The 71,777-nt window shown below is 35.0% G+C and overlaps 5 protein-coding genes and 2 long non-coding RNA genes across 8 annotated transcripts; 2 read left to right on the forward strand and 5 right to left on the reverse strand.

Moving 5' to 3' along the window:
• The first annotated feature begins 12,150 nt into the window (after positions 1-12,150).
• LOC120580560 (uncharacterized) lies at positions 12,151-12,957 on the forward strand. Its single transcript, XR_005646286.1, has 4 exons — positions 12,151-12,237; positions 12,486-12,671; positions 12,792-12,842; positions 12,917-12,957. It is a non-coding gene; the product is annotated as an uncharacterized lncRNA (long non-coding RNA).
• Positions 12,958-13,530: 573 nt separating this feature from the next.
• LOC11435173 (serine/threonine-protein kinase TOUSLED) lies at positions 13,531-18,153 on the forward strand. The gene is made up of 12 exons (XM_039834761.1): positions 13,531-13,554; positions 13,632-13,676; positions 13,951-14,063; positions 14,146-14,212; positions 14,553-14,619; positions 14,981-15,075; positions 15,142-15,321; positions 15,495-15,705; positions 16,102-16,366; positions 16,495-16,549; positions 16,751-16,912; positions 17,509-18,153. The coding sequence occupies exons 1-12, from the start codon at positions 13,531-13,533 to the stop codon at positions 17,602-17,604; spliced, it is 1,380 nt and encodes a 459-aa protein (XP_039690695.1). The 3' UTR covers positions 17,605-18,153.
• A 2,263-nt stretch (positions 18,154-20,416) lies between these two features.
• LOC11435174 (receptor-like protein 9DC3) lies at positions 20,417-23,701 on the reverse strand. Its single transcript, XM_024785011.1, has 3 exons — positions 22,699-23,701; positions 21,747-22,272; positions 20,417-21,611 (listed from the first exon to the last, which is right to left on the reverse strand). The coding sequence occupies exons 1-3, from the start codon at positions 23,699-23,701 to the stop codon at positions 20,438-20,440; spliced, it is 2,703 nt and encodes a 900-aa protein (XP_024640779.1). The 3' UTR covers positions 20,417-20,437.
• A 2,881-nt stretch (positions 23,702-26,582) lies between these two features.
• Positions 26,583-29,713, reverse strand: LOC11424531 (receptor-like protein 9DC3). Its single transcript, XM_024785012.2, has 2 exons — positions 28,597-29,713; positions 26,583-28,236 (listed from the first exon to the last, which is right to left on the reverse strand). Exons 1-2 carry the CDS (start codon positions 29,574-29,576, stop codon positions 26,583-26,585), a joined length of 2,634 nt encoding a protein of 877 aa, XP_024640780.2. The 5' UTR covers positions 29,577-29,713.
• Positions 29,714-32,115: 2,402 nt separating this feature from the next.
• Positions 32,116-32,928, reverse strand: LOC112421993 (uncharacterized). Its single transcript, XR_003012431.2, has 2 exons — positions 32,838-32,928; positions 32,116-32,440 (listed from the first exon to the last, which is right to left on the reverse strand). It is a non-coding gene; the product is annotated as an uncharacterized lncRNA (long non-coding RNA).
• Positions 32,929-35,299: 2,371 nt separating this feature from the next.
• On the reverse strand, positions 35,300-38,347 carry LOC11432877 (receptor-like protein Cf-9 homolog). The gene is made up of 3 exons (XM_039834377.1): positions 37,559-38,347; positions 36,667-37,198; positions 35,300-36,531 (listed from the first exon to the last, which is right to left on the reverse strand). The coding sequence occupies exons 1-3, from the start codon at positions 38,269-38,271 to the stop codon at positions 35,350-35,352; spliced, it is 2,427 nt and encodes an 808-aa protein (XP_039690311.1). The 5' UTR covers positions 38,272-38,347; the 3' UTR covers positions 35,300-35,349.
• A 2,111-nt stretch (positions 38,348-40,458) lies between these two features.
• On the reverse strand, positions 40,459-44,988 carry LOC112422184 (uncharacterized). Of its 2 annotated transcripts, XM_024785013.2 has the most exons (6): positions 44,682-44,988; positions 43,797-43,844; positions 43,595-43,716; positions 42,836-42,944; positions 41,546-41,729; positions 40,459-40,876 (listed from the first exon to the last, which is right to left on the reverse strand). In XM_024785013.2, exons 2-5 carry the CDS (start codon positions 43,839-43,841, stop codon positions 41,628-41,630), a joined length of 378 nt encoding a protein of 125 aa, XP_024640781.1. In that variant the 5' UTR covers positions 43,842-43,844; positions 44,682-44,988; the 3' UTR covers positions 40,459-40,876; positions 41,546-41,627. The 2 variants fall into 2 exon arrangements, 1 of the variants encoding a protein (XP_024640781.1); XR_005646285.1 differs by lacking the exon at positions 43,797-43,844 and having other exon boundaries at positions 43,595-43,737.
• Between the last annotated feature and the right edge of the window lie 26,789 nt (positions 44,989-71,777).

Below are 71,777 nucleotides of genomic sequence, written 5' to 3' on the forward strand. Positions count from 1 at the left end.
AAAGTGGATTGAGCTTCAAAGTAACGGGGCCACGGATGGACACGGCGTCCGGTGAACTAAGGCTTTGGATAGTAGTAACCAAGGTTCTAACACAGTTCCCAAACTGCAACCTCTCTCACATATATCATGGTAGTACAGGACGACACCCGTTCCATGATTATTTGTGAGAAGGTCTAGTTTGAGTGTAGTATCGCGTGACGACTAAAGTTTGAGACAACACTCAATTTTAGCCACCGCACTACGTCCTAAAAAGGCTAGGATGGGTTTGGTAACTATGGTTCATAGCTTCGTCGAACAATTGGAAGTGAAGTGCCTAAGCATGACAACACACGCCGACAATATCACCTTCAAAATGCCTCAGCTATGTGAGATTGATCGCATAATCCAATACACGAGGCAACCCCCGGATCGAATTGTCGATTATATCTCTACCTAAACATAAGTTCACTCAGCCCGGGTATAGGACTTTTGATATTCTCACCCCACACGTCAAATGAAAGTAAACAAGTATTCACATATGTAAGCAATAAAATAAAGCATAAATATAAACTAAGGAAAACTAGGCGCGACCCGCTAAAAAGATTTCCCCAGTGAAGTCGCCATTTCTGTTATCATGGTTTTTGGGTGCCAAGCCATTAATTGGACTTGTACCTTTCGACCGTTGATATCTCTATTTTTTCTTGGGAAGGGCAAAATTGAGAAAAAAACCCTTAGATTCTAAGTTCGGGGGTCGTTTTCGCTACGGGAAGGTGTTAGGCACCCGGAGCGATTATGGTATTCCATAAGAACCGTTCTCCTAAGTTTATTTCTACGCTTTATTTTTATTGCCTACTTATTGAAAGAAAAGAAGTTTTATTTGAGTGAAGAATGGGGGTGAGAAGAAGTAGAATTTTGATTTTATTTCGGCTTGGAGGGGTTAAAGTCCCTTGCCTACGTACCGTTTTACGGGATCAAAACCGGCGTAGTTCTTGCTAAAAAGACTATTTTTGTTTTAATTGTTTGATTTTAAGTTTTGAAAAAAAGGTTTTGAAGAAGGAGATTGGGAGGCTTCATGAGCATTAGATTTAGCAAAAAAAGTGAGGTTTGATTAGTGATTAGAAAGAAAGTCTAAATGATTAAGATGAATTGAACTTTTCTTAAGAAAAAAGAAAGGAAAAAATGAAGTGTTGACTTCATACTTATTATGAAAATTTTTGAAGTGAAGTTCAATTGTTTTTTTTGAAAAAAGATGGATTTTCCCTAAGTGTTCAAACCTAAGCGCTTACCTAACCATACAATCCTATGCATACATCTAAGGTGAGTGTGTGCGTGTCGGTGCGTCATAGTGTCCATAGTCCATATTACAAAAATTGCCTAAATACATTCTATGGCCCCTTTGCCAAGCTACAAACCAATGATAACAAATTACATTACCAAATGAATTAAAACTTGCAAAAAAAAAATAAATGCTAAGCTAAAGAAAGTGGAGAGAGTGGTGGAATGCTATGAAATGTATGGCACATGAGATGAAATGGTTAGTAATCATAAAGCACACAATAGTAGGAAGTAATCAAAAGGAAATGCATAAGAATGGCAAAGAAAAGGTAATAAAGTGGCAATAAACCTAAAAAACTTTGATGTGATACCTAAAGGTGCTTGTAACCCATAATCATCACATCATGGCAATTTTGCAAGAAATTTTGTTTCAAGCCATGACATGAAATTAATGGAAACATATGCAAGCAAGGTATCACACCAAATTCATAGAGAAATTTGACACTTTATTCTCTAAAACAAACACTTGTTGCTTGTAAAACAAGAAATCCATAAAATCATATTCAAAACAGCAAAAAGAAGCACATGTCCAGAGGCATATTCATCATAAGATATGGTATCATTTATTCATAACACACATCAAAGTATCAAGAACAAAAACATAGCAAAAAGTATACCCAAAAGTGTAAAAACACATGGAAATTTGTTCATGCCATTTTAATATTTTTTTACATGCAAGAAAACACCATAAAAATGCCAAAAATATACCAAGAAACAACTAAGAATTTTTTTAGGAATTTTTATAAAAAATGTAGGCAAGTAACAGGTTCAGATAGCAAGAAAGGCAGTGCAAATAGCAAGAAAATAACAAAAAAACGTAAAAAAGGACTAAGCCCAAACCAAAGCCCAAACCTAAAAGATCCGGATGCACAGGGAGCGTTGGATTGATCCAGGAAAGGAAACCCTAGATCCAACGCTCAGGATTGAAGGGATTGGACCGGTCTTGAACCGGTCCGGTTCAGTTGTCTATAAAAGGGAACTAGCACCGGTTTAATTCATTTTTGCAAATCCTTCCTCTCTCTAACTCTTCTCTCTTCTCTCATCTCTCTCTAAACCCTCACCGCCGGTGAGGATGAAGCCACGGCGGAGACCTTGAAGGTCCGCCGGAAGCTTCATCTTCTCCGGCGCGCCTAAGCACCTCCGGTGACCTAAATTTCCAGAACTTCAAAACTTCTACATCAAACGATTCGTCTTCTTATTCTAAGTATGATTTTGGCACTGGTTTTTACAAACGAATCTTGAAACGACGTAGATCGGGAAAAAACTTCGTACGGTTTTGAAACTGATTTTGATCTTTTTTGAAAGAAAACGTTTAGATCTTTACGGATCTACATCGTTTCGTCGTTTATTGCCTCTCTAGTGCTTGTTTTCGCTTTCAACACTTAGATCCTTATGGATCTAGGTTTTGTGTTTACGGTTACGGCTTCGCTTTTGAATTCTGGAAATCTTAGATCTGTGTTGCTTGCATGTTTTTACAGGTTCAACTGTGATATTATATTTTTAAAAAGATTCTGAGTTTTACCTGAAATTTTTGATTGGAGATTTTGTGAGATTCTTCAGAAAACTTGATTCTGTTCTTGCTGATTTTTTGATGCTTCTGCTTGTTCTTTGGACCGAAAATAAATCGGTGATTCACCGGTTCTGTTTCTTCATCTTCTTCGCCGGTTTAGAACCTTGTTTCTTTCCCTCTTCTTCTCGCTGAACCTTCTTCGTGATCGGTACTGGAATTTGCTGCTTCTGCAGTGAATCCGTGCCTTGAATTGCGAAGGAGATGATTCAATGATGATGATTCCTAAGGAATCTCTGAGAATCAATGGAAAATCCAACGAATTTTGATGATTCTTGCTTTCTGGAAAACGGTTAGGGTTTTGTGTTCTTGGTGTTCTTGATGAATCTGAGAAATTTTTCTGTTTTGATTCAGTTGCTGAGAAAAAGAAAATTGTATTTGTGTTTATGAGTTGGCGTGTGATTCATGGCTTTGAGTGGCACTGTGCACCTTTTATAGCATGACATGTGTGCCTCTGAACAAATGAGAAAGTGACACCTGGACCTGAAAAAAAAAAAATGACACGGCCTTGGACTTAAAATGGAATTTGGACCTTCTTGCAAAAAACAAAACTTAAGGACTAAACTGCAATTGACCAAAAAAGGACTAAAATGAAAATTGGAAAAGAAACTGGACTAAAATGTAATTTTGGGACCTCAATTGAGGGACCAAAATGTAATAAAAAATAAAATTGAATAAAAACGTAATTTGACCAAACGTAAAGCGAAACAAAAATAAAATTGACAAAACGGACTAAAACGAACCAATGGCCTAAATGAGGTACTTCAAAGTAACCTCCCCATGCCAAAATTTCATGTGAAATGACCAAAATGCCCCTAGGGCTAAAAACGACCTAAACAGATTCAAATTGACCTGACACTGACTCAGACGCAAATTTAAAATGAATTTAGACAGGGTTTACTGATGAAATGTCAAAAATGAATTTGAAAAGACTCAGAGATAGTCACAAGGATGAAAATGGGTCCCACTGCAGGAAATGACCAAAATACCCTTCTGTATGACTTTTTGCAAATTTTGAAATAAACTGTAGAAAAAGCAATGTAATGATTCAGAGACACTTTTGAATGACTTACAAGACAAGTAAAGACATTTCGAAAGGTTTTATGCAAGAAAAACATAGGTAAAATTGTGATTGAAAATACTGCGAAGCAGAGACAATTTGAACTGTGCGGTTGAAATTTGATAATTGACAAAGTTTGAAATGAAATTGGGCCCAGTATTTTTAGGTCCAAAAACAGGGTATAACAATGATGGTTACAACAACTAGTAATGAGAGCTGCAATTCAGAAAGTTGGTTCTTAGATACTGGTTGTTCTAATCACATGACAGGAAACAAGACATGGTTAAGAGAAGTGGATCCTGGAAGAAATACAAAGGTGAAACTTGCAGATCATAGAGTCTTAATTGCAGAAGGAATGGGGAATATTGCTATTGAAGGAAAGAATGGGAAAGTGGAAATAATTGAAGAAGTTCTCTATGTTCCTGGAATGCAGTGCAATTTGCTGAGTGTAGGTCAGTTCATTCAGAAAGGATACTCAGTTACTATGAAGGACAACACCTTTAAGTTGTTTGATAATCATCAAAGGTTAGTTTTGAAAACTCCTCTTGCAAAGAATAGAACTTTTCAGACCAATATGAAAGCTGTAGAATTGAACTGTTTATCTGATATGGTAAAAGATGAAGATAGCTGGTTATGGCACTATAGATTTGGTCATCTCAATTTTAGAGGTCTTAATCAATTGGTTGATAAAGAAATGATTCTGGGAGTGCCTAAAATTGAGATACCTAACACAGTCTGTGATACTTGCTTGTTGGGAAAGCAACCTAGAAGTGCATTCAGTTCAAGTTCAGCAAGTAGATTAAAGGAGCTGCTTAATGTTGTATATTCAGATGTGTGTGGTCCTATAGAGGTTCCTTCATTAGGAGGAAACAAATATTTCATCAGTTTTGTTGATGAGTTTAGCAGAAAACTCTGGTTATATTTGATCAAGGCCAAAAGTGAAGCATTTGATATGTTCCAGAAGTTTAAAATCTTAGTTGAAAAACAAAGTGGTAAATCCATTAAGATTTTAAGAACTGATGGTGGTGGTGAGTATACCTCAAAGGTGTTTGAGAAGTTTTGTGAAGACAATGGCATTGTACATGAAGTCACTGCTCCTTATACTCCACAACACAATGGTTTGGCTGAAAGAAGGAATAGAAGCCTGCTTGACATGACCAGAAGCATGCTAAAGATGAAGAAGATGCCTAATACATTTTGGGGAGAAGCAGTAAGAACTGCAGCATACATCTTAAACAGATGTCCCACTAAGAAACTTAATCAAATTCCTGAAGAAATTTGGTTAGGATGCAAGCAGTCAGCAAAACACTTGAGAGTGTTTGGTTCATTGTGTTATATGCATATCCCTGATGCAAAGAGAAGGAAGTTGGGGGATAAGAGTGAACCTATGATACTGGTTGGCTATCATGAGACAGGTGCATACAGATTGTATCATCCTCTGAATCACTTTATAGTGATTAGTAGAGATGTAAAAATCTGTGAAAATGAAGCATGGGATTGGACCAAGAAAGAGAAGAGTTCCAGTCACAAAATTCCCACAATAATTGAAGATGATGATCAAGTTGAACAAGTTCAACTTGATATTGAAGTTCAACCTGAAGTGCATGTTGAAGAGAATCAAGTCACTAGAACTTCAGTTAGACAGAGATTTGCTTCAACTAGATTAGCTGGACATGAAGTCATTCCAGATAATGTAGTTAATGAAGAAGGGGAATTTGTTCATTTTGCACTATTAGCAGATGCAGAACCAATCAATTATGAAGCAGCATTGAATGAAGATGTATGGAAGAATGCTATGATTGAGGAGTTGAATTCAATCAACAGAAACAACACATGGAAGTTGATTGAACTGCCTGCTAGTAAGAAACCAATAGATGTGAAGTGGGTTTTCAAATTGAAACTGAAGCCAAATGGTGAAGTAGCCAAGCACAAAGCAAGATTAGTGGCTAGGGGATTCATGCAGAAGGCTGGTATGGATTACTTTGAAGTATATGCTCCAGTTGCTAGATTGGAAACTGTGAGGTTGATAGTTGCTATAGCTTGTGGAAGGAACTGGCCAATGCATCATTTGGATGTAAAATATGCTTTTCTAAATGGTCCTTTAGATGAAGAAGTGTATGTGACACAGCCACCAGGTTTCAAAATCAAAGGGAAAGAGGATATGGTGTATAGATTACACAAAGCTCTCTATGGATTGAAACAGGCACCAAGAACTTGGAACAAGAGAATTGACAGTTTTCTTGTACAGCAAGAATTTGTCAAATGCAAGTCTGAGTATGGTGTATATGTGAAGAAAGGAAGTGAAGGTAATCAACTACTCATCTGTCTTTATGTTGATGATTTGATAGTGACTGGTAGTGATATGAATGAGATAGAAGCATTCAAATCACAGATGATGAGTGAGTTTGAAATGTCAGATTTGGGAAAATTGACATACTTTCTAGGCATGGAATTTACTGAAGTTGCAGAGGGATTGATGATGCATCAAAAGAAGTATGCATCTGATATATTGAAGAGGTTCAATATGATGAGCTGCAATCCATCATCATCACCAGCTGAGACAAATGTAAAACTGGTAATGAATGAAGATGAAGAACCTGTGAATCCTACATTGTTCAAGCAAATTGTTGGTTCACTGAGGTATCTATGCAATAGTAGACCTGATATTGCATATGCAGTTGGCATAATCAGTAGATTCATGAGTGAACCAAGAGTATCTCACCTGCTAGCAGCCAAAAGAGTGATGAGATACATCAAAGGAACACTGCAGTATGGCATTTTATTTCCTAAGTGCTTAAATGAAAATTCTATTGAACTGATAGCATATTCTGATGCTGATTGGTGTGGAGACAGACAAGATAGAAAGAGCACTTCAGGGTACCTATTCAAATTTATGAATGCTCCAATTTCATGGTGTGCTAAGAAGCAACCAGTTGTAGCATTGTCAACCTGTGAATCTGAGTATATTGCAGGGTGTATGGCAGCATGTCAGGCAATATGGCTTGAAAATATACTCAAGGAGATGGAGATAGAGGTTAGTAGACCTATAGAATTACTCATAGACAACAAATTTGCTATAAGCTTAGCAAGAAATCCAGTTCTGCATGGAAGAAGCAAGCATATAGAAGCAAAGTTTCATTTTCTGAGGGAGCAAATGAACAAGGGAGCACTACAGATTGTTCATTGTTCTACTGAGCTGCAGCTTGCAGACATATTCACTAAGGCATTGAAGGTTGACAGATTCATCAAGCTCAGAAGCTTGATTGGAATGAAGGAAGTGGAAACTTGAATTAAGGGAGGATGTTAGTTTGTTTTAATTCAAGTTTAGTTTTAGTGATAATCACAATCAGTGGTTAATCACAAGTTTGTTTTAGTTTGTTATGAAGTTTGTTAGAGGTTAGCAAATAAGGTTGTTAGAGTTTGTTACATTGCTTGTGCTTCAAGCAACGTTTAGACTTGTATATAAGACCATTATCTTGTACATTCATTATGTAGAATCAATAAAGATCATTTACAATTTTCATCATAACTTTCTTCTCTCTCAATTCTCTCTTATTCACATAAAACCTTAGAATCAGAAACTGCTTCTGAACAGTGCTTCTGAACAAGTGCTTCTGAACAACTGCTTCTGAACAAAGCTTCCGCTTCTGATTTTCTGCGCTATCAGTGGCTTCTTCAGTTTCTCTTCATTGCTCAAAAAAATTGGAGGTTTGCATTCCTACTACCTGATAGTCCTAGACATGTTTGTACCTTGCAGGTCTCTTTTACTGGACAAGGGGAAACACAGTCCATGAAGCAGTTGTCGGGGGGTGAAAAAACTGTTGTTGCCCTTACACTTATCTTTGCCATACAGAGATGTGATCCAGCACCCTTTTATCTTTTTGACGAGATTGGAAGTATCCATTTTATCATTGTGGGTGCCATATTTGTTTTTTGAAGAAGCTAAACTTATCACGCCTAATGTCTGTTCTTGCATTATTCCATCTGTATATACTGCAAGCTTTATAAAATGTTGCATTGCATATTAGAGGGGAAAGTTTCAGTTGTACATAGAGGGTCTTCAACCATTGGAATATATAAACCTTAGGTATGTGGTTCATTATTATCTAATGCCTTTGTACATAGTGATCCATACACACCAGAGTTATTCGTTTTCCCCATTTTTAATTGTTAGAAATAAATTTTTAGCCTCAATCTCTTAATAACTTTTCATATGATTGGTTATTTGATAGCCACTATTTTGGAAATAGCTTTTCTTTTATTTGTGCGGACTTGCATGAGCTCATGTTTCGTTCAAGTTGCTTTTAAAATGCTCAGACCCATACTTACTCTAACATAGCTATTACAACAAAATTTCTCATTGCGCGAGAAATATAATTTCAAGCGAGTTTCAAGGAGGGAAGGTTCATCATTCTTCGAGAGTAATATATTTTATACTACTTTTTAAGAAGCACGCTCTTCACGGCTTAGCAAAGCTACACAAGGCTTGAGTGTAGAAATACTTACAAAGATATGATCCGGCGCCTGTCAGACACAGTAGACACTCAATTTATCGCGACAACATTCCGCACAGAGCTAGTGAAAGATGCCACTCTTATTTGGGGCCAGGCAAAGCGGAAGTAATTCGTATTCTTCATGTGCTATACAGACTGAACTCTTAATTTTTCTGGTAAAATGATAAACTGACTTGGGCTTTTTTTGGTAATGAACTGAATTGGTTTGAACTTTTTCTTTTCATTTTTAAAATTTAACATACCATTTTAGTAAAATACATATTTATGTTCAAGGTCTGTTTATAAATCGTTATTATTTAACTGTAAAGAAAAGTTATTAGTGAAATGACCTGATACAACATAAACCATTATATATATTTTTTGGACAATAGTAAATTTTGTTTTGATTTTGAAGTGGGTATTTATGTATTATTATAGGTGTTTCTACTTGCATGGTCCAACCTAAATCGGCTATCGGAACCCTTCAATGTCAACAACTTAGCTGTCAAACTCACCAACCTGCACTTTTGTGAACTGATGCTACCATAACATAGGTCTTAGTAACTCAAAAGCTTGATAATCCTTCATTAGTTTTTGTAAATCCTTTTTTATTCATGTTAATATCTTGTGCTTACTGTGGTAACCATTGATCCATAGAGAAGATCTTGGAAAATTGGTTGATGATATACAAAAGTTTTAGAGGCTGGAAGATCTTGGTGTGTGTGATTTCAATCTGCTTCATTTGCAAAAATGTTGGGCTGAAAAACAAAAATTGTTTCATGTTTGATCTGAAGACTGAAGATTGTTTAGGACACAAGACACAAATGAGACAGGACAAAAATAAGGGTCTTTGTGAGAAATAGCAAATCATTATTGAGAAGAATAAATTAAAATTCAACTTTAAGAGAAATAAATCGACACAATTTTTAATATAGAAATTCTAATTTTAGTACATTAACATGTGCCCTAAAAATAAACAATTATTTAGTGCCACACCAACACTTCTCAACACTTTCTGATCAATTGAAATTTAAATGGGTCTATGTTTATGCCGGGTTTATATTATTTAGTGAGATACATTTAATTTTTATTCGATTAGAGTGTGTTAAAGCGAGTGTTTGAAAGTGAGTTGATAACAATTTTAAAATCTAATACTCCGGTCTTAAATTTAAGCAAAAAAATTCTCTTATCAGAATTCATATTAATTGAATAACTGATTAGATAAGTTATTCAATGAACGTGAAAAAAAAATCTTTTTTTTTTTGTGTCCAGTAGTGTAGTGGCTATAGCTCACACAATTAAATGTGGATAAGTGGGGTGTCTGGAGTTCGAACCTCGACCTCTGCATAAATTATGCAATGTCCCTGCCAATGTGAGAGAAAAAAAAAATCCCTTAATAAATAAATAAATAACATAAATGCACCATTTAGCAAGCTAGAGGATTGGTATTCTTTTTATCATCTACGGACCCAGGAAAAGATGTCTTGTTTCTCTATTTCATATGTTAAAATTCATAATAGATACGAATAACTTCACATGGGATTCGAATCCACTTGAGTTGGTTTGATCATGTTGGTTTGAGACATTGTAGTGTGATGATCCTCTCAAAGGTCTTAGATTCGATTCACTCTGATGTCAATTTCGATGGATTAGATTGACTTAAAAAAACTTCATATTGGATCTAGTGTAGTTTATAGACCGTTGAACTTCACTAATTAACGCATTCCACTGTCAACATACTCCATCCGTCTCTAAATATAAGCAAATTTTACTTTTTAAGTTCATTCAATTAATGATGTATGTGGTTCATAATATAGACTACATACATTATTAATTGAATGAATCTAAAAAATAAAATTTGCTTATATAAAAAACAGAGCACATTATAAATGACATACATTACAGGTCTTCTTCGATTAAAAGCAAAAGCCGTTGATAATAACTGCCCGTTTGATGTCTACATGTGATTGGTAACAAGTTGGTACTAGTTTTGTTGATTTTGTCCAAAAAAAAAATTCTATGATTGTACATATATACTTTTTTTTTTTTTTTTGTCACAAATAGAGTTTATAGTTCAAATTTATATCATTATATAATGAAAACTGTAAATTAACTACCGTTGGTAATCAATTTTGATCGAATTTTTTTTATAGACAAACATACTCTTAACATTTTAATTAACTTTTTTAAATTTAATTTTTCAATAGGCCGAACCGGTCTACTGAAATTTGTGTTGGAGATAATTGAATTTTAGACTTTGAAAGAAGTAAACTGCAATATTTTAAGTCAATCACAATCCGACCACATATAGTTTAAGGAGTCAAAAAATTAACTACTAATTTTAGTCAATCTTTTTCAAAAAGTTTTCTTTTTGCAATATAATTTTTTTTTAAATTCAAATTTGTATTAAAAAAAACATGAATATATGCTGTCATTTTTATTTACTCATTATATTATATTATATAAATAAAATATCAATAAAAAAAATAGTGTGTTTTTTTCCGTTATGGATTTCCTGGAACATATCCTCGTATTTTCAATGAGTTCGTATGGAAAGTATTCAGTCCCTCGTACTACAAGCTCACCCTAACCCAATATTTTTTTTTCCCTTTTTATCTGCAAGGTTTGGTGGTTTGAGGGTTATATTTGTTGTATTTGTTGCTCATTTATTTGTAGTGATAGGGATTTTCAATTCTGATTGTGGAAATTTTTGTCTATTGTTGTTTTGTTGGTTGACTGATTGTTTATCGAGTAGATAGTCATTTGGGTTCTGAATGTGGAAGACACTATTACTACCATCTTCGTTTGAATGTATCAAAATTAGAAAAACATCTCCAAATATATATTTCGTTAGTTGGTTTGATTCTTTGAAGTGTCGTTTGTTAATAAGTTAAGTCCTTGAATGTGCTGTCCACTATGAAGCTCGAATACGTAGTGCGGGTGGGAGGTGTGATATATGATACAAATGCGTTATTTTTTATTTTTTTTTGAATTTAGAATATGATACGAGCTAGATATGTTAACAAGTGATTCTGATTCTGATGTAAGTTTTATCCCTTTTTATCTGCGAGATAGGTTTGGTACTTTGAGTGTATGCATTTATGAGGTCTCTTTTTGTTATATTTGTTGCTCAGTTGCTTGTAGTGATAGAGATTTTCAACGCTGATCTAGTAGCTTTTTGTAGCAATTTTTGTTTGTTTCGTTTTGTTGGTTGACTGATTGTTTATTGAGTAAATAGCCATCTGGGTCCATGAATGTGTTGGGCGTTTTACACCGTCCTTGAATTTTCAAAATTACAATTGCAAAAAATCCTCAAATATATCTTTCGTTTGGCGTTTTGATCCTCAAACGTGTCTTTTGTTTGTGAATATGGTCGTTAAATGTATCGACCATTAATCGAGAGCTGAGACACATTTATGGATGTTTATATAAATTTGATACAGTTAAGGACTTTAGCGATACGGTCTCGCTCATTTGAGGACTAAAATGACTGTTTACTCTTTGTTTATCCTCATTATTTATCTGTTTATGGTTTTTGATATTATAAATGCATGCGGTATTTTTGTGTTTTCATTGTTGGTGTTATTTTGTTGACAAGATAATTTATTTTGAGTATTTTATTGTTGATTATCTGGAAAATGTAAATGGTCGAATGTGTTCTTTTGATGGACTAAATTGATAGATTGCCCTTATCTTCATATTTCTTTCTATTCCAGAATGGTGCGGATTTCTTGATTCAAGCCAACACATGTAAGCGCTTAAAACCTCACGATGATAACGATGATGTTTTTGAACGTGCTGAGGTTTGTTTTTATATGGTGGCTCTCTATATACTCTTTGCTATAGTAGTAATAGAATAGCCGTGTCTCATTGAAAATACGGCAATGCGTCAGATAAATTGTTTGTGCTTGGCTTACTTCTAAATACTATGTAGTTGCCATCTTCTGTTACTAGTATTTTGATGACTTCAACAATTGTAAGAAGTGGTACTCTGTCTCAATTTGGTGTCGTAGTTGTTTCCATTCCAACTGAATAACTATCACTATATCAGGTTGTTACTGAAGGAAGACAAACTAGTTTGGAGACAAAAAATAATGTTGATGCAAATAGAAAGAAATCTGGTCGTGGAAGAGGGAGTTCTGGTTCAAGCAGAGGCCGTGGTTCCAAATCTAATGATCAGACCAGAACACAAATTTCTTCTTCAACAGTTTCGGCTTCAAATGGTCAGAATGAGAATGTATGTCGTAAAGTTACTTCCCATCAAATATTTGGTTCTTTAAGCAATAAATTTTATGGATTGATCATTTATGTCACACTCCTTGATTGTTCGTTACAGAACTCATATTTTTGTTTGCAGGATGGTAGACTCAAAGATCCGTTTCGTAATGATAATGGTGCTTCATTAGAGGTATGTCTTCTTTTATATTTTTAACTTCATTAACTTTCATTTTCTTATTTTATTTCATCTTTGTATTAAATTAGGAGGAGATTGCATCTTTACGTGCAAAAGTTGTTGTGTTGGAGGAAGACTTACGTAAAGCAAAGCAAGAAGCCTCTCAGCATCAGAATATTTGTCCACAGTTAGAAAAGGTATATAAATAAGGGTCGTTTGTTTCAGCTTTAAAAAAAATAGATTTTATGTTAAAAGAATCTAGAGATTTTTTCTTAGAGATTTTAAAAAAAAAATCTAAAGTTAATTTTGTTTGTCTACTACCCATAAAAATCCATTTTTTCTAAAAAATGAGTTTTAACTTGTACATGTGTTACCTCCTCTTTTGTTGAAAAAAATAGATTTTGAGAAAAGCTAATCCTAATAGCTTTTCATTTTATGATCAAAATAGATTTTTTTTATAAAATGATTTTTCTAAAAATCCTAAACAAACACTTAAAAATGAAAAAAGTGATTTTTTTAAAGGAAAAAATAGATTTTTTTTGGAAAAAAATCCAAAACAAACGCACCCTAATTGTCCTATTGCAACAAGAGATGTGAATCAGAAGGATGTTTTCTGAATCTTGAATTGTATCAAGTCATAAAATATGCTTTCTTTTGATACCATTTGCTAATTGAATTTATAGTGAACTGTAAATATGCTTTTATGAATTGTAAATACGTATTAAAGGTAATAGAATTGACGGTGTTGAAATTAATGTAATGGTTTTCTGTTCTTCTTCTAATGTTTGATTTTGGCACATGTAGGAACTAAAGGAATTGAAAGATCTTGAGGAGCAAATGAAACCTAAGGTTTGATTATTTTCATCTTTTGATTGTGGTTAAACTTTTCCTTCCCGATTCTCTCAAGACACAAAACTCCTATTGGTATACATGTTATTTAAAATATAATGAAGTGGTGGATTCAATTGTGCATGCACACGAATCTTCTATAACAAAGATGAACTAGAAATTTTAAAGAGGTTATCGTTCTCTTACTCCAAAATAAGTTAAGGAGCATTGCACGTGTCACTTATAAAAATTAAGTTAAGCCGGTATATTAACATCCAGTCCTTGAATTTTGTAGAGAACAAAAATAATATCCGATTTGCTGATATCAGTTTCAAAGACTGAGAGACAAGAAGCAAGACTAAAAGTACGACAGGACTCATTGAGACTCGGAAATGTTGGTGTAATCAGGTATAGGTAGAGCATTGTGACAAATACCTTTTTATAATATTTTTATTTAGGTTTTCTTATTGGTTTATTATATGAATTTTAGAGCTGGAACTGTCTTATCTGAGACCTGGGAAGATGGTCAGGCGTTAAAGGATCTGAATGCCCAGCTTGTATGTCTAACCTCTTTCTTTCCCTTCATATTTATTTTTTGAGCACCAATGGTATTTGTAAGTATGATCGTAGATATCTTACCCTCTTTGGGACAATTTCTTCATAATATATTGGGATTCAAGATGAGATTCCTATTCAAAATACAATTTTAATGATGGTGTCTTCGAACTTCTACTTGTTTTCCTTTTCAGTACTATTAGGCATTAGCTTGTGGTATATTTTGTGAATGTTTCTATAACTTTTCTGTGGTGATTTTTTTATTTTCAATTGGAGCCATTGCATATATCAGTAGTTTGCATTAGTAATAACATGAATTACTTTATGTCTTGATTTTTACAGAAACAACTACTCGAAACAAAGGAGGCAATTGAGCGCCAGCGCAAGTTATTCAAGAAAAAACAATCTGGTACCACTCAGTTTCCTTTTTTCTGTTAACACTTGTCTTCCTGAACTTGGGGAAGAAGGGTTAAGTGGACTGAACGAGTGACTGTCCTTTTCCGCTTTTCCTTTCCCTTTCCCTTCATTCATAGTTTGTACCAATTGTCATTATAACTAACATATACCTTGGATCATAATAAACCTTCACTATTTACTTATTTATACGATATTATTATAAATCATGAATATGCTCCTTAAGATGGCTAATCGATACAATAAATATCTGTTTCAGGCTATGAGATACTGCTATGCTATCTTGTATCACATTATTCTGCTCACTTTCTAATGGTTTGAATTTTGTTTTTCTTGGCCCTTTTCCATGCATGAAGATAAGGGTGATGGAATAGATGCAGAGGCTGGATTGCTGGAAGATATTCTCATTCACGAGGAAATCTATAAGTCTCGACTAGCCAGCATTAAACGGGTAAGTTGCTACTTCTCCGCTTATTCTATTTCCTCTTTATACTTCTACTGACTGAACAATTTTCAGGAAGAAGAACTTGTTTTGCGAGAGAGGGACTGCTACGAACTAGAGAAGGGAAGACTAATTCGTGAAATGAAACGCATTCGGGATGATGATGGTTCACGGTTCAACAATTTTCAGATTCTAAACCATCGTTACGCCCTTCTAAACCTTCTTGGAAAGGGAGGATTCAGCGAGGTGTACAAGGTCTAAACTTTACTGTACAATATTAATCATTTTATCGTATTTATATTAATTTAGCGAATATTATACAAGGTTGAGTTACTAAAACCAGAATCCTAGAGAGTTTCGTTGCCTTTTATTGGCAAATGTAAATAAATACCTTTTTGCAGTGATTTGAAGTAAAAAATTTCCAGCAGGCTTTTGATTTGGTGGAGCATAGATATGTTGCATGCAAGCTTCATGGTTTAAATGCTCAATGGAGTGAAGAGAAGAAGCAAAGTTACATAAGGCATGCAATTCGGGAGTATAATATTCACAAGACCTTGGTCCATCGTCATATTGTTCGTTTATGGGACATCTTTGAGATTGATCCAAATACATTCTGCACTGTTCTAGAGTATTGCAGCGGTATATACACCTTATATGTTTTTTGAAGATAATTATTTTGTTTACTTTTGTTATAGACTATGGGTCTGTTTGGATTGAGTTATTTGAGCTTGCACTTTGTGAGACTGTTTGAGAGAGCTTATGAATACAACCTATGACATGTTAATAAGCTGTTTTCAGCTTATTTCCATAAGCTCTCCATAATAACTTTATGAAAACAACTTATAGCTTATATGAAAACTTTTTGATTTGATTTTATCTTTTATTATAGAAATAACTTTTACATAGCACTTAAATGATAAACACATCTACAAGTGCTTGATGAAGTTGTTTATCCAAACATGCTTATAAATATTGTATGTTTGATTTCTTGTTTTGTCTACTGCTCCTTCATTTGATCCTCCTCTGTTCTACCAGGGAAAGATCTTGATGCTGTTCTTAAAGCAACACCTATATTGCCTGAGAAGGAGGCTAGAGTCATTTTAGTTCAGATTTTCCAAGGCCTTATTTACATGAATAAAAGAGCACTGAAGATTATCCATTATGATTTAAAGCCTGGAAATGTTTTGTTTGATGAGCTTGGTATTGCCAAAGTGACTGATTTTGGTCTTAGCAAGATTGTGGAGAATGACGTGGGATCCCAGGGTATGGAACTTACATCCCAGGGGGCTGGAACGTATTGGTAAGTGATGAAGATCATTGTTGTAAGATTTCAAATTTTGACGTGTTCCAAACTTGTTGGTTTTAAACTTCTTTCAACATTTGCTTTAATAAACTTCTTTTTGCCTTTCTTTCGTTTTTGATTTGCAGGTATTTGCCTCCTGAATGCTTTGAGCTCAGCAAGACGCCTCTTATATCATCCAAGGTCATTAATTTTTTTTTAGCCGTGGATGCATGGATCATTTTTTTGTGTTATGATTTATGAATCTCAATTTGTCAGTCATTTTGGTCAATGGATATTTTGTTTTAACATAAGTTTCGTGATGTCGGTATTGTGCAAACAACTAAGTGTTGGATAATTATCTTACTTGATATTCACATAACATTTCGGACTTGTGGAAAACAGGTTGATGTCTGGTCTAGTGGTATTTTGTTTTATCAAATGCTATTCGGCAGACGTCCTTTCGGACATGACCAAACACAAGAGAGAATACTTCGTGAAGACACAATTATTAAGGCACGCAAGGTTGAATTTCCCTCAAGACCTACTGTTTCTAATGAGGCAAAGGTAGGTTGAGACCTTTTATGATAAGTACTGCTCGTAGCTTATTGTTCTTTGGCCATAGTTCATTTATTTATATTATTCTATTATTCTGTGGACACAATCGTCACCTGTTTTAGGTTATATTATTGCATGAAAATTCGACTTTATTCTATGTGCAGTCGCAATTAGCCTTGACAATTCATCTGAATGTGCAAATTCTCTCCTTGGTATCACAATGCCATTAAAATGTTAATGGTTTGATAGTTGAAAGTAATTTGCAGCAATGAGAAAATATTGGTAGTGCAAGATATTTTTTCATTTAAAAATTTATATTTCTAATTATGATCAGCACTCAGCAGAACCATAATAATATTTCTTAGGCATTGTATTATTCTCTAAGTAACAAACTATAAAGTAATTATAATCTCAACTGTTGAAGAAGGAAACAATAGTTAAAGTCTCACTGTTGATTTCCAATTAAGAAATATAATTTCGCACTGTTTCCTCTAAATAAAACTCCTCACAGTTTAGAGGAACCAAATCCAAAATACCTGTACTTTATGCCTACAAATATCACTGAAACCTGACAATTATCTCTACTGCATGTACAAATTTGTCAGGAATTTATACGGCGGTGTCTGACATATAACCAGGCTGAGAGACCAGATGTATTGACCATTGCTCAAGATCCATATCTCACATACGTGAAGAAGTAGTGATGTTCATTGACATGGCTTTGTTACCCTCTCCCCACCAAAAAAGCATATGGGGATCTCATCTTCTAACTTCAGTCACTAAATATCTGTCAGAATTTGTATAGGCTGTTAAGGTTTTCTTGTCTCAAATGAGTGAGGGAAAGGATTTTTCCCATTCTACAAGGAATTCTTGTTTTCTTCATGCATTTATCATTTTGGTTCAAAATACCGGAGTAGCAAAAAGCTAGTTGAGTTGAGTTGACTTGACCTTGAAAGGGTCATGATGTATAGGTAGGTAAGAAGTTTTTTTTTTTTTTTTTTAATTATTCTTCTTGCCACCAAATTATTGGATTATAATGCATATTGATCGGCTACATTTTCTTTTCATTTGTGGAGAGTTGTTTAAAGACATTTTATTGAAGAGTTTGCTTATCTTACAATTGTGTAATAGATGGTTCAGCCTAGTATGTGGTGCTTGGTGCAAAAGTAGTTTTCGACCATCATGTGTGATGATGTATTTCAATCAAACTGGCAATGATACAGCAATGAAAAACAACTTGTTATTTGTAACTTGGCCTCCGATTCTTCTTAGTTACATATGCTTGTTTAACTTTGGCGAGCCAACTTTTGAAACCTTGGGTTTTGTAATTCCCTGATGAGGGTTTGCAGTGCCTCAATAATAATGATGGCAATTGGGGCCCCCAACATCATTTCTGAAAGACGAACTCGCACATGCACAAGTAGAAGGAAGGCATTTGGCACACTACCATTGTGGCCGCGTGGGTGTGGCAACCGCAATCTGTGTTTTGCCACAAGGGCTTGGACGTTATGAGCTCTATTCTTTGCCTCCTTCTATAGGTCATCATCACCAAGAGCATGCTTCTTGAGTTCTCAAGAGTCTTAGAACTTTTATCGACAGTTACGCAACCAAATTATTGTAATTGCTTGAGCTTGCCTCACAATCTCTACATTTAGAACTTCAAATCTCTACATTTTATATATTTCCTCATTGCCATAGTCCATAAGCCTTTTACTCTTCTAGTGATACTTCTGTACACTTCAATTTGATCTCCTAAACTTAGCGTTGGGATTATCAAACTCCCCACGAATCAATATTTTCATTGTCAGATTCGTAAATATCTTGTCTTGATAGCAAAAAAAGAACTGATCTGAATTCTCAATGGTTCATGCATCTGCCGTCACACATTTATCATACTAACATCAAATTTCTTCCACCAGTTTAGATTTAAATAAATGACCATTTCGACGACAAAACTTGTGCTGTAATAGATCAATAGCTTAATAAAAAACAACAACGATCCTTTTCAGTCTAGTGCACTAATAGAATATTAGATATTGGTGATTAATATTACACATATTGCTTCAATTGTTCAAATATATTACAAATATTGCTTCAATTGTTAAAATTTGTAAGCCTTCTTACATGACATGTCAGCTAATCAATTAAGCTATTCAACTTACGGATCTCCAAGTTGACAACAATGCTCAAAAGTAATAAAAGAAAAAACATTCAATAACAAAAAAGGTGTCCGGTAGTGAGGGTCACATGACCACGTGTCACATTTATATGTGGTGGTAGAAAATGTATGTGACACCCCTCAGAAAAAAAAAAAAAAAAAGGTGTGTGACACTTGTGGTGGTCAACTTATCACCACTCAATGATTTGCATTAATGTTTTAGATAAAAATGTCTCTCTCAGGTGGTTGCACTTCACTGGTTGCACTTCACTAAATAGAGTGCCCCAGACTCCCATTGTGACCCCACAAGAAAATAGCTAAATAGCTTTGGTTAACCCTTATTTATTTTTTTTTTTTTAAACAAGTCTATCATCTACAATATTTTTTTGTTAAGCAAAACATTTTATTTACTAGCTATCGAAGTATGAAAATGAACTTGTACTTGCAACAATGCCTAAAGCCTTGAATTTACCTTCGTTGTTTGTTGGACAATGGACATATCATAGTGATTTGAGTTGATGTGCGTTTTGTTTGTCATTTATGCCGACTATTTGATGAAAGGATTAGGAAGTACAATATTCAGCATCATCATTTTCGAAGGCATGCTGGGGTGGCACCGCTTAGTGCCGAATCGCTAGTTTGGTTTATAATTCAAGAGAGGTTGAACACAAGGAATAGATTCAAGAGATTAAATATTATAATTGAACCATATTTGCACATCACAGCTTAAAGCAACAATACGTTTTACTCATATTTTCATATGAATGTGTATGTATTTACGCATGTTTTAATGAATATTGTTCAATTATTTATTCATTGCCGCAGTACCCTAATCGAGTCGATGACACACTTGAACAGGCATAAAGGAGCGATAATTACATAAAAATAATATTTGGATGCTGTGACACCATTCAATTCCATTTTATAAGAGAAGTTAAACACTGAAATAGATTAAATATTACACAATGAGGATATTGTTTCAAATATACATTATTCAAAAGGTAAAAAACATCACCATCCTTCAATTGAAGCACCAACATCTATATCCATCATAGAAATTAAAAACAACATATTTTGATATGTGTGAACTACCTAACAACCAAAAGACATTGAGATAAAAAAAAGTTTAGAAGTTGAAGCAATTAAGTCTTATCATTTATTCAACAATAAAATCTTGAAAGTAACAAAAAAGCAATTAATCACTTTAATTTCTTATTTGTTCAACAACTTACAATAACACATTGGTGTATATATATATATATATATATATATATATATATATATATATATATATATAATACAACATCCCTTAAACTGGGAAGTTCTGATTAATTAATAACAGCTGTAACTACATATTTGAAAATACAAACATCAAATTAATTCATTCTTCTGCGATTTGCACAGTATCTGTTGTTTGTTCTTTTCAGTCTTATGTTAAACATGTTTTCAACAATTCTAACAAGCCATTGAGGTTTACCAGTGAAGAAGAATACATTATATCCCAAGAGGAACCCGGATATTGCCCCACATCCATATCCAATTGCCACAGCTTTCCAGCCAAATCCTGATTCTTCTTCATCTTCAGATGTCGAATGTGGTGGTAGATCTTCATCATTTTTGCATAATCTAGACAATGGGAATCCACATAACATAGTATTCCCTTCATAGGAATCATTTCCAAACGTATTAAACTGTTGACCTTTAGGTATGATTCCCTCAAGGTGGTTTTGTGAAAGTTTTAAGACTGAGAGGAAGTTCAAATTTGTCAAAGCCACAGGAATCTCTCCCGTCAATTGGTTACATGAGAGGTCCAACCACTCCAATTTTCTCAAATGACCCAAAGATTGTGGAATACTACCTGTGATTCCATTGTTTGAAAGGTTAAGTCCTTTGAGAGAATTTAATTCTCCAATGACTTGTGGAATTTCACCTTCAAACATGTTATTTGATAAATCAATAGTTGTGAAAGCAGTCAATATCCTTGTTAGCTCAATGAAAAAACCTTTCACTGTGACCACAACAGAATCATTATAGTAATAACCGTCACCCTTGTATTGCAAACCAATTTGGCTGTCATTCACATTCATCATTCCTTGAAAGTTCTTGATGCATGATGTTGGCAAGGGCCCACTAAAATTGTTGATAGAAACATCAAAAATTCTCAACTTAGGAAATGAATGCTTGGTGCTAGAACAAGTGATTGCACCATGAAGATTATTTGATCGTAAGCTTAGAACTTGTAACTCTTGTAGAGTTTCTAGCCAATTTGGAAATGTGTCCTCTATGTTGTTGTCACCAAGGTCCAAAACTTCAAGAAATGAACAGTGAGACAAAGACTGTGGTAATGGTCCTTCCAATTGGTTTCCATTCAACTTTATAGTCTGAAATGCATTTTCTTTGGAAAAGGTTCTAGGAATGTTTCCATAGAGGTTGTTCATTTGCATATCCAATACATTAAGAGAAGTTAATGTTCCCAGGCATTGTGGAATCATACCTGTTAAATTGTTGTGAGCCAAATTGAGAACATTCAGGTAACTTGCATTGCAGAATGTTGAAGATATATCTCCTGTGAAATTGTTGTTTGAGAGTAAATAGTTTTTAATGCCATCAGGTGGAATTGGAAGATCTCCTTGAAAATTGTTGTGAGCCAAATTGAGGGTATAAAGGGAACTTGCATTGCAGAATGTTGAAGAAATATTTCCTGTGAAGTTGTTGTTTGAGAGTGAAAAGTATCCAATGCTAGAAGGTGGAATTGGAAGATCTCCTTGTAACTTGTTGAAACTGAGGTCTAAGTCCTGAATGTCCTTCCATGAGTTTAAGAGCTTCTTATGAAACCATTTGGGAATTTTCCCATGAATGTTGTTGTTGGAGAGATCTAACGATTGCAGATTTGGTAGTTGCGCTAGGAATTTAGGAAAACTATTAATATTAGCATTAGATAATTCTAAGTCAACAAGGTTGGGTAAGATGGAGTCAGCACTGCTATCAGTGTTGATAGCAAGAAAAGTATTGTGTGAAAGAACGAGATGCCATAGTTTTTTTAATTTTGAAAATTGGTGAAAATCCACAACACCACTCAAGTTGGTTGATGACAAATATAACTCGGTAAGGTTTTGGAGTTGAAATATTGAATTTGGAAAATGACCTTGTAGGTTGTTATTAGAGAGATGCAAAGATTGCAAAGAATATGTTGAGAACTCACCAATGAACCCTGTGAGGTGGTTATTAGAGAGATCCAAATATTGCAAAGAATATGTTGAGAACTCACCAATGAACCCTGTGAGGTGGTTGCTGCTGAGGTCCAGGTATAACAACGAAGGCAAAGAATAACACCAATGTGGAATTGTTCCATTTAACATGTTATCATCCAAAAACACATAACTCAATTTGGAACGTTTTGTGATTTCAATTGGAATTGGCCCAACTAGTTTGTTAAATGATAAACCTAAATGAGAAAGGTGGGGTAGATGAAAAAGTGATGATGGAACTTGGCCTGTTAGGTTGTTAGAGGAAAGTGCTAAATATTCCAATTTGATTAAATTTCCATAAACAATTGGGATGCTACCGCTAAAGTTATTATTTGCAAGATTACAATCAATGAGGTGTTTGAGGTTTGAAAGTAATGGTGAGATCTCACCGTTAAGTTTATTATTTGAAAGATCCAAATATGTTAGTTGAGTGAGGTTCCACAAAGATAGAGGAACCATCCCATCAAAATTGCACCATGAAAAATCTAATCGAGTAAGATACTTCAATTGACCTATGGAATAAGGAATTTCACCTGAGAAAGCAGTGTAAGAGAGGTCTAAGTACCTTAGAGGAGTGCTCCAGTTGGACTTTGGAAGTTGACCACTAAGGTTTTGATTAAATGACAAATCCAATCTTTGAAGATTAGGTAAAGAGAGGATGTCACTTGATATATTTCCTTGCAACACAGTGTTTCGTAGACTAAGAGAAACCAAAGAGGATGACAAATTCTTTAGCATTGACAATGAGCTCTCTCCGATTGAAGACATGTTCACTCCATTAAGATGAAGATCCCTTAAATTAGTAGCATTATGAATGAGTTTCTTCCAAATGAATGAATTGAGTTTCAATCCCACTTGTTCGTACCAGTAACTGCTAAGATCAAGTGATACTAATTTTGACAAATGAGAGATTGTGGAAGGAATATTACCATTGAGGTAACAATTTGATAGATTTAGATGTGTGAGTTTCACTAAATCTCCGACACCAATAGGTATTGAAGACCAAGAAAAATTATTAAAAGCCAAATTAAGTTGTTGAAGGCGTCTAAGCTGGAAGATAGTGCTATTGGGATGTAATTCACCTTTCAAATTGTTGCAACTGAGGTCCAAACCAATCACGTAATCCGACTCAGTGTCACACGTGACACCATCCCACTTGCAACAATCTGTATTGTTTTTCCAAGATTCTGTCCTGGAAGAAAAAGAGGAACATCTAGACCAAATATCAGGTTGAGACGAAGTGTTAACTGAAAATGAGTTTTTGAATTGTAACAAGGCAGAACTGTCATGATGGTTGCATAATGAGAGTGTGTAGGAAGTAAAATGAGTAAGCAACAACAACAAGAAAAAGTGAAAGGCAAAATAAGGCAATAGAATAAAAAAGGACCCCATTTAGAGCAACTTACACCGATTCTCTCCCTCTTCTCAATAGTTTCTTTTTTTACTTTGATGATTTACGTAGGATATACCAATTGATTAGCCTCTATTTATATAGGAAACATAACCTGAAACTACGGGGAAAGGACCAAAAAGTTTGACTTATTAGATTGTTTACAAATTGAGTCTAAGTATTCCCTTATTTTGTTGACCGTATAGTGATATGACAATTGGCAACAATATTAACAATCATACAAAAGTTTGGTGTTCGTTAAACTAAATAACATCTTGGAAGACCAAGACTTTTTTAACGTAATTAATTAGCACTAAAGTTGGAATCTTATTGCAAGTTGTGATAAGATAACAAATTCATTTAGGCTTAATACCATTTTCGCCCTCTAACTTTCATAAAATTGCGATTTTGATCCCCAAAAAAAAAATTATAAAACTGCCCCTTAAGTTTTGCAACCGTAGAATTTTTGGCCCCAAAAAGTTTGAGTTATTAGATTGTTTACAAACATTGAGTCTAGGTATTCCCTTATTTTGTGTTGGGGGTGCTTTTCATAACCGTATACTGATATGACATTTGGCAACAATATTAATTCAGTAACAATCATAGAAAAGTTTGGTGTTCATTAAACTAAATAACATCTTGGAAAACCAAGACTTTTCGAACGTAATTAGCACTAAAGTTGGAATCTTATTGCAAGTTGTGATAATAAGATAACAAATTCATTTAAGTAGCAATCAGAATGAGTAATTTGCTTAAAAATACACCTAAAATGAAGAAAATAATAACAACATTAATTGTATTTAGCAACGGAGACTTAGACTTCTTCAACTGAACAGACTTTAAAGAGCGTTCAAGGTGGATTACTCTTAGCAAGGATATTTTAATTTATATGCTACATCCGTCCTTAAATATAAGACTATTTTATAGGGATAGCAATTGAACCCAAACCTAATTAACACCCACAAAAAATACATATGATGGGCGGGTAAATACCCGCATTGTTGGGTATGGGCATGGGCACGGGTATGGGTGCGGGTACGGGCACTCTATTGCCCACCCCGCCCATCCCCGCACACTATATAGACTATACCAATAATTTTATTGATATTAAATTTAGTTAATTAAACCTAAGTCTTAGATATTTATTGTAATATGCACTTGTTTTTTATATTTTAGATGTTTTTTATTTGACTAAATAATATTATGCCTAATATTTTATTTGTTGATTTAGTAGATTTCATATCATTAATTACGTTGTGATACTTTTTGTTATTTATTACTCCCTCCGGTCCTATTTACAAGAGACAGTTGACTTTTTAGATACATTGAATAATGTATGTATCTAGTCAAGAACCTAAACCAAATACATAAATTATTCAATGTATCTAAAAAGTAAATTGTCTCTTGTAAATAGGACCGGATGTAGTATCTTTTTATTGTGAAAAGTGCAGGTAATGAGTACAGGTACGGGCACTTAGATACCCATAGGGTATGGGGACGGGCACCAAACTTATTTTCCACTAGGGTATGGGCTCGGGTATGGGGATTTTCTTAAAACGCGGGTATGAGGATGGGCACTATGGTGTACCCTGCCCAATGAGTACCCATTGCCATCCCTACCCTTTTGAGAAAAAATTGTTTCTTTTTATAAGACTCCTTTGATATTTCCGAGTACATTAATTAATTCTTTACCAACATATCCCTATTTATTTTATATCATTTTCTTCAATCAGCATTAAATACTATATTGAAAACATATACTAATTTTCTCTCTTAAAGGATAAAATTGTAAAAACAATGGTGATTACAAACAAATTTATTATCACCTTCAATTTTCTTAATTCCCGTTATTTTTTCAAAAGTGCCATATAATTAGAGACGGAGGTAACACATGTTTTTTTTTTATGGTTCTTACCTTAACAACAAAAAATTCTGTACTAAAAGTTTATTATAAGAAAGAGAAATGATATTTGAACATCCATTTGGTGACAATTATTGTGATAACTTTCTCTCTCATACTCACATTATTTTTTACCTTATCTCTCTATTGCTATGGTTTCCGTGCCAATACTACTTTTTCTTTGTAAATTATGGTTGTCAAATAGGTTGTCAACAAATTAGTTGTTTAAATAACACTCCTCTATAAGAAAATGCACTGAGCACATAAAAAGAAAACATATTAAGTGTCATCGGATATTGATACTCTACTCGTGAGTTCTACCGTAGACCACTTTTATAAGTGGTTCATCATGCACCGGTACTTAAAATTATAAAAATAAAAAAAAAATCAATGATGACGGACGATACTATTTAGAAATAAAAACTTATGATGTTTTTTATATTTACGATTAAGATGGTGACTTGATTGATGTTTAAGAACGAGCTACAAATAATTTTACATTCTCCCCCATAAAATTTAACATGGTTGCATTCCCATAACTGAATTCAAACTCACGACATCCGGTTAAGCTGGAAGATATCACTTTCATCTTACTCAAATAATCTTTGGGTTATTTTCCCTTGTTATCAAACTAATACTCACTCCTTCCCCCAAATTATAAGTCATTTTGGAGTACAATATGTGTTTTTTCTAATTTATTTTGACAAAATAGGTAGTTGATTTTATCACCATAATTGTTTACATAAATTTATCTTCCTCATACATCATATTTTTCTTTGAGCTGGAATTAGAATTAATGTAGATAATTCCGTTTACGAATAGGAAAAATTATTTATATAACTTGAAATAGGAAAAATAATAATTTTAAAAGATATAAGACTACTCTGTCAAAAAAAAAAAAAAAAGATATAAGACTACATTACTCAAAGAGAAGTTCAAAGTACAAGCAACCGTATCTATATTTTTTAAAGACTTGCATCAAATTAATTCATTCTCGGCGATTTGCACAGTCTAAGAAGCCATTGAGGTTTTCCAGTGAAGAAGAATACATTATATCCCAAGAGCAACCCGAATATTGCCCCACATGCATATCCTATTGCTACCGCTTTCCAGCCAAATCCTGACTCTTCATCTTCAGATGTTGAATGAGGTGGAAGATCTTCCTCATTTTTGCATGATTTAGACAATTGGAATCCACACAACATTGTATTTCCTTCATAGGAATTATTTCCAAATGTATCAAACTGTTGGCCTGTAGGTATGATTCCCTCAAGGTGGTTTTGTGAAAGATTCAAGAATGAGAGGAAATTCAAATTTGTCAAAGCCGCGGGAATCTCACCCGTCAAACGGTTCCTGGAGAGGTCCAACCACTCCAAGTTTCTTAGATTACTCAAAGATTGTGGAATGCTACCTGTGATTCCATTGTTTGAAAGGTTAAGTCCTTTAAGAGAATATAATTCTCCAATGACTTGTGGAATTCTACCTTCAAACATGTTATTTGATAAATCAATAGTTGTGAAAGTCGTCAATATCCTTTTTAGCTCCATGAAAAAACCTTTCACTATGACCACCACAGAATCATTGTAGTAACCGTTACGCATGTATTGCAGATCAGTTTTTTTGTCATTTACATTAATCATTCCTTGAAAGTTCTTGATGCATGATGTTGGCAAGGGGCCACTAAAATTGTTGTTAGAGGCATCAAAAATTCTCAACTTAGGAAATGAATGCTTGGTGCTAGAACAAGTGATTGCACCATGAAGATGATTTGATCGTAAACTCAGCACCTGTAACTCTGGTAAAGTTTCTAGCCAATTGGGAAATGTATCCTCTATGTTGTTGTCACCAAGGTCCAATACTTCAAGATTTGAACATTGAGCCAAAGACTGCGGTAATGGTCCTTCCAATTGGTTGCCATTCAACTTTATAGTCTCAAATGCATTTCCTTTGGAGAAGGTTCTAGGAATGCTTCCATAGAGGTTGTTCATTTGCATATCCAAAATAGAGAGATGAGGAAATGTTCCCAGACATTGTGGAATCATACCTGTCAAATTGTTGTGAGCCAAATTGAGAATGTAAAGGGAACTTGCATTGCAGAATGTTGAAGAGATATTTCCTGTGAAGTTGTTGTTTGAGAGTAAAAAGTGTACAATGCCATGAGGTGGAATTGGAAGATGTCCTTGCAACATTTTGAAACTCAGGTTAATGTGTATAATGTCCTTCCATGAGTTTAAGAGTTTCTTATGAAACCATTTGGGAATTTTCCCATGAATGTAGTTATTGGAGAGATCTAATGTTTGCAGATTTTGTGCTTGGAATTTAGGAAAACTATTAATATTAGCAGACGAGAAATCTAAGTCAACAAGGTTGGGTAAGATGGAGTCAGCACTGCTATCAATGTTGATAGAAATAAAACTATTGTGTGAAAGAATGAGGGAATTTAGTTTTTTTAATTTTGAAAATTGGTGAAAATCCACGACACCACTCAAGTTTGTTGACGACAAATCTAAGTTGGTAAGATTTTGGAGTTCATATATTGAATTTGGAAAATGACCATGTAGGTTGTTACTAGAGAGATCCAAAGATTGCAAAGAATATGTTGAGAACTCACCAATGAACCCTGTGAGGTGGTTGTCGCCGAGGACCAACCCTAACAACGAAGGCAAAGAATAACACCAATGTGGAATTGTTCCATTTAACATGTTATCCCTCAAACCCACATAGCTCAATTTTGAACGTTTTGTGATTTCAATTGGAATTGGCCCAACTAGTTTGTTAAATGATAAACCTAAAATAAAAAGGTGAGGTAGATGAAAAAGTGATGATGGAACTTGGCCTGTTAGCTTGTTAGAGGAAAGTGATAAATATTCCAATTTGTTTAAATTTCCATAAACAATTGGGATGCCTCCGCTAAAGTTATTATATGCAAGATTACAATGAATGAGGTGTTTGAGGTTTGAAAGTAATGGTGAGATCTCACCGTTAAGTTTATTAAATGAAAGGTCCAAATATGTTAGTTGGGTGAGATTCCACAAAGATAGAGGAACCATCCCATCTAAATTGCAATGTGAAAGGTCTAATTGAGTAAGAGACTTCAATTGACCTATGGAATAAGGAATTTCACCTGAAAAAGCAGAGGAAGAGAGGTTCAAGTATCTTAGAGGAGAGCTCCAGTTGGATTTTGGAAGTTGACCACTAAGGTTATAATTGAATGACAAATCCAATCTTTGAAGATTAGGTAAAGAGAGGATGTCACTTGACAAATTTCCTTGCAACTCAGTTTCTGATAGACTAAGAGAAACCAAAGAGGATGACAAATTCTTTAGCATTGACAATGAGCTCTCCGTAATGGAAGACATATCCACACTATTCAAATGAAGCTCCCTTAAATTAGTAGCATTATGAATGAGTTTCTTCCATGTCAACGGATTAATTTCCATGTTCGAGTAACTATAACTGCTAAGATCAAGTGATATTAATTTTGACAAATGAGAGATTGTGGAGGGAGTATTACCCTTGAGGTGACAAAATGATAAATTTAGATGTGTGAGATTCACTAAATCGCCAATACCAATAGGCATTGAAGATCCAGAAAAATGATTAAAAGCCAAGTTGAGTTGTTGAAGGTGTCTAAGCTTGTAGATTGTGCTATTAGGTTGTAATTCACCTTTCAGATTGTTGCAACTGAGATCCAAACCAATCACGTGATCAGACACGGTGTCGCACGTGACACCATCCCACTCGCAACAATCTGTGCCGGTTTTCCAAGATTCTGTCTTAAAAGAAAAAGACAAACACATAGACAGAAAACCGGGTTTAGATGAAGTGTTGACAGAAAATGAGTGTTTGAATTGTAACAAGGCGGAGCTATCATGTTGGCTGCACAATGAGAAAGTGTAGGAAGTAAAATGAGTAAGCAGCAATAACAAGAACAAGTGAAAAGTAAAATAAGGCAATAGAATAAAAAAGGACCGCATTTTGATGATTTAGGATATACCAATTGATTAGCCTCTATTTATATAGGAAACATAACCTGAAACTAAGGGGCAAGGACCAAAAAGGTTGACTTATTAGATTGTTTGCAAATTGAGTCTACGTATTCCCTTATTTTGTTTTGGGGGTGCTTTTCATAAACATATACTGATATGACATTTGGCAACAATATTAATTCAGTAACCATCATAGAAAAGTTTGGTGTTCATTAAACTAAATAATATCTTCGAAGACCAGACTTTTTGAACGTAATTAGCACGAAAGTTGGAATCTTATTTCAAGTTGTGATAAGATAACAAATTCATTTAAGTAGCAATCACAGTGAGTAATGTGCTTAAAAATACACCTGAAATGAAGAAAATAACATTAATTGTATTTAGAATCGGAGACTTAGACTTCTTCAAATGTACATACTTTAAAGAGCAAATTACGAGACTTTTAAGTTATTTAATTATAACAAATCGGTTTTTTAAGATTTTTTCGTATCACTTGCGTCATTTAAGTTATTTAATTATAACAAGTTAGTTATGTAGTTGCTCAAAAAACAAGTTAGTTATGTAAGTATTTTTCGTAACACTTAGGTCGTTTAAGTTATTTAATTGTAACTTTAGGTCCCGAATAACTTGCAGTTTTAAGATCTGAAATCCCTCAATTTGTTACAGTTAAATAGCTTAGAGGACCTAATTGGTACGAAAAAAATTAAAGGACCAACTTGTTATAATTAATTAACTTAAAGGACCTAAGTGGTACGTAAAAATCTTAAATGACCAATTTCTTACAACTAAATAACTTAAAAGACTTATGGTGTAATTTAACATTTATTTTATGTACGTGTTTTTTGTATGGTTCTTAACTAAACTACAAAAATTTCTTTAAATTTATAATTTCTTCAAAGTTTGTTACAGCACAAAAGAAAATGCATTGAGCATATAAAAAGAAAAAGTATCAGATGCCATCGGATATCGATACTCAACTCGTGGGTTCTACGGTAGACCACCTTTATAATTGGTTCATCATGGACCACATTTCTTATATTTACGACTAAGTGGGTGACTTGATTGATGTTTGTTCAGTGCAAGCTACAAAACAAATTACATTCTCCCCCATGATATTTAACATTATTGCATTCTTAGAACTAGATTCAAACTCACGACATCTAGTTAAGTTGTAAGAGATCACTTTCGTCTTACCGAAGTAATCTTGGGTTATTTTCCGTTGTTTTAATCAAACTTGTTGTGAATTCGATGAGAAAACCACACCAATAACAAACTTGATGTGTGGAGCAAGGAATAACCAAGCAACCAAAACAAAGTATATGGAATAATTAAAAACACAAGCCAAAAGTAGAAAACAGCGAGAGAGAAAGGAAGAGAGAACGCAAGAATTTGTTGACCTAGTTCGGTCCAAATTGACCTAGTCTGGGGGAGAGAATAGCCATTCGTTTCACTATATGATGAGTAACCTTACAAAAGAGATATCAATGGGTTACAAGAATAAGTCTCCCACCTAATTCTATCCAAAACCCTAATCTCTTCACGTAACCAAGAGACTCAATCCTAATAGTGTTTCCCAAGGTGAATCAACCCTCAAACCCTAGTGTTTGTTGCCAAGAGACAAAGTCTATACAAACCCTAGATTTGTCGTTGCCTTTCTAAACCTTTATTTCAGCCCCCTCTATCTCAAGGTTTACACTGATACAATGTCTATATTTATAGCAAAAGTAACTCCCATAAAATTGTAAAAAATCTGACCCAAAAATATGTTTCTGGAAAGAAAAAAAAACTACACGCAAAATCGGGCCCTGAATTTAGCAAATCGGGCGCTGATTTTTGTCGCAACAAACTGCTCCAACAGGCAGCCAAAATTGGGCCCCGAACTCCACAAATCGGGCACTGATTTTGGGTCTTCCAGCAAACATGATTTTGCACTCCAAACTCCAATTTTGAGTCACTTCTACAACAAAACTAATACTCCCTTCTTTCTAAATTATAAGTCGCTTTATAATACCAATGAAACTATAATTTTACTTTTCCTATTATATCATTTAGTTGATTGGTAGAGCTATTGCTTCTTAATGTGAATGAGGGCATCCTTAATCTATTATAATTTATTGGGAAATGCTAAGGACGGTTGATAAGAAATCCAATGAAGAAATCTTATCTTAAAAATTGTGCATTCATTACATTGAAACTTTAAAAACTCTCTGGTGCTGGCACGTCATCATCTTGTGTGCCAAGCAATCTATTTTGTGACAGATCAGCAAAATTGTGTTCATCTTAGAATCTCAGAAAGCAAGTTCTCACAATCACAATCCTACTTATTCTGTCTAAGGTGATAACAGAGTTGCAAATGCATTGATGTTTCTGTAATTGATATAAAATGAAAACATATTGTCTTTAATTGAAGGGCTTATTGAACAATTACCTTATTCAATGATACTTAGGCCTACTAATGTCTCCTTCAAGTTTAGTGTGTATATATATAGATATTCACTTTGTTCTATAAAAGAAAAATGAACGTTCATTTTGAGCATATGATCTATGATATGAATGATGCATCAAAGAACGGTGCTACAACTTCATATGTTCACTGACACCGAAATTTAACACAAAATTAAACTTTGATTCATTTTATGCTTATGTATATAGCAATTATCAAGGACACATCAAAGGGAAACAAAGTTATATGATTAAAAATATTCTTAAAAAGATAAAAACTATGAACAAATAAGATAGTTACAAGATCTTGCGGATGTCAGAGGAAGAAGATTTGAGATATAAAGCTGAATTCAAAGCTCATAACCTTCGGGAATAGCCAGAACCTGCACATTTCTTGCAGAGTACCAATCCTACAAAATGTGAATTAGACACGGGTATTAGTAGATTATACCGTGAAATATCTTGTGGGTTTTCACCAGAATCGCAGATCATGGAAAATAACACTTTGTTCAAATTCTGCTAAGCTACAATGCTATAATGGCACTAGAGCCACTATTTAACAAAACTATATCAAATAACGTATCGCAAAACAATAACGATTTATTCAAATTCCAGTATGGCGTACACTAGAGCCGCTATTTTACAACACTGGTTTCCTACCAAAAGTAAAAACATTCTACTAAAGACAGTACAGAGAAGCACAACCCAAATTATTCATATTAAATAAAGAATGCAAAATAAATGCAATTTTGCATGATGTCCAATAACAATTTTTTGTATATAAGAGATAATGACATAAAGAGATACCTGAACCCTTGCATACTTTGCAGTCAACCAACCCCATCTCTTTTTTCATCTTGCCGTTGTTGCAAAAAACACATTTTGTTCCACCTGCTTATCAATCATGGCATTTAAAATTGTTCAAAAAAAAATCATGGCATTTAAAATTGTAGCTTTTATCAACACTCATTAATAAGAATACAAGTTGGCCATTTACTTTATATACAAAGCAGGACTCCTCTTGATTAAGGAACAAACAGGTTCGCTAGAACAGTTAAAACATTGGGAGTGCAATGGCAATAGAAAATACAATTGTGAATCATAACTATCACTAAAGCATGTATAATCACATGTGTTGTTCGATTCAATTACTTTTTTATTTTCTCAATTTTTTATACTATGTCAGTGTCAATGTTGTATTCGGTGTTTGTGTCTCTGTATGTACTTCATAACCGACGAAACATTGAACAATAATTAGTAATAACCAATTGACAATTTTTAATACCTTATTATCATCAAAACTCAATAAGGTTCATTGTGAAACACATTTTGTTCCAACAGAGCTTCCCTCACAATCTCTACATTTAGAACTTCAAATCTCTACATTTTATATATTTCCTCATTGCCATAGTCCATAAGCCTTTTACTCTTCTAGTGATACTTCTGTACACTTCAATTTGATCTCCTAAACTTAGCGTTGGGATTATCAAACTCCCCACGAATCAATATTTTCATTGTCAGATTCGTAAATATCTTGTCTTGATAGCAAAAAAAGAACTGATCTGAATTCTCAATGGTTCATGCATCTGCCGTCACACATTTATCATACTAACATCAAATTTCTTCCACCAGTTTAGATTTAAATAAATGACCATTTCGACGACAAAACTTGTGCTGTAATAGATCAATAGCTTAATAAAAAACAACAACGATCCTTTTCAGTCTAGTGCACCATATTAGATATTGGTGATTAATATTACACATATTGCTTCAATTGTTCAAATATATTACAAATATTGCATCAATTGTTAAAAATGGTAAGCCTTCTTACATGACATGTCGGCTAATCAGTTAAGCTATTCAACTTTCGGATCTCCAAGTTGACAACAATGCTCAAAAGTAATAAAAGAAAAAAAAAATTGATAACCAAAAAGGTGTCTGGTAGTGAGGGTCACATGGCCACGTGTCACATTTATGTGTGATGGTAGAAAAGGTGTGCGGCACTTGTGGTGGTCAACTTATCACCACTCAATTATTTGCATTAATATTTTAGATAAAAATATGGTGTCTCTCTCATGTGGTTGCTCTTCGCTAAAGGGAGTGCCCCAGACTCTCCTTGCGACCCCACAAGAAAAAGCTAAATAGCTTTGGTTAACACATATATTTTTTTTAAACAAGTCTATTATCTACAATTTTTTTTTGTTAAGCAACACATTTTATTTACTAGCTATCGAAGTATGAAAATGAACTTATACTTTTAACAATGTCTCAAGCCTTGAATTTACCTTCGTTGTTTGTTGGACAATTGATATATCATAATGATTTGAGTTGATGTGCGTTTTGTTTGTCATTTACTTGAAATTGTTTTCAGCCTTTGGTGTTTGTATCTGTGTCCATGCTTGATGTGTAATGTGGTCTTTCTCATATCATAATGATTCAATTTCCTGTGTAATATTCAGCATCATCATTTTCAAAGGCATGCTGGGAGTTTGGTAGTGAACGACATTATACGAGGGGTCCGGGGAGGAGTGGCACCGCTTAGTGCCGAATCGCTAGTTTGGTTTATAATTCAAGAGAAGTTTCTTTTTTTTTTAGTGTTACTATAATTCAAGAGAAGTTGAACACAAGGAATAGATTCAAGAGATTAAATATTATAATTGAACCATATTTGCACATCACAGCTTAAAGCAACAATACGTTTTACTCATATTTTCATATGAATGTGTATGTATTTACGCATGTTTTAATGAATATTGTTCAATTATTCATTCATTGCCGCAACACCCTAATCGAGTCGATGACACACTTGCACAGGCATAAAGGAGTGATAATTACATAGAAATAATATTTGGATGCTGTGACACCATTCAATTCCATTTTATAAGAGAAGTTGAACACTGAAATAGATTAAATATTACACACTGAGGATATGGTTTCAAATATACATTATTCAAAAGGTAAAAAACATCAACATCCTTCAATCGAAGCACCAACATCTATATCCATCATAGAAATTAAAAACAACATATTTTGATATGTGTGAACTACCTAACAACCAAAAGACATTGAGATAAAAAAAAAAAGTTTAGAAGTTGAAGCAATTAAGTCTTATCATTTATTCAACAATAAAATCTTGAAAGTAACAAAAAAGCAATTGATCACTTTAATTTCTTATTTGTTCAACAACTTACAATAACACATTGGTATTAAAATATATATATATATATATATATATATATGATACTACATCCCTTAAACTGGGAAATTCAGATTAATTACAAACAGTTATATCTACATATTTGAAAACACCATCATCCAATTAATTCATTCTTCTGCGATTTGCGATGGCTCTGTTGTTTGTTCTTTTCAATCTTATGTCAAACATATGTTCAACATGTCTTACAAGCCATTCGGGTTTACCGGTGAAGAAGAATACATTATATCCGAATAGCAACCCGAATATTGCCCCACATGCATATCCGATTGCTACCGCTTTCCAGCCAAATCCTGATTCTTCTTCATCTTCAGATGTTGAATGAGGTGGCAGATCTTCCTCATTTTTGCATGATTTAGACAATGGAAATCCACACAACATTGTATTTCCTTCAAAAGAATCATTTCCAAATGTATTAAACTGTTGACCTTTAGGTATGATTCCCTCAAGATGGTTTTGTGAAAGGTTTAAGACTGAGAGGAAGTTCAAATTTGTCAAAGCCACAGGAATCTCACCCTTCAATTGGTTGCATGAGAGGTCCAACCACTCCAAATTTCTCAAATGACTCAAAGATTGTGGAATGCTACTTGTGATTCCATTGTTTGAAAGGTTAAGTCCTTTGAGAGAATTTAATTCTCCAATGACTTGTGGAATTTCACCTTCAAACATGTTATTTGATAAATCAATAGTTGTGAAAGCAGTCAATATCCTTGTTAGCTCAATGAAAAAACCTTTCACTGTGACCACAACGGAATCATTGTAGTAACCATTACGCATGTATTGCAGATCAATTTTTTTGTCATTCACCTTCATCATTCCTTGAAAGTTCTTGATGCATGATGCTGGCAAGGGCCCACTAAAATTGTTGTTAGAGACATCAAAAATTCTCAACTTGGGAAATGTATGCTTGGTGCTAGAACAGGTGATTGCACCATGAAGATTATTTGATCGTAAACTTATCACCTGTAACTCTGGTAGAGTTTCTAGCCAATCAGGAAATGTATCCTCAACGTTGTTGTCACCAAGGTCCAAAACTTCAAGATATGAACAGTTAGCCAAAGATTGTGGTAATGATCCTTCCAATTGGTTGCCATTCAACTTTATAGTCTCAAATGCATTTCCTTTGGTAAAGGTTCTAGGAATGCTTCCATAGAGGTTGTTCATTTGCATATCCAAAACATAGAGATTAGGAAATGTTCCTAGGCATTGTGGAATCATACCTTTCAAATTGTTGTGAGCCAAATCGAGCACATAAAGGGAACTGGCATTGCAGAATGTTGAAGAAATGTATCCTGTGAAGTTGTTATTTGAGAGTGAAAAGTATTGAATGCCAGAAGGTGGAATTGGAAGATCTCCTTGAAAGTTGTTGTGAGCCAAATTGAGGGTATAAAGGGAACTTGCGTTGCGGAATGTTGAAGAAATATTTCCTGTGAAGTTGTTATTTGAGAGTGAAAAGTATTGAATGCCAGATGGTGGAATTGGAAGATCTCCTTGCAACATGTTGAAACTAAGATCAATGTACCGAATGTCCTTCCATGAGTTTAAGAGCTTCGTATGAAACCATTTGGGAATTTTCCCATGAATGTTGTTGTTGGAGAGATCTAATGTTTGCAGATTTCGTGCTTGGAATTTAGGAAAACTATTAATATTAGCAGAGGATAAATCTAATGAAAAAAGGTTGGGTATGATGGAGTCAATACTGCTATCAATGTTGATAGAAAGAAAAGTATTGTGTGAAAGAACGAGATACCATAGTTTGTTTAATTTTGAAAATTGGTGAAAATCCACAACACCACTCAAGTTTGTTGATGACAAATATAAGTAAGTAAGATTTTGGAGTTGAAATATTGAATTTGGAAAATGACCTTGTAGGTTGTTATTAGAGAGATCCAAAGATTGCAAAGAATATGTTGAGAACTCACCAATGAACCCTGTGAGGTGGTTGTCGCTGAGGCCCAACTCTAACAATGAAGGCAAAGAATAACACCACTGTGGAATTGTTCCATTTAACATGTTATCATCCAAAAACACATAGCTCAATTTTGAACGTTTTGTGATTTCAATTGGAATTGGGCCAACTAGTTTGTTATCTGCTAAATATAAATGAGAAAGATGAGGTAGATGAAAAAGTGATGATGGAACTTGGCCTGTTAGGTTGTTAGAGGAAAGTGCTAAATATTTCAATTTGATTAAATTTCCATAAACATTTGGGATGCTACCGCTAAAGTTATTATATGCAAGATAACAATGAATGAGGTGTTTGAGGTTTGAAAGTAATGGTGAGATCTCACCGTTAAGTTTATTCAATGAAAGGTCCAAATGTGTTAGTTGGGTGAGATTCCACAAAGATAGAGGAACCATCCCATCAAAATTGCAATGTGAAAGGACTAATTGAGTAAGAGACTTCAATTGACCTATGGAATAAGGAATTTCACCTGAAAAAGCAGAGGAAGAGAGGACCAAGTACCTTAGAGGAGTGCTCCAGTTGGACTTTGGAAGTTGACCACTAAGGTTTTGATTAAATGACAAATCCAATCTTTGAAGATTAGGTAAAGAGAGGATGTCACTTGATATATTTCCTTGCAACACAGTGTCTCGTAGACTAAGAGAAACCAAAGAGGATGACAAATTCTTTAGCATTGACAAAGAGCTCTCTCTGATGGAAGACATGTTCACATTATCCAAATAAAGTTCCCTTAAATTAGTAGCATTATGAATGAGTTTCTTCCATGTCAATGGATTTAGTTTCAATTCCACATCCCCAAAACTGCTAAGATCAAGTGATACTAATTTTGACAAATGAGAGATTGTGGAAGGAATATTACCATTGAGGTAACAATTTGATAGATTTAGATGTGTGAGTTTCACTAAATCTCCAACACCAATAGGCATTGAAGACCAAGAAAAATGATTAAAAGCCAAGTTGAGTTGTTGAAGGTGTTTAAGCTGAAAGATGGTGCTATTGGGATGTAATTCACCTTTTAGATTGTTGCAACTGAGGTCCAGACCAATCACGTGATCTGACATGGTGTCGCACGTGACACCATCCCACTCACAACAATCTGTACTGTTTTGCCAAGATTCTGTCTTGAAAGAAAAAGAGGAACAACCAAAGTACGGATTGGGTTGAGATGAAGTGTTGACAGAAAAAGAGTTTTTGAATTGTAACAAGGCAGAGTTGTCATGTTTGTTGCACAGTGAGAAAGTGTGGGAAGTAAAATGAGTAAGCAACAACAACGAGAAGAAGTGAAAGGTAAAATAAGGCAATGGAATAAAAAAGGATCCCATTTAGAGAAACTTACACTTAATACTTTCCTTTTTCCTTTATGATATGATTTTGGATGTACTAATTGATTTCCCTCTATTTAGTTATTTATATTCAAAGAAACTAAAGCATTGATATAAGATGGGTTTGTTTTGTAGTAAGTGCTGGTGCTTATCTTCAACCGTATGAGGCACTCCAGTTCGAAGATTGATTTTTTGTGGTTGCAATTTTAGTAATGGAGTATTTTGAGTCCGTTATACTAATTGACGATAACATTCATTTATTAGTATCTTAAAAAAATATTAATTAATTCATTAGTATCCATACAAACATTTGGTGTACTAGACCATCCACCCGTGCTGTCGCCCGGGTCATATTAATTGAAAACAAAACATGCAAATATATTAAGAATAAAAAGTGCTTGCGGTACAAAATAAAAAGGTTACGATAAAATTACAATAAAAGAAGACATTAGGTTGGTAGATTGCGGAAAATCTCCTTGTAAAATACATTCGAAGTTATCCATGCTTTTGCCATTCTCATCGGTCATTAAAATATTCAAACCACTCTTAGAGGTCACTCTGGATATTGCGACATAAAGCTGACCATGAGAGAATACGGGTTGAGGACGATATTAATTGAAAACAAAACATGCAAATGTATTGAGAATAAAAAGTGCTTGCGGTACAAAATAAAAAGGTTACGATAAAATTACAATAAAAGAAGACATTAGTTTGGTAGATTGCGGAAAATCTCCTTGTAAACTACATTCGAAGTGCTATCCATGCTTTTGCCATTCTCATCAATCATTAAAATATTCAAACCACTCTTGGAGGTCACTCTGGATATTGCGACATAAAGCTGACCATGAGAGAATACGGGTTGAGGACGATACACAACCACTTGTTTGAGTGATTGTCCATGACTCTTGTTGATTGTCATTGCAAAACATATAGATAGAGGAAACTGTCTGCGTTGGAACTTAAACAGTATCCTTGTATCCGACGGTGTTAGCGACAACCACTTCAATCTAATTTTTGTTCATTAAAAGAGATGTATAAATGCATTCAACAATGGCTGCAACAGGATCACCTGAACGATGTATAAGAAGATATTCAGGAATTGACACTCGAATATCCTCATCATTTTCCTCACCAATGCTTCCATCACCCATTCCAAGCACCCACTCACTAAAATCCTTTCCTTCTTCAAAGTCGTTTTCTGAACATCCATGCAAGAGCCTCATATTAGTGGTTAGAGTTAACACTTACAGTGATTCTAGAGTGGTGACGAATTAATGCAAGCATGAAGGAAATTGGAAGCATATAAGCTGCTCTAAGTGATTTTGAAAATGGAAGCATATAAACAGAGAAGGGTGTTTTGTAAAATGCACTAATAAAGAAAACCTTAATGAGTTATAGATTAACAACCCCTATCTATTCCATTATTTTTTTATTGGATCACATTAGTGACATAAGAATAATCACCGCATTTTACGCATATTAGCCTAACTTATATAAAGAAAAATTTATATAGAACTGAATTCTAACTACTAAAATGAATAAAAAAGAATATAAGTTAATAAGGTTTTCCTAAAAAAAACCAAGTCATGTAAGCTTGAAATATCCTTTTTAAAGATACTAAAACAGAAGAAATGTTCTATTCAATACAAATAGCATACGTGACATAAATTCCAATTTGTTGCTATATTGTAAAGTTACTACTAATCCCATAGGTGGCATATGCATGAACACCGCGATTGATGATTATATCTGAAAATAACGAAGATGAGTTGGCATTATCAATACCAAGAATCTATACACCTGCATTAAGATACAGGAGTGAAATCCTTTTAGAAAGATCTTGTCATAAAATCGAATAGTTGCGGCAATTAACGGTGGTATGGTGCCTTATAATGATAAAAGACATTCACTAAATGAGTTAAATACTTCAAGAAACGATAAAATTCGAATTAAACAAAATAAGGATATGAAATGTCATACACCATAACCGGCGCTTAAAGGACAACGAACAAATAGTACTTCAAGAAACAAAAACAATAGAGAAAAATACATAAACAAAAATTTCTAGGCAATTGTAAAATTAATATAATTAAGGGACTGCATCATGACACTCATCCTAATTTTTAGGCTCAAGCTTCACACACTTCAGCTTGATAGATTTTGTGGCAGATTCGTCCCCATCCAACTTATAAGCTGTCACATCTGAAACACCTTTCTCAGCTGATCTTTTCCATACAACTTTGCTGCAAGGCGTCTGTTCATCCTCTTTCTCACGATCATTAACCTGGATGACATCAGTGTCCTTTTGATTAACGGCAGACTTGGATGAATCAACGCCCTCAACCTTCATGATACAATAAACAAAATTCAATTATCATGAGCAGCTTGGAATTGAAGGCGTAGGGCGCACAATATAAAACAATTATTTTATAACTGCGGTTATTTTAAAATAAATAAAAAACATTATAGAAATTAATTGTCTATATGCAAATATTACTATAAGACAGAACTTTACAAATAAATATATGATGCACAATTATTAAATTTACTAATGAATTTCTTAACATAAATGCTACATGAATTACAGACGCACATTTTTCTTATTAGTTTCTCTATACCTTAAATCTTAGATTATGTAATATCATAGCAGTTAAAAATAAAAAACTATTTGACAGTGTTTTTGTAACATTAAATAAGCTCCGGATTTAATAGCAGTAAAAGTAGAGTGAATTGATCACAAAGTAAACACGGTTGGAATCAACACTATAACATAAGATTAATGTTGCTTGGTAGCCGTAACAACAAAATAGCGGTGACATAGACCGCAAAAAATCAAATCCTAAACTGGTTCATCTATTTTGCTATCATTGTATGTATATGTTTATGACTGCATTTTTAAAATCAATATACCTGAGTTGGAACAGTGATTGACTGCATAAAATAAAAGCTATGATTATAAACAGTGCACATAAACTGTGATTATTAGAATAAGGATATGGTATCGACATAGCACCTTGATATTATGAAATACCATGAACCTTTTTATCATATCCACATCATCCATCATCAGTGATTCGCTTCACCACATAGCTATGTCAATTATGTATAAGATTTCCCTCAGCTACTTCAACTTTGAACAACATATGTTTCCCATAGAAAATATCCAGCTCGGAAGGGAAATTACTTGCATTGTTTTGCTGCATATAGACAGGCATAATGTTACACATATGGTATTAGATAACGATATCAAAGACACATATAAATTAGTAGAAAGTTTAGTATTAGTTAAAATTATAATCACCGCTATTTAGCAGCACTTGGTAACAAATAACAGTGACTAATACCTGTCATAAAGGGCATCTCCTAAATTGCGGTGTTTGCACAACTCATCGTATATTTTCAATACATCATACGTAAACGATTTTTAAGCATATCATATTGTTGGCAATTATGAAACCAATTATTTGATAACTTTATAGAGAATTCACACGGGTCATATACTTAACCTTCACCGGTTCCTTAAATCTTTTTTTAATGCATATTAAGGCAGAGACCTATATTTCACTTCCTTATTCCATAAAAACCCTTGCAACCAAAGTTCAATTTTCAATTTATAGTTATTACGGCAGCAAGATATCATAAAGTAATAACGATTTGTAATTCATCTTGAATGTAACGTATAAACATGAAAAATGAATAGTGGTGTATGAGCTTCCAGCATCATTCATTAAATATACTAACTGCCATTAGAGAAACAAAAGGAAATTGATTCATTTGAAAATTGGATTTTAAGTTGCTTACACATCAAATGGATTTTCTCAACAAATCATCAGAATCAATAAATTCTCCATAAAACACATAATCAAATATTGCTTAAACAAATTTAGAACATTCATCAACAAAGTTTTATTAGAAAAATGAGTAATGAAGTTTTGGTTTTATAACCTCAAAATATCTTGTTTGCAACTAAACTTTAAAAAATTGGCTTAAAGCCTCTGCATTTAACAGAGAAACATAGACATCCTTTAAAAAAAAAAACAGAGAAACATAGACTATAATTGGTTGTGTTTGAAATTTTCAATTTGAAGGAAGTTTTTTCAGAAAGTTGAAAAAAGTTTGGCATGGTAAGTTATTAATATTGCAAAATTTTAAACTGTCATTAGTTAAAAATCAATTACTACATGCATATATTAAATAAGTTTGTTCTTATGAGCATGTGCTTCTATACCTGCCTTTGTTTAAAAAAATGAAAAAATAATTTGCCGCTGTAGCCATAATAAACATTAGATGCTTCGCCACATACCTTTGTAGAGTAGTAATTCCCAACTTGCTTCTTCTCTGCATTGAACCGAACACCCTTTGCACTCGTAGAATTGCATCCTCCACACCATATATTATAAGGCATCTCAAACCTGAAAGAATGATCATTATATAATATGGAATAAAAGGTAATAAAATAAAATAGCCCAGATTGGAAAAGGAGGCCAACTGGTTCAGCTCTTTCAGGTGTACACACAAATCTAAATTAAAGCATGCAGTGAAATACACAAACCATATAACACGCCAGTAAGTAACAGCCCTACGTAAGATCATATAAAGTAGACTATCCCTTTCGATCATAATGGACCATTAAATTGATCAAAATTCATAAATCATGAAACATATCAAATACTTTTTAGATATGGGAGACTATGATACACGGAGTATTAATATTATAAGAGATCCCATACTTTAATTGCTGTCACACTTTGTTTGTCATGAAACACGGAGTATTACAACCAAAGTTCAGTATGCTATTAGCGGAACATATAGAACAAATTATTAGCGTTCATTACTTTGTTTGTCAAGCAGTCTATGGACAAACTTTGTCATCCATCTTCATTAATGTGATATGTCAAACATCCTATATTAAACTAAAAACAAAAAAATCACCCGTAGAAAAATGATGGAATTAAACACAACAAAAGTCACACAAAGTATCATTTTCAGTTAGAATATCATGTTGGAATTCCAAATCTAAGTGTCAAAAGAAATTGAAAAGGTAAAAGGGAGGTTCTCAAACCTCACAAAGGTCTTGCTGCTTTTTTGTCTGCTCTCGTGGAGCTTCCACTTCAGCTCGTCGGTGACACATGACAGGAGAATTTGTTGTGAGCCGAACGTGCAGCAAAAACTATTATTCCCTATCTGGGAAATGGATTTGAAACACTATCAAAAAGTAAACAAAATTTATTAGTTGAAGAAATGTGTTCATCATGAGTTATTACCTTTTCCTTGACTTGATTAAGAAATGCACATAGGAGAGGTGTCATATTCTGAAATTGGAGAAAAAACAACCCTAAGTTAATTTTAAATTCCAATCATAATGAGAGTTATTACCTTTTCCATGACTTGATTAAGAAATGCACATAGAAGAAAATAAGAATGTTGTACCAAAAAAATAACAAATAAGAATGAGGCTTGCCTCAAGTAAGTTCTTGTGATCTTTTTATCGAACAATTATAATGCAAAGTAGATTTCATCAAACTGAATGACTCATAGTTGATACTAAATTTCAAACAACTAAAAATATCAAATTCAATTTCTATAATTTTGAAACCCATTCTATGACTGATTCCGTACAGGTTTGACTACTACTGACTACAATTTTGAAATCCCTCTATGGCCACTATAAAATTTGTAAACGGTCACTCTATCAGACACAAATCAAATCGAAATTCTAACATCAACATTAACAAAATCTACACCAGAATCAAGATTATCACCAATTTTATAATGAAAACCTAGAATAAGACCGGAAGTAATAAATTTTATAGTGATAATCTACATCAGCTTTGAATAAATTGCTTCCTGATTCAGACAGCTCCTGCAAACATCCTTTAATTTTACTATCCAATAACCAAAAGAAACAAAAGCAAAAAAATCACATTGGTAAACAAATTATAAAAACAGTGATATACAACCTGTTAAAACAAAAGAGATTCTACATTGACAAATGCATCTGTCAAAATACATAGCTTCCAACATTCTGAACAATTTTGGTTGAACTAAACAGAGCCTTTAACGTTAAATCAAATAAACTTAAATAAACCCAGATATTTAATTCTAAAATTAGCAAATTAGCATACATCAGATTGGGATAGATTGAATACCTGGAGAAATGAAATTAGGTCAGCAAAATCAATGTTTTTTCATGGTTAAAACCAACAGATCGAGATGCAGAGGATTTCGAGATCTGGATTTGATGCGAGATGAATATGAATATGTTCACTCTCGACTCACGGTCTCGTGGTGGTTTATGGAAGATGGCCGGAGCTTGAGTCGATGAGGATGAAGAGCAGAGCATCGACTGGGAGAGGAGAAGAGCAGCATCGACTGGAGAGGAGAGGAGAAGAGCAAAGCATCGACTGGGAGATGAGAAGAGAAGTGACTGGGAGAGAATGAGGGAGAAGAGCCGTGTTTTTTTTTTTTTGGTTAAGAGGCATTAAGTGTGTGATATAAGGATAAGGGGAATGTAATGCATTGGAACCGTATCATAGACTAATATTTGTCATTTACGATGTTACTTGGAACTGCTTTATACACAACCATGTAAATGTACATGGGAAATATGTAATGCTTTAAATACATACAGTGAAGGGATTTGAAATTTGAAAATGACATTAAGTGAGGTATTAGCAAAATCTTCCCGCTCAAAATATAGGATTAGGGTTTTAGATGTTTTGTTTGCATTGTAGTTTAGGATTAGATAATAAGGATAATTAAGATATGTAGGGTCAACCAAACATTTATGAATTTATTTTTGAGTAAAGTAATATAAAATTACTTTAACAAATTAATTCTAAAGTTGAAGGAAGAGTTACCTTTAATTTAAAAGAAATTAAGAAAATAAATTGAGCCAATGAATGAAAGGTATTTTGCGTAGAAAACCGAGTAAACATTTTAGAAATTGAGTCTTGCGGTGCTCTTGTTTGGTAGTAGCTAGGGGATGTCTTCTTCAACCGTATGGAGCACTCCAGTGGAAATATTTTTTGTGGTTGCAATTTTAATGATACGATAATTAATTCATTAGCATCCACACAAATATTACAAGACTTGACTCTAGCCAAATGAGACAATTCCATGAAGAAAAATGATATTTGAACAGATTTTTTTTTTTATAGAAAGATATTGGAACACATATGTGACATCAAACAAGAGACGTCTACACATGTCCTTTTTTAATATTTAAAAAAAACTTTTTTAAAATGGTGGAGAATTATTGTAACACAAAAATTAAGTTGTGATATTAACTTTTTTCACGCGCATGGCTAGTAGACATGTCATATATGGAACCATGATGATCTTGAGATTTTTGAGTAAATGACGTGCACCCACGCCAAAGGTTGACAGACAAGTCTGTTGTACCATAAACTCGACCACGGGTACGACCCCTGCAGATTCGGTCCACAACCCAAGTTTTGTTCCTCCATCAACCTCTTGCACACCATCTCCAGTTGTTTCATCAATCTGGGCGTGTACTGTACTCAAAAGGAACGAACTATGAAGTAGTTAAATTATAGTCTTAACCATTGATTTCAATTCAATAGTTATAAATATTGTTTCTTAGTTTTTGCTCTGTTTCTATTGTAAATATTGTTTGGACTTTGCTGGTTCTTTCTTAGTACATTTTGTGTTAGAAAGGACTCATTGATTTCGTAATATATTCCATTTTAGCTTCTTTAAAAAAAAAATCAATAGTTATAATTTTGCATCATATTCTGGAGTATCTCACTTTCTCTAAGGAATAGTGATCTCATCTGCTAATTTCACTCACTAAATATCTGTCAGAATTTGTATAGACCGTAAAGATTTTGAACTCTTGATTGAAGGTTGTTTTCCTCACTATGAAAGGAAGTCATGCTGTCTTATTGCATTTATCATCTGGTTCAAAAAATATTGGATTAGCAAAAGGCAAGTAAGTTTGACTCGACCTTAAAAGGTCAATAGGTATAGGTAGGTGAGAAGATTCTCTTGATTTTTAATATTCTTGCCACCAAATTATAGGATTTTAATGCATATTAATGGCTACTTTTTCTTTTAATTTGTGGGGAGAATTATTTTTAAGACATTTGATTGAACAGTTTATATTACATTGGTTAAATAGGTGGTACAAAAGGACTAGTTTTCAACCATCGATATCACATGTGGTGTTACATTGGCAATTTGATTTCCTAGCCTCAGTGATGGAATTATCAGTCTCCCCACCAACTAATCTATTCATTGCCATATTCGTAAGGATGTGGCATTCTTTATCGATCGATGTACACCAAGTATCTGCAACAAGCAAGTAAAGACGAATAATTATTCAAATGTTTTATTTCTTTTAAAATGGAGTGGGAAGGGATTTATATAAACAAACCAGCAAAATAGAGTGTTGATTTTGAGTAGATAGGATATCTTGGTTATACAATAACTTGTTATCTAACTAGTTATTTTGGGAATGTAGTTAAATTTATTATTTTCATATAGTACTAAGTTGTTTTCATTAGCCGTCATTGGAAGCTTGTAGAAATAAGCTATAAATAGCTTATGGACATCATGCCATGTTATAAGTCCTCCTTAATACTTAAATGATCACTTATGTCATAAGGTAAACCTAAATAAACTGTAAACTATATATCATTTTCACAGTGTAGTTCCTAGTTTCATCATTATTGGTGTATTGGATTACAGTTTGGTTCTGTTTGGACTTAATGCTATCTTAAGTAAATTAGCCTAATCTAGTAGTAATTTAATTGTTAAAGAAGTGCATTGTGATATGTTGTGTTGTCATGATATGCTATGCTTGCAACAAGAAAGTTACCGAAAGCACGGGTCAGAATTGCTATATGCTCAGAATGGGGGCAGAAGTGTCTTCTTGATTGAAGCAAGGAGCAATATTTAGGAAGCAGGTAATGTTTTATGCTCTTGAAATTGCAATCACAAGTTTGAAGTCGTGATTGTTGTATTTATTTGTTGATTGATTTCGAAATTCACTGCCACAGATGAGGGAAGTCCAGTAGCTCATATTTGGCATAGTTTTGACTCTAGGTTCATGTCAAAATAGGAAGCTTGTTTCAATTGGTAATATTAGTGGACTATATCATTGAATATTCTGTGATTTTTTTTCTATAATTTTTATTTTTATGGTTCTGAAATACATTATTTTTTTAAATAAATAAACCAATTTCTTAAGGAATTACCAACGGATTGGTGTTCTATTTTATCGTTTCCCACAGAACGCGCTTACGGGCAGGAGGACTCCTCAAAACCTGACTGAATGTTTTTTGTGGATTTTTTCACTTTTTTTGCGGATGTACTTTTCTTGCGGATCCTAAAATTCTAAGGGGTGTTTGAATTGAGGGTTTAGGAGGGGAAGTGGACCAACAATATATTCCTAAGAGTGTGTTTGGATTGAGTAATTTGGAAATTTTAAAGAATTTAAAATTCTAGGTAATTTACCTCAAAGTATTTGAATTCCCTCATAACACTACATTTCCTCAACATTACATTACATTCCCCCATCCAAACAATGGAATTCACCTCAAAGTATTTGAATTCCCTCAAAACATTACATTCCCTCAAAATATTCCCCCATCCAAACACACTCTAAGGGTCTAAAAGCCATCTAGAAAGGCTCAGGCGTCCTCCGAGAGGGCTCCTAAAGTCTAGGTGCCGCCTTAGCCAGCTTCTAGAAACACCTAGAACTGGGTGAAAAGACCCAAAGCCCAGCTTACTTAGGGCCTAAGTGTAACACCCCGTTTTCCCAACTTAAAAATTTCAAACATATAATCAGAGTAAACAACATATAACGGGATATCACACTTCTTAAAGTCTCAAAATTAAATAGATAATAATTTATCCTGCAACGTAAACTTCATCATAAGCAGCGGAATTAATTCAAAAATCATAAATTGTTTGGCACGCATGCCTCATCAAAACACACCATAAGTTCAGTTAAATAACATCAAAGCATATCATGTACGTAAAGGAAAGAGAAATAGCCACTAAAAATCCCCTCCCGTTACGTATCAGAGCAACCTAAGACTCGGTGAGGCAAGGCCACTCATGACAGCACAAACAGCAACCTACTCTGGATTACTTGCAAGTTACTCATACGAAGAGCAACATTTCCAAGCAGAAGGGGTGAGATTTAACAAAACAATTATATTAAGCATATAATTCAACAATTATATTTAACAACATAAAACATCTTATTAATCAACAATGATAATAATATATCACAAATCACTTCATAATAAATTCAGCTTATTCATTTAATCATCATCGACTCGACAAATGCGAATATGCAGCTTAGACATCTTATATGCATGTGGTACTAATACAGGGCATCAAGCCCCCATCGCTATTCGAGTATTAATATACTTCCAGGGCATCAAGCCCCCATCGCTAATTTTGAGCAAATGCTCCAACGTGGTGAGTACAAAGCTCCAGGGCATCAAGCCCCCAACTATGAATGCTAATGCATGGACTCGACCTCTTAAACAACTTAATTCGACAACCTCTTAATTTAGTCCAATAATTTGGAACTTCAACATCTTCAACATCTTAGACTGACTCATGCAGCTTAGTTAAATAACAGACAGCAACATAGGCAGTATACAACAGCATGACATGATTATATCAAATTAAATTCATCAACATCTCAATCATTCATTCATAATTCAAGTAATGCAATTAAACATTATATCACATCATATTCAACACTAACATCTCAAAACAGCTTCACAGATTGCAGTTAACTTCTTATATAGGTCTCAATACTACCGAAGGGTCCATCTCTAATCAAATTATGCGACACAGATCGCAATCTCCTCACTTGCACTCAGTTCTGGAAGTGCTCGCGAGGCGAGAGCATCTGCTCGCCATGGCGAGTACCAGCCAGATTCCCAACAAATGTTGTTCTAAGTTAAACCAGGTTCAATCTCATTCTAAGTTATCATTTAATCTTTAATAGGCATCTTCAGGCACTCAAAAACATCTAAGGTTCAACTCAAAAGTCAAAATTACAGAATCTTACATGCTCTCTAGTCATGCTCGCTATGGCGAGTTCAGTTGTTCGATGTGGCGAGCTGTGACGTGCAACTCGCGAGGCGAGGGAAATTGGCTCGTGTGGCGAGCGATGAATATAGGCTCGGGCAGAAGTGCAGTTTTTACGAAAATTCATCCTTTCTCATGGTTTTAAGCCTAACATTGATTCCAGAATTGATCTTAATCATTATCTAAGGTCTAAGGGCAGTTTCTACATCAATCTAACCAATTTTCACCGTTTAATCATCAATTCTAACAATTTGACCTAATTCTCGACTTCTCCAATTCAATCATATTTCTTGCTAAATACAACCAGATGGATTACATGATTAATAAAATTGCAGAGTTAGTCTCTGTTATACCCTGTTTTTGGACCTAAAAATACTGGGCCCAATTTCATTTCAAACTTTGTCAATTATCAAATTTCAACTGCACAGTTCAAATTGTCTCTGCCTCGCAGTATTTTCAATCACAATTTTACCTATGTTTTTCTTGCATAAAACCTTTTGAAGTGTCTTTACTTGTCTTATAAGTCGTTCAAAAGTGTCTCTGAATCATTACATTGCTTTTACCACAGTTTATTTCAAAATTTGCAAAAAAGTCATACAGAAGGGTATTTTGGTCATTTCCTGCAGTGGGACCCATTTTCATCCTTGTGACTGTCTCTGAGTCTTTTCAGATGGTTTTTTTTACATTTCATCAGTAAACCTTGTTAAATTCATTTCAAACTTGCATCTGAGTCAGTATCAAGTCAATTTGAATCTGTTTAGGTCAATTTTAGCCTTAGGGGCATTTTGGTCATTTCACATAAAATTTTGGCATAGAGAGGTTACTTTGAAGTACCTCATTTAAGCCATTGGTTCGTTTTAGTCCGTTTTGTCAATTTTATTTCTTTGTTTCGCTTTACGTTTGGTCAAATTACGTTTTTTACTCAGTTTTATTTTTAATTGCATTTTGGTCCCCCATTTGAGGTCCCAAAATTGCATTTTTGTACAAACAGTTTTCTATTTCATTTCAGTCCTTTTTTATTATTATTTTTTACATTTCAGTCCTTTTAGGGTTAATTGCAGTTTAGTCCTTAAGTTTTTGTTTTTGCAGAAAGGTCCCAAATTCATTTCAAGTCCAAGCCGTGCCATTTTCATACAAATTCAGGTGTCACCTTTTCATTGGATCTCAAGTACACATGTCAGATTATAAATAGTGCACAGTGCCACTCAAAGCCATTAATCACACGCCAACTCATAAACACAAACTCAATTTTCTCTTTCTCAGCAATTGGATCAAAACAGAAAAGTTTCTCAGAATCTCTCAAGAACACCAAGAACACAAAACCCTAACCGTTCTCCAGAAATCAAAATTCATCAGAATCAACAGTTTTTGGATCAATTCTCAGAGATTCTGTGGAATCTTCATCATCGAATTGATCGTTCTCTGCAATTCCAAACGCGAGCTCGCATTGAAGCAAGCTCAAGCGTTGATCACAGAGCGTGAAAAGAAGAAGGAAAGAAGCAGAATCTGCAGAATCTGGACCGGTGAAGCAAGCAGAAGAATCAACAACACAAAAAACACAGAATCTAGTTTTCCAAAGATTTTCTCCATTAAAGGTTTCAACCAAAACCTCAGGTAAAACTCAGTTTTTCTTCTTAGAAAATAGTATCATAGTTTAAAACCTGTCAAAAAAATCACGCAAGCAACAGATCCAAAATTTCCAGAACTCAAAGACAAAACTGTAACCGTAAACATCAAAACCTAGATCCGTAAGGATCAACGTTTTGAAAGCAAGAACAAGCATCAAAAGAGTAATCAAACGACAAAACGATGTAGATCTTTAAAGATCTAAACGATCTTGTTCAAAAATCAAAAATCATTTCAAAACCGTAAAAGTTTTTCCAAGATCTACGTCGTTTCAAGCTGAATTTGAAAAAATAACTGCTGGATTCGTGTTTAGGGTTAAAGGACGAATCAAAGTATGCAAAAATCTTTAAGTTCTGGAATTTTTAGGTCACCGGAAACTGCATGAACTCGCCGGAGAAGATGAAGTTTCCGGCGGACCTTCAAGGTCTCCGCCGTAGCTTCATCCTCGCCGGCGGCGAGGTTAGAGAGAGGTGAGAGATGAGAGAAGAGAGAAGAGTTAGAGAGAGAATGAGAGCAGCAAAATGAAATAAACCGGAGCTCCTTCCTTTTTATAGCTAGCGAACCGGACCGGTCCAGTCCGGTCCATTCCCCTTTGATTCCTGGCCGTTTGATCTAGGGTTCCAGAATCCTGGATCAATCGTGTGGTTCCTGTGCATCCGGATCTTTTAGGTTTGGGCTTGGGCTTGGTTCTTTTGGGTTTCTACGTTTTTTACCTTTTTTATGCTATTTACACTGCCTTCTTTGCTATTTGCGCCTGTTACTTGCTTTTTTTTTTATAAAAAATTTCCTAAAAATCCTAGTTGTTTCTTAATGTATTTTTGGTATTTCTATGGCATTTTTGCATGTAAAAGAATGTTAAAATGGCATGAACTAATTCCATGTGTTTTTACACTTTTGGTATGCATTTTGCTATATTTTGTTCTTGACACTTTGATATTATGACATGGATAAATGATGCCTAATATGGTGATGAATATGCCTCTGGAAATGTGCTTTTGTTTGCTGTTTTTGAATATGATTTTATGGATTTCTTGTTTTACAAGCAACAAGTGTTTGTTTTAAAGAATAAAGTGTCAATTTTCTCTATGAATTTGGTGTGATACTTTGCTTGCATGTGTCTCTATTAATTTCATGTCATGGCTTGAAACAAAATTTCTTTCAAAATTGCCATGATGTGATAATTATGGGTCATTAGCATCTTTAGGTATCATATCAAATGTTTTCTTTAGGGTTTTTACCACTTTATTACTTTTTCTTTGCCATTCTTATGCATTTCCTTTTGATTATTTCCTACTATTTTGTGCTTTATGATTACTAACCATTTCATCTCATGTGCCATACATTTCATAGCATTTCACTACCTCCCCCACTTTCTTTAGCCTAGCATTTATTTTTTGCAAGTTTTAATTCATTTGATGGTGTAATTTGTTATCATTGGTTTGTAGCTTGGCAAAGGGGCCATAGAATGTATTTAGGGAATTTTTGTAATATGGACTATGGACACTATGACGCACCGGCACGCACACACTCACCCTAGATGTATGCCTAGGATTGTATGGTTAGATGAATGCTTAGGTTTAAACACTTAGATAAAATCCAACTTCTTTTTCCAAAAAAACATGCAAATAACTTCACTTGAAAACCTTTTTGAAAATAAAATAGGAGTCAAAACTCCTCATTTCCCCTTTCATTTTCTTAAGTAAAACTTTTAATGAATCTTGATCCTCCTTGGACTTTATTTTTGCAAAATGACTAATTCCACCTCATACTTTCCAAATCTTATGCCCTTGAGGCCTCTCATCTCCTTTCTTCAAAATCTCTTTTCAAACTTAAAATCAACCAACAAAAACAAAAACCATTTTTGAGAATGAACTACGAACGGTTTTGATCCCTTAAAAGGGTACGTAGGCAATGAGTCAAAACTCCTCCAAGCCGAAATAAAATCAAACTCTACTTCTTCTCACCCCCATTCTTCACTAATCATACCTTCTTTTTTTGCAAATAAGCAATAAAACTAAAGCGTAGAAATAAACTTAGGAGAACGGTTCTTATGGAATACCATAATCGCTCCGGGTGCCTAACACCTTCCCGTAGCGAAAACGACCCCCGAACTTAGAATCTAAGGGTTTTTTCTCAATTTTTCCCTTCCCAAGAAAAAAGAGAGATATCAACGGTCAAAAGGTTCAAGTCCAATTAATGGCTTGGCACCCAAAAACCATGATAACAGTCTCACCCTTACCTTATAGATGAAAATCGCAGCCCTAGGTCTCTCTTGCTCTTCTCTTGACTTTTTCTCCCTTTTTCTCCAAAAACTGATCGTACGTTATGTTTTTCTCTAAACTAGGTTTCCCTTTTATAACTCCTCCTATTATCTTATCTTATCTCTCTTTCTCCCCCAAAACTGTCTAAAATATCAAAACAGCCCATAAACTCAATATTTATTTTATTTTCAAATCTTATTTTATTAAACAATAAAATAAGTCACAACTCCTCATAAAAATCATATAAACCACCTCTGAAGGTGAGAAAAACACAAGAAGGGGGGGGTTGAATTGTGTTTTCTTCTTCTGTCTAGAAAATTCTTCTTCTGATAAAACTTCAGAAGCAGTTTGAGAGTGCTTCTGATGAAATGATCAGAATCAGATATGCAGCGGAAAGAACAGAGCAGAGAAAAGAAAGACAAAGACACAAGCAGTTATCCTGGTTCCTTCCACAACACGGAAGTAGTCCAGTCCCCCTTGCACTTCCAAGGAGATTTCACTATAATCACAAGATTACAACTGCTCAATACTTTCTAAGTATGAGACTTCACAAAACTATGCTCAAGCACACACGCAAGAGTCTTCCAATGCTCAAGCACTAAGCAAGAGACTTCTAATGCTCAAGCACGCAGGCAAGAGACTTCTAATCAAACAAAAATACAGAGAATTGAGTTTGAATTGAACACTTGATATACAATCAGTGGTGTTCACAATACAATACAGAAAAGACTCTAGACTTTGAATTTCTAAGATGTATCAAATCAGTGCAGAAATTCAGTGTGCTTTGTAGTATCAAATTGACAGAGTTTTGGCGCTTTTGAACTTATGTACTTCTCTATGTAATCTTCAAGTCTTCACTCCTTTATATAGAGGTGTGAAAGAGACGTTGAGAGATCAGCACGTCTAAAGAGTCGTTTGAAATCCTTTGATTATCCACCAGTGATCCTTTGCCTGATTTGGGTGTAGTCCTTTGAAGAATAAACTTCAAATTCATTCCCATCTTGAGTTGTACAAATTCTGCAGGCATGGCTGTTGTTTTGTCTTGTAGCGTAGACAGAAAACAGAGTAGTGGAGGTAGTGGTTGTACACTTGTACTTTGTCAACTCTATTAATGAGAGACAAGTGCAAAGTGCTTTCCATATATCCGTTGATACCTCCCTTTCAATTCTTCGTTCTTCTTTGATAAGACTTGTTATCATGGTTTTTGGGTGCCAAGCCATTAATTGGACTTGAACCTTTTGACCGTTGATATCTCTCTTTTTTCTTGGGAAGGGAAAAATTGAGAAAAAACCCTTAGATTCTAAGTTCGGGGGTCGGTTTTACTACGGGAAGGTGTTAGGCACCCGGAGTAACTATAGTCCTCTATAGGAGCCGTTTTCCTAAGTTTAATTCTACGCTTTATTTTTATTGCTTATTTTGTAAAAAGGAGGGTATGATTAGTGAAGAATGGGGGTGAGAAGAAGTAGAATTTGATTTTATTTCGTTGATTTGAAGAAAATTTTAATGTGTTGCTATTTGATTTTTTAAAGTTTGAAAATGATTTTTTTGAAGAAGAGAAAGGAGGCCTTAAAGGCTTGAGAAGTAAAAATGCGAAGTTTGTCCAATTTTACTTAATAAAATAGTCTAAGTCACTTAAGGTTCATTTAGAATTTTCTTAAGAAAGTAAAAGGAAACATCAAAGGAGTTTTGACTCCAAAGTTCATTTTAAAGAAAAAAAAGCTAGAATTATGGAACTTGGTTTGCTTTACGAAAAAGTATTTTCTAAGTACTCGCGTTCCCTAATCATACATCTAAACGAATGTCATACACCGTGTGTGAGTGTCGGTGCTCGTGTCGGTGTACATCAATAGAGTCCATAGTCCCTTTTACATTGTCCTAGATACATTCTATGGTCTTTGTGTGAAACATAAAAGATAATACCTACCTAAATATTACAATTCCAAACAAAAGTAAAAAAAATGAATGCAAAGAAACTAAACTATGTAAAAGAATGGAAATGGAATGCTAAATGATATGTATGAAGTACCAAAGTAAACTTGTTAGTGAGAAAAAAACATAACAAGTACTAAGGAATAAAAGCATGCAAGATGGCACAAAAAGTCAACAAAATGCCATTAAACCCTAAAAACTTAGGTATGAAACCTAAAGCATTCTTGGCCTCTAATTCTCATGCTTTAACAAATTTTGAAAGAGTTTTCTTTATCTCAAGTTATAGCATGGAATTATTGGAAACATGCAAGCATGGTTTCATGCCATATTTTCTAGAATAAACTTGGCATTTTATGTCTTTCAAAATATGCATATATTGTTCATAAAATCAAGAACTTATGAACCAAATCAAAACAGCAAATCAACATGAAATTATAGGCACAAATCTCTCATATTAACACATCAAGTAGCTTTTATCACATATTCTCACATCAAGGACAAATGTGTGAAGATGAATCCATAACAAATAATTCAAAGAGAATTAAAATGCTATGAATTAATTATACAAAAATTTCATAGATCCTTAATGTTCAAAAAGAAAGAGTATCAGAGCAAAACAAAACAAAAGAATAAACATATAACCTTTAAAGATAGTATTTCAGAGCAAGCAGCATTGAAAACAGTAAATATCATCAGAATTAAAGCTTGTAAAACATATTGAAGGTGAAAAAGCACAAGATTCAGAAACAATGATAATATATATATAGAAAGAAGGATTAAGATACAAAGACACAGCTACTAAGAACAAAAGTAAAAAACAAGCTAGAGTTGGGTGTGCAACTAAGGTTGGGCTTGCTTATACAACTGTTCTAAGAGATACTTGATCTGATCATCCTTCTTCTGAAGTAGCTCATCCTTTTCTCTCATTCTTCTTTTATATCCAGCCTGAATTCTAGCAGCCCTAGTGATGTACTCTTCTTCTGGATAGAAAGGAGTGATGTCCAGCAGAGGCACAAAATTCAGCTCTTTCTCCTTAGCTGCTTCATGCATATCATCCAAAAGCTTCTTCAGCATAGCAGAGTGAGATGACACACATTTAGTTCTAAGCTGATCCAGCAGCTCATCAAAGCTTTTCTGTAGATCCATCCACTGATCATAATAGTGAATAGGAGGTACAGGAACTGTTCTGCGAAGAATCAGTGCCTGAATCTCATCACTAAGTCTGATCAGTTGTTCCTCTATATACTCAGACTCTAGGATATGGTCAGGGATGGGTGAAGGTTCAGTTTGAGTTGTATTTGATGTGGTTGGTTGGTCAGAGGTTAAGTCTATTATAGTGGGTGAATCTGGTTGTTGTTCTGTTGTTTGGTCAGAAGGTATATGTTGGTCAGAAGTTGTTTGGTCAGGAGCAACTTGTTCAGAGGCAGTTTGCTCCTGAACAGTTTGCTCAGGGATGGTTTGAGTTTCTGTTTGGGTTTCCAAGACAGTCTTTTCAGGAACTGTCTTAGAGGCCTTAGTGGGTGTTGGTTGCATTTCACCACCTAGATGTTTTTCTAAGTTGTGAAGGGTTGAGGTTTCTTGGTGTTGGGGAGTTTCTGAAGTAGTTGCATCTGAAGCTACTTCAGAGGCTTTTTGTGTGGTTGAGTTATGTGGTGTGTTTGTTGTAGGTTCTGGGTTGGATTGAGGTTGTTGTACACTAACAGGTTCAGGATTATCTGGATAGAGTGGATGAGTAGGAGGCAAATTGAATTTCTCACAAAGTTTAATTCTATTCTTAGAAAATTCTATTTGAGTTTGCTCCCAGTCAAGTGTTCCTAAATCTGTTAGTTTGGTAGGTTTGGTTTTTAGAAGCTTGTCTATGTGTTGGCTAAGGGGTTGGTCATCTGATTCTGTTGATGATGAAGAGGGTGAAGATGGAATCTGAGTATTAGTTGGAGCCTTAGATGGATTACCTGAAGACTGAGCTTCTGGATGAACTGCTTCTGGAGCTTCTGATGCTGGTTCTGATGAAGTTGCTCCTGAAGCTTGCTTATTCTTCAAGGCTTGAGAAAGCAGAGTTGCTCCATATTTAACAGTTTCTAACTCCGACGCTAAAGCAGCAATGTCAGGAGTAGGCACATACCCTGCAGCCTTGAGACGTTCATCCCTTTCTTTTTCATACAAAATCTTCATCCTTTTCTTTTCTGCTATCTTGGATGCAGCAACCTCCCTAGTATACTGCTCCATTTCTTCAGTCATTTCGAAACTGGGCATGACTATGGGCTCAGAAGTTGCAGTCCTTTTTGCTTTCTTAGGGCTTGAGTCTTCATCCCAGTTCTCTTCCAGTTCTTCCAACATTTGTGCCCTTCTTCCTTCAGCTGTCTTCAGATTTCTTGTTAAATTAGACCTTTTCCTTTTGATGGTCTGAAGAGCAGCTTCTCTTTTATTTTTGGGACTTGGAGGCTTTTCAGAAGCAGCTTGATCAGAAGCAGCTTGTTCAGAACCAGTTTGTTCAGAAGCAGGCTGTTCTGCTGTTTCTTGAGTACTCCTTGTCCTTTTCTTGATAAGAGGGACATCATCCAAATCCTCCACTTCCTCAAGAATGGTGGACATAGCAGATTTTACCTTCTTAGCTTTCTTATGCTTCTGAGCACCCACCTCAGTAGCATTTTCAGCAAGGTATTCTTCCTTGGTGATCTGCTTCTTCTTAGATTTTCTGCTTTTGGCCACAGGCAACTCACCACCATACATTTGGTCAGGAACATCCTTCAAGCTGATTTTCTGGTTATAGGTTTTGTAGTGATCCATGATATATGCCCTTTGAACCTCCAAGGGATCTTGTTTGCAGATGGGAGGAAAGTCTGGGATAAGATCTGATTTGGCATCAGAAGGTTTCAAGTCAGTAGGACTCTTCTTCACATCTTTTGCTTTAATCAGATGCATAGCCCTTAGAGTCTCACCATTGATAATCTTCCCTCTAACAGTTCCCAACTGTTCATCTGTGAAGATCTGAGCTTCTTTCAGCATCTCAATAATTCCTCCCTGATGGAAAATCTCAGAGAGTAGTCTTCCATAAGGTACCCAAGACCTTTTATTCAGTTGACTCTCTCTGAGTTGATGAACCATATGTCTGAATATGTATCTGGGAATATTTGCCTCTACACCCTTTATGACAAAGTGTAAGAGGATTTTATGTTCCAGAGAGGGCTGATCACCACCACCACCTTTTGGTAGTAGGTTTTCGTTCTGAATCTTCAACATAACCTTTGTCTTGGTGTTCATGTCAGAATAGGCAAAGTCCTTTACCTTGTTGTAGAGAGTTCTGTTAACAATAGCATTCCAGGGGCTGTCCTTTGGCTTTGAAATCCCAGCCTCATGTTCTCCTTCTGCTGGTCTTCTGATGACAAAGGCAATAGTGTCCTCAGTGATCCAGACACGGATTCCCATGATGCTTGATCTTATCTGGGTTTTGGAGAAAGTTTCCAAGCCCATTTCCGCTCTAGACTTCCCTTTGAGTTCAGGATTGAGAAGAACTTTTTCATCTTCTTCAATCTTGGCGGCTTCCCTGTCGTAGATGCTGGCTCTAACCCAGAAATGACGAACCAGTGTTTGATAAGTTGGTCCATTTAGAAGATTGAAGTACCTTCCCATACCTTGTTTCTCGTAGTACTTGCCAATGTCACAGTCGTGAGCGGCCAAAGAATCAAAATCCACCGGACTTTCTGATTGAATGTTTAATTCCCATTCCTCCAAGGACATGGTTCTTCCCTTTATCTCATAAGCAGGAGCTTCTCCTTGTTGTTCGTTTGATGATGAACCAGATGCAGAACTTGAAGAAGCCATTGATATGAAGTGGTTTTAGGGTTCTAAAGAGTTTTTGAGAGGATGAGAGAATGCGCTTACGTTCGCAGAGGGTTGAAAAGAAAAATAGCAAGTGTTTGTTGTGAAGTGAGAAGTGTGTGAAATGACTTAGTGTTTTTATTAAAACGTTTGTAATTCAGAGGGGACAAACAAACACAGCATTAATGACAAATTGGGGGCGCGTGTAATTACGTCAAAAAGCGAATAAAAACATCATTGCCCTTTTTGTTATACTCCAATACAAATAAACCACGTCAGAGACTCTTCAGAAAACTACCTTTTGGGTAATGAGACAGCTGTTACATAAAGTAACTTCCACCGTTCCCACTAACCAAGCTATTCAGAAGCAAAGAATAACACTTCTGAAGTTTTAGTGCTGACGTCATCTTCAGAAGCACATTTTCCTCAGAACCTCAGTTAAGAGCTTCTGATGAACCAAAATGCTTCTGAATAAACTTTAGAACCAAACTTCTTATTCAGAGGCAAGCAATTTTTCAATCAGACACAAAATGCATGTTCAAATTTTTCTTAATAAAATCAAATCTTTCAACAGACAAAGGTTTTGTAAATATGTCAGCCCATTGATGTTCAGTATCAATGAATTGTATATCTAAAATTCCTTTTTGAACATAGTCTCTGATAAAATGGTGTTTGATTTCAATATGCTTGGCTCTTGAATGTAGAATTGGATTCTTTGACAAACAAATAGCAGCAGTATTATCACAATAAATGGGAATACTGTTAGCATTGATCTGATAGTCTTCCAACTGATGTTTCATCCAAAGCAGTTGTGTGCAACAACTTGCAGCTGAAATGTACTCTGCTTCTGCTGTAGACATAGCAATAGTTGCTTGTCTTTTGCTTGCCCAGGATATCAGATTCTCTCCCAGGAATTGACAATTTCCACTGGTTGATTTTCTTTCAATCCTATCACCAGCATAATCAGCATCACAGAATCCAATCAACTTATAATCTAGGGATTTCCTATACAGGAGTCCAAGATTAGTTGTTCCTTTCAGATACCTGAAGATTCTCTTAACTGCAGTTAAATGAGATTCTCTAGGATCTGATTGAAATCTTGCACACAAGCATACACTGAATAAAATATCAGGTCTAGATGCAGTGAGGTATAACAGAGAACCAATCATACCTCTGTATAGTTTCTGGTCTACTACTGTTCCAGTATCTTCTTTGCTTAAGGTGCAGGTTGGATGCATTGGAGTGTTCATCACTTTACAATCTTCTAGCTTGAACTTCTTCAGAAGCTCCTTTGTATATTTTGTTTGATGAACATATACTCCTTCTTTACTTTGGTTGATTTGAATTCCCAGAAAGAATTTCAATTCTCCCATCATACTCATTTCAAATTCATCCTGCATTAACTTAGAAAATTCTTTGCAAAGAGATGCATTAGTAGAACCAAATATTATATCATCAACATATATTTGCACAATCAAAATATCTTTCTTAAGAGTCTTTCTGAAGAGTGTTGTGTCAACTTGTCCTCTTTCAAAATCAGTTTTAATTAAGAAATTACTTAGTCTATCATACCAAGCTCTGGGAGCTTGTTTCAAGCCATATAGTGATTTCTTAAGTTTATAAACATGGTCAGGATGCTTAAGATCCTCAAACCCAGGAGGTTGTTTAACATACACTTCTTCTTCAATGACTCCATTAAGAAAGGCACTTTTGACATCCATTTGATATAATATTATGCCATGATTAATTGCGTAGGATAGAAGTAACCTGATTGCTTCCAATCTTGCAACTGGAGCAAATGTTTCAGTGTAATCAATGCCTTCTTGTTGACTGTAGCCTTGAGCAACAAGTCTGGCTTTGTTTCTGGTTACTTCTCCTTGTTCATTCAGCTTGTTTCTGAATACCCATTTTGTTCCAATAATGTTCTTCTGAAAAGGTTTGGGTACCAGATCCCACACGTCATTCCTTTGGAATTGATTTAGCTCTTCTTGCATAGCTAATATCCATCCATCATCTGAGAGAGCTTCTTCAACAGTTTTAGGCTCAATTATTGAAAGCAGTCCTATCAATGATTCTTCTTGTCTAAAATGTGATCTTGTTCTCCTAGGACTTTCTTTGCTTCCAATGATTAGCTCCTCAGGATGTGAAGATTTGTGCTTGAATTTAGGTTGAATAACCTGCTGAGTGTTATCTTGAAGGCCCTCAGAAGCAATTTCATTCTGTGCTATTGGGCTAGGTTCTGCTTCTGAATTAGACTCAGCTTCTGGAGTGATTTCAGCTTCTGGACTAGATTCAACTTCTGTATACTTTTCAGAATCAGAAGGTTGATCAGATTCTGATGCATCTTCAGAATCAGTTGTACCTGCATTACTTTCACTTTGCTCTGAAGTTTTACTTCCAGGCTCTCTATCATCAAATTTTACATGCATAGATTCTTCAACACATTGTGTTTCTGAATTATACACTCTGTATGCCTTTGACCTTTCAGAGTAACCTAAAAAGATTCCTCTTTGAGCCTTGGCATCAAATTTCTTCAGATAGTCTTTAGTGTTTAAGATGTAACAAGTACATCCAAACTGATGAAAGTAAGAGATATTGGGTCTTCTTCCTTTAAAGAGTTCATATGCTGTTTTCTCCAACATAGGTCTGATATAGATCCTATTTTGAATATAACATGAAGTATTGACTGCTTCTGCCCAAAAATGTTTAGCTAAATTGTTTTCATGGATCATGGTTCTGGCCATTTCTTGTAAGGTTCTGTTCTTTCTTTCTACAACCCCATTTTGTTGTGGAGTTCTAGGAGAAGAAAACTCATGGAGAATCCCATGTTTTTCACAAAAAAGTTCAAATGGCTCATTTTCAAATTCTCCACCATGATCACTTCTGACTTTCAAAATTTTCAGTTCTTTTTCAGATTGTATTTGAATGCAGAAGCTGCTGAACACTTCACATGCATAGTCTTTACTTTTAATGAATTTTACCCAAGTCCATCTGCTGTAATCATCAACAATGACTAATCCATATTTACTTCCATATAAAGATGCAGTGTTAACTGGACCAAAAAGATCAATATGGAGTAATTCTAAGGGTCTGGAAGTTGATACAATGTCTTTAGATTTGAAAGAACTTTTCACAATTTTCCCTTTCTGACATGCACCACAAAGTGCATCTGAATGATAATCAATGTTGGGCAATCCTTTGACCAGTTGTAACTTACTAATTTTAGAAATTAATCTCCAATTAGCATGTCCCAACCTTTTATGCCATACCCATTTTTTATCATACATTGACAGAAGGCAAACTACCTTCTGATCAGCCAGATCAGAGAAATTTATTTTATAGACATTCTCAACTCTCTTTCCCTTGAATGTAATGGATTTGTCATCCTTGTTGACTAGTGTGCAGTTGGTCTTACTGAACATTACATCATACCCATTGTCACAAAATTGACTAATGCTCAATAGGTTATGCTTCAGACCATCTACTAGCCACACATTATTAATTGAGATGGAGGAATTACCAATAGTACCTGTACCAATGATCTTTCCAGTTTGGTTGCCACCAAACTTCACTTCTCCTCCATCTTTCATTGTAAGGGTAAGGAACAAAGCTTTCTCTCCAGTCATGTGCCTTGAACATCCGCTGTCTAGGTACCATGACCTTTGTTTCTCTCTTGCCCTTAAGCACACCTGCATTTTTGGACAATTCAGATTTAGGTACCCATATCTTTATGGGTCCTTTTGGGTTAGTTTTGGAGGTTTTACTTTTCCTCCCTTGTACCTTAGGGTGAATGCTGAGTAGCTTCTGATCATTCAATACTTTAGGTTTGACACCTTTTGGTATTGTTTTCTCAGAGGCAGAAGCTGCTTTGTTCTTCTGATCCTTTTGTTTTGGGATTTTAGATTCTGGTTTGATCAGATTCTGATGAACAGTTTCTGATCTTTTCAGAATTGTAATCTTTTGACTCTTAGGAACAGATTTTGTCATTACCTTGATCTTAAGGTTTTCTGGCTTTGATGTGATCTTAGCCTGTGAACCAGAAGCTTCAGGTTTTGACTGAACAGCAGTTTTAGCATTTGTACCTTCAGGTACAAAGGTGGATTTCAATCCATCCTTGATACAATCACAGTAGCTCTTGAGACTATATTCTTTGGATTTCTCCTCAGAATATCCAATCCCTTTGCCTTTGTTCTTGTATGTGCTGTAGATCATAGAAGCAACTTTGCTTCTGTCTATTCCGGCCATAATAAAATCATCCAAGGCAATCTCATGTTTATTGCCTGAACCTTTATCACATTTTTCTTGTAGCTTCTGACAAAGATTCTTGAGTCTATCTTCATATGTTGTTGATATGAGGTTAAACCCTTTGAGTTCTTCTTCAGAAGCTTTTAGTTCCAATAGAGTTGACTTTTGTTGTTTCATCAAATCAACATATTTTTCTTTTAAATCTGTCAACTCATTGGTTCTGTGTTCAAACAGTGATAAAAGTTCTTTTAGAGAATCAACAAGTTCTTGTCTAGGGATTTTGGAATATACCTCATTTTCATCTTCTGAATCTGATTCAGCTTCTGATACTGCTTCTGATGAACCTGTTGCTACTAACCCAACGGCTGCCTTAGCATCATCATCAGCTTCTTCTTTATCAGAACCAGATTCACTATCCAAATCTTCCCAGGTTGCCATCAAGCTTTTTTTGATTTGCTTTCTGAATTTACTGGAGTTGAAGCTTGATTTCTTGGATTTGCCTTTAAACTTCTCCTTCTGAAGATCAGGGCAGTCAGCAATGAAATGACCAGGCTTCTTACAATTGAAGCATCCCTTCTGATCTTCTTTCTTGAAGTTCTTGTAGCTACCTCTCTTGCTCAAAAATTTCTTCTGCTTCCTTGCCAGATACTCAAGCTTGTTGGACAGCATAGCCATCTTTACAGATTGATCTTCATCAGAATCTCCATCAGGTGATTCTTCTTCAGATTCACTGGCTTTGTAGGCTTTGGAAGACTTTGAGGTCTTTCCTTTAGATGGTAAAGCAATGGATTTACTCTTCTTAGAGGTTTCATGCTCATTTAGACTCATTTCATGCACTTTGAGTGAGCTAACAAGATCTTCAACACTTAAAGTATTTAGATCCTTAGCTTCCTCAATGGCAGTTACTTTGGGTCTCCATCTTGAAGGTAGGCTTCTCAAAATCTTACTAACATGATCAGAAGAAACATAGCTTTTCTTCAGTATTTGCAATCCAGAAACTAAAGTTTGAAATCTTGAGTACATTTCTTCTATACTCTCATCATCCTTCATTCTGAAAAGTTCATACTGATGAACTAGCATCAAAGCTTTAGCCTCTTTTACTTTCTTGCTGCCTTCAAAGTTTGCACAAAGAGAAGCAAACATAGCTTTCGCAGTAGATTTGTCACTCATTTTCATGTATTCGGTGCGAGGTATAGAAGCCACAATGATTCCTCTTATCTTGTGGTGTTTCTTATAAAGCTTCTTCTGAGCAGGAGTATGTATTCTTCTGTCTATAGCAGCTCCTTCTTCATCCAAATCCAGATCATCAACTCCATCTTCCAGTATATCCCATAGCTCTTCATCCAATCCCATGATAAAGCTGTACATATTAGTTTTCCACCATGAAAACTCTTCTGGATCTCCATTAAACTTTGGAGCTTTTCCAGAGTCTGTTTTCTTGTCAGCAGTATCATAGTCATGCTTGACACTTGTGTATTTTGTAGTAGTTGATTCCTCATCTCCAGACATGTTTTTCTAATAGATCTTCAACTGTAACACGGTTAAGTGCTGTGATAACAGAGCAAGCTCTGATACCAATTGAAGGTGAGAAAAACACAAGAAGGGGGGGTTGAATTGTGTTTTCTTCTTCTGTCTAGAAAATTCTTCTTCTGATAAAACTTCAGAAGCAGTTTGAGAGTGCTTCTGATGAAATGATCAGAATCAGATATGCAGCGGAAAGAACAGAGCAGAGAAAAGAAAGACAAAGACACAAGCAGTTATCCTGGTTCCTTCCACAACACGGAAGTAGTCCAGTCCCCCTTGCACTTCCAAGGAGATTTCACTATAATCACAAGATTACAACTGCTCAATACTTTCTAAGTATGAGACTTCACAAAACTATGCTCAAGCACACACGCAAGAGTCTTCCAATGCTCAAGCACTAAGCAAGAGACTTCTAATGCTCAAGCACGCAGGCAAGAGACTTCTAATCAAACAAAAATACAGAGAATTGAGTTTGAATTGAACACTTGATATACAATCAGTGGTGTTCACAATACAATACAGAAAAGACTCTAGACTTTGAATTTCTAAGATGTATCAAATCAGTGCAGAAATTCAGTGTGCTTTGTAGAATCAAATTGACAGAGTTTTGGCGCTTTTGAACTTATGTACTTCTCTATGTAATCTTCAAGTCTTCACTCCTTTATATAGAGGTGTGAAAGAGACGTTGAGAGATCAGCACGTCTAAAGAGTCGTTTGAAATCCTTTGATTATCCACCAGTGATCCTTTGCCTGATTTGGGTGTAGTCCTTTGAAGAATAAACTTCAAATTCATTCCCATCTTGAGTTGTACAAATTCTGCAGGCATGGCTGTTGTTTTGTCTTGTAGCGTAGACAGAAAACAGAGTAGTGGAGGTAGTGGTTGTACACTTGTACTTTGTCAACTCTATTAATGAGAGACAAGTGCAAAGTGCTTTCCATATATCCGTTGATACCTCCCTTTCAATTCTTCGTTCTTCTTTGATAAGACTTGTTATCATGGTTTTTGGGTGCCAAGCCATTAATTGGACTTGAACCTTTTGACCGTTGATATCTCTCTTTTTTCTTGGGAAGGGAAAAATTGAGAAAAAACCCTTAGATTCTAAGTTCGGGGGTCGGTTTTACTACGGGAAGGTGTTAGGCACCCGGAGTAACTATAGTCCTCTATAGGAGCCGTTTTCCTAAGTTTAATTCTACGCTTTATTTTTATTGCTTATTTTGTAAAAAGGAGGGTATGATTAGTGAAGAATGGGGGTGAGAAGAAGTAGAATTTGATTTTATTTCGTTGATTTGAAGAAAATTTTAATGTGTTGCTATTTGATTTTTTAAAGTTTGAAAATGATTTTTTTGAAGAAGAGAAAGGAGGCCTTAAAGGCTTGAGAAGTAAAAATGCGAAGTTTGTCCAATTTTACTTAATAAAATAGTCTAAGTCACTTAAGGTTCATTTAGAATTTTCTTAAGAAAGTAAAAGGAAACATCAAAGGAGTTTTGACTCCAAAGTTCATTTTAAAGAAAAAAAAGCTAGAATTATGGAACTTGGTTTGCTTTACGAAAAAGTATTTTCTAAGTACTCGCGTTCCCTAATCATACATCTAAACGAATGTCATACACCGTGTGTGAGTGTCGGTGCTCGTGTCGGTGTACATCAATAGAGTCCATAGTCCCTTTTACATTGTCCTAGATACATTCTATGGTCTTTGTGTGAAACATAAAAGATAATACCTACCTAAATATTACAATTCCAAACAAAAGTAAAAAAAATGAATGCAAAGAAACTAAACTATGTAAAAGAATGGAAATGGAATGCTAAATGATATGTATGAAGTACCAAAGTAAACTTGTTAGTGAGAAAAAAACATAACAAGTACTAAGGAATAAAAGCATGCAAGATGGCACAAAAAGTCAACAAAATGCCATTAAACCCTAAAAACTTAGGTATGAAACCTAAAGCATTCTTGGCCTCTAATTCTCATGCTTTAACAAATTTTGAAAGAGTTTTCTTTATCTCAAGTTATAGCATGGAATTATTGGAAACATGCAAGCATGGTTTCATGCCATATTTTCTAGAATAAACTTGGCATTTTATGTCTTTCAAAATATGCATATATTGTTCATAAAATCAAGAACTTATGAACCAAATCAAAACAGCAAATCAACATGAAATTATAGGCACAAATCTCTCATATTAACACATCAAGTAGCTTTTATCACATATTCTCACATCAAGGACAAATGTGTGAAGATGAATCCATAACAAATAATTCAAAGAGAATTAAAATGCTATGAATTAATTATACAAAAATTTCATAGATCCTTAATGTTCAAAAATGTCATAAAAACACTAAGAAAATATCAGGAAATATGTGATAATTTTTGGAGGTTTTTTAGGGAAAATTTTAAGCATGCAGGGGTTCAAACAGCAAAGAAATATGGTGCAAACAGCAGGAAAACAAACAAAAACGTAAAAGAACAAAGCCCAAACCAAAGGCCCAAAAACCAAGAGATCCGGATGCACAGGGAGCGTTGGATTGAACCAGGGAAGGAAACCCTAGATCCAACGCTCAGGATTGAAGGGATTGGACCGGTCTTGAACCGGTCCGGTTCAGTTGTCTATAAAAGGGAACTAGCACCGGTTTAATTCATTTTCATTCTCCTTTCTCTCTCTACACTCAGAGCCTCTCTCTCATCTCTCACCTCTCATCAGACTTCCTCACCGGAGTTGATGAAGCCACGGCGGAAACCTAGGTGGTTCGCCGGAAGCTTCATCTTCTCCGGTGAACCAGCGCCCAGAAATCAACCAAACTTGCACCAAATCCTTCGCCTCCTTCTTCTAAACACGAATCCGTAATCTGTTTTCATACTTGAAACGTGAATCAACGCAGATCTGATATTTTCTTTTACGGTTTCAGAAAGTTGAGTTTTCGTTTTTTTTTTATAAGATTCTATGGATTTGGCACAGATCTTCGTTGATTCACTTGGATTGATGTTTTTCGAAAGAGATGAAGTGAACAAAGACTTTAAGCGATGTGGATCTAGAACTTTGACGCGACGTGAAACTGTTTTGAGGTTTTTTTATCTTTTTTGAATTGAAACATTTTGATTCGTACAGATCCACATCACGTTGGTCTCGCCACTGTTCTTGATGAAGAAAAACTGAGAGGAAACGTTTTTTGTTTACGATGTAGATCTTATTGATTTCAGTTTCGGTTTCAAAGGTGTTTTTTGGTTTTCGAATTTTCTTAAACCAAAACGTTTTTTATCACTAAGTTCTACATCGTTTTCCAGTGATTGAACTTCTTTATGAGAAAAACGAGGTGTTTGAAGTTATACCTGAGGTTTTAATGGAGATTCTGGTTGATTTTCTTCAGAAAAACCGTGATCTGCTTGCTGCGTTTTTGATGATTTTGTTATTGAGCTACTGAAAATAAATCAGTATTTGTGTACGTGAATCTTCATCTTCATCACCGGTTTAAACCTAGCTTCTTCCCTCTTCTTTCTCTTCACTGTTTCCTCGTGATCAGTGCTTGAGTTCGTCGCGTTTCAGTGAAGAACTCGCACTTCGAATTGCGAGGAAATTGATTCTGTGATGATGATTCCGTGTTGAATCTCTGAGAACCAACGAGTAATCCAAGAAACTTTGTTGAATTCTGTTGAATTTGGTGTTTTTGTGTTGATTTGGTGGAAATCAATGGTGGATTGAGGTGGTTAGGGTTTCTGCCATTGATGAATCTTTGAAGCTTTTTTGTTGATTCTGTTTTGATCTAACAGAAAAGAGAGAGAAAGTTGAATTCTGTTTTGGTGAGTTGGCGTGTGATCATTCCTTCTGATTCTGACTTGTACAGTAAATGCGCCTTTTATAGGCTGCCATGTGTGCATTGGGACCAATGGAATAGTGACATCTGGACCTGTATGGAAGAGGCACGGCTTTGGACTTAAAATGGACTTTGGACTTTTCTGCAAAAACAAAAACTTTAAGGACTGAACTGCAAATAACCCAAAAAGGACTGAAATGTAAAAAAAAACAAATTCTGGACTGACACGCAATTTTGGACCTCTTTGGGGACCAAAATGTAAAATAAAAAATAAAATTGGAATAAAATTGGCAACCTGACAAAACGTAAAGTGAAACTAAAATAAAATTGACAAAACGGACTAAAACGAACCAATGGCTTAAATGAGGTACTTCAAAGTAACCTCCCCATGCCAAAATTTCGTGTGAAATGACCAAAATGCCCCTAGGGCTAAAAATGACCTAAACAGAATCAAATTGATCTGACACTGACTCAGACGCAAATTTAAAATGAACTTAACAAGGTTTACTGATGGAAAGTTAAAAATGAATTTAAAAAGACTCAGAGACAGTCACAAGGATGAAAATGGGTCCCACTGCAGGAAATGACCAAAATACCCTTCTGTATGACTTTTTGCAAATTTTGAAATAAACTGCAGAAAAAGCAACGTAATGATTCAGAGACACTTTTGAATGACTTACAAGACAAGTAAAGACGTTTTGAAAGGTTTTATGCAAGAAAAACATAGGTACAATTGTGATTGAAAATACTGCGAGGCAGAGACAATTTGAACTGTGCAGTTGAAATTTGATAATTGACAAAGTTTGAAATGAAATTGGGCCCAGTATTTTTAGGTCCAAAAACAGGGTATAACAGCTGCCCCTATTTAAGTTTCTTTGTCTGGAGAGTCAAGAGACGGAGTCTTTGGCTTGACAGGACGAAGATACTTAAATATTAGCATTTGCACTGTGTTTGGACGTAAAAATACGCCTACCCATTTTCAAATAATATGCATGCCATGCATCATTTGGATTATGAATGCAAGACCTCATGGGGATTGGAATTAACAAAATATGTCGTATCCATTGCGGGATTGGTAGACATTGACAAAGATAGTGAATAGCAGAGTAACGGGAAACTAGAAACAAGTTGGACAGGTACAAGCTGTTCTTGGATTCGAACTAGCCACTTGACCGAGGATGAAACAAACAGACAACTGCGAGTTGTTCTTATGGATTCGAACTGGTCACTTCACAGGGGATAGAGGTTACTGGACAAACATGAGTTGTTCTTATGGATTCGAACTAGTAACTCACTTGGGGATATTGGAGAGTGCGAGTTGTTCTTATGGATTCGAACTGGTGACCCGACTGGGAAAAAGAGAAAATTGGCAAGTACGAGTTGTTCTTATGGATTCGAACTGGTGACTCGACTGAAAACATGTAAAATTGGCAGGTACGAGTTGTTCTTAAGGATTCGAACTGGTTACTCGACTGAAAGCAAGGCAAATAGACAGGTGCGAGCTTGTTCTTGGATGCGAACTGGTTACTCCACCGGACAGAAACAGATAGACAGGTACAAGCTGCTCTTGGATTGAGCTAGCCACTTGACCAAACGGAAACATATTGACAGGTACGAGCTGCTCTTGGATTGAGCTGGGCACTCGACCGATGACATAAGCAAATTGATAGGTACAAGCTGTTCTTGGACTTGAACTAGCCACTTGACCAAACAGAAACATATTCACTGGGGATTGGTTTGCTTTGACAGAATAGAGATTGAGATTGACTTGACGTCGACTTGAATTGAAAGGTAGAAATTGACTGATATTATTGGCTCACAAGGTTTTGACAGAGAACCTGACATGAGTATTGAATTGAGACCGATGTTGACATTGGAAATGTGATATGCATGGATGATATAACAGTTTCATTAAATGCATGGGTACGTAATATGCATGATTATGCATGTATGAATGCTTGTAATGCATGACTGTTGGCAGTTTGTAGGCACGACTTCACGGGGAAAACAAGACATCAGAGTATTGGGCACGTAGTGGCTCGTGCTATATTACACCTTCTTGGAAATCCTCTTTGGAGATGACGTCGTTGGGAGACGTATCGGAACCATGGCTGAGGGCAGGTAGCTATGCAACTCGCTGGGGATAGAATCTTGAGAGACTTTACTGGGGAAAACACCGTTGTGCTGGGCATGTTGTGGACATTGCATCTGTGGTCAATGCTTTTTGCATGTTATATTCTCATTTTTCACATCCCATTTTTGCCTAGATCGCCCTTTCGGGTTTTCAATCCACCGGGGAAATAAATTCCTTTCATTGCCCCATTTTTGCCTGAATTGCCCTTTCGGGTTGTCAATCCAGCGGGGTGCTCATTTTTGCCTAAATCGCCCTTTCGGGTTTTCAACTTAGCGAGCCTATTCATTTTCATGCATTTTCATTCTGTTTTTTCATTCTTGCCATTGACCACAGACTATCCTGGAGGAGAACCTGCTTGTAACATATATTGAAATAGACATTAACATTAACATACTCTCGCTCATGCATGCTTCATTTGAATGTACCCTGTTGCTCAGGTTTGCTTTTCAAAACAGACAAAAAGTTTTCAATTTTCAAAATGTTTGTTTCGAGCATTGTCATTATCAAAATAGAAAGAAAATGTTTTGTATATAGCTTTGAAAGTAAAAAGAAAATAGAGTTTTCAAACAAAAGCAAAGGCTCAAATTGATGTATAAGAGTGGTGGTCAGCCGAAGGCGTGACTCCACGGATTTACAAAGCTTGGAAAATGGTAATTTTATTGGTTGGTGGTACATTGAACACAGTAATCATGACATTTCCCAGAAACTTTGAATTCGCAAGCATAAGAGCTTTTGATGAAGACGGTCATTAACAGCTGCAGATGCCCCAAGGGGACGGTGGTTGGCCAGATATAGTTACTTGCCTTTTGTTTCAATCTC

The sequence above is a fragment of the Medicago truncatula genome, chromosome 5, assembly GCF_003473485.1.
Source record: "Medicago truncatula cultivar Jemalong A17 chromosome 5, MtrunA17r5.0-ANR, whole genome shotgun sequence".
NCBI lineage: Eukaryota > Viridiplantae > Streptophyta > Magnoliopsida > Fabales > Fabaceae > Medicago > Medicago truncatula.

Bases quoted from the DNA above. Each gene is read 5' to 3' on its own strand.
- LOC112422184 (XM_024785013.2), bottom strand. From the start codon at position 43,841: ATGACACCTCTCCTATGTGCATTTCTTAATCAAGTCAAGGAAAAG. The intron at 43,717-43,796 runs GTAATAACTCAT...TCCATTTCCCAG, and splicing joins TTAATCAAGTCAAGGAAAAG to ATAGGGAATAATAGTTTTTG. The intron at 42,945-43,594 runs GTTTGAGAACCT...TCATTCTTTCAG, and splicing joins AGCAGCAAGACCTTTGTGAG to GTTTGAGATGCCTTATAATA.
- LOC11432877 (XM_039834377.1), bottom strand. From the start codon at position 38,271: ATGTCAGATCACGTGATTGGTCTGGACCTCAGTTGCAACAATCTAAAA. The intron at 37,199-37,558 runs CCTTTCATTGAA...GTTAGAGTTGGG, and splicing joins ACCCAACTAACACATTTGGA to CCTCAGCGACAACCACCTCA. The intron at 36,532-36,666 runs ATTTCTTCAACA...TTCACAGGATAC, and splicing joins ATAACAACTTCACAGGAAAT to ATTTCTTCAACATTCTGCAA.
- LOC11435174 (XM_024785011.1), bottom strand. From the start codon at position 23,701: ATGGGGTCCTTTTTTATTCTATTGCCTTATTTTGCCTTTCACTTTTTC. The intron at 22,273-22,698 runs GTGAGATCTCAC...ACCACCTCACAG, and splicing joins TTCAAATAATAAACTTAACG to GGTTCATTGGTGAGTTCTCA. The intron at 21,612-21,746 runs ATTCTGCAATGC...TATATCTTCAAC, and splicing joins ACAGGAAATATTTCTTCAAC to ATTCTGCAATGCAAGTTACC.
- LOC11435173 (XM_039834761.1), top strand. From the start codon at position 13,531: ATGAATTGTAAATACGTATTAAAG. The intron at 13,677-13,950 runs GTTTGATTATTT...TGAATTTTGTAG, and splicing joins AGGAGCAAATGAAACCTAAG to AGAACAAAAATAATATCCGA. The intron at 14,620-14,980 runs GTACCACTCAGT...CCATGCATGAAG, and splicing joins ATTCAAGAAAAAACAATCTG to ATAAGGGTGATGGAATAGAT.
- LOC11424531 (XM_024785012.2), bottom strand. From the start codon at position 29,576: ATGCGGTCCTTTTTTATTCTATTGCCTTATTTTACTTTTCACTTGTTC. The intron at 28,237-28,596 runs ATTTAATAAACT...GTTGGTCCTCGG, and splicing joins CTAACATATTTGGACCTTTC to CGACAACCACCTCACAGGGT.